We start from the raw sequence: 72,089 nt of genomic DNA, 5'->3' as shown, positions 1-72,089 counted from the left end.
CATCGACATCACAGCATAGACTTATTTTGTAAATTGAAAAAAAATGTGATGAACAAACATGTGTAACATTAGGAAGAACGACAAAGTTCGTTTGACTGCATGAGACTGACAGCAGAGTTGGTTCTCCATTGTTCTGTTCTTTGGTTCATTACACTCCCCAGAAGACTGTGAATGCCCTATGCAGCATTGGGGTTCCATGTGAATTAGTCATAAAACTGTCCTGATTCAGCGGTGTCTAATACTCAGTTTGAATGTGAGCTGATATGGAAGGGAACACCAAAACCTTGAGTAGGGAAGTTTTTTTCAAAGCTTGTTCCTTTAGAGCGTTTATCTCTCTATGTGAATGATTTTTTTTTGCTTTAAAATTCAAAAGGAAAAAAAAAGTCACAAAAGCATGATAAATTGACTTTTTTCATTATACCATTGTTGCATTGACTAAACATGCAGATTACCTCTGGCAAGGATAGCTAACCACTTTCTATTTTTCTAAGGTGGCAAACCAAATGGAAATCCATGACTTAAAGGAAGTTTTCAGAAGCTGTTAAGAGTTACTTAACAGCAAGTTCTACTATGCTGCTTCTGAAAAAATTAAAATAAATATTACCAAGTATATAACAAAATTCCTTGCAGCACTGAAGTACCTCTCCCTCTCTATCCTTTCAGTAACTGAACATCCTGTGTCAGATGACATAACCAAATTACAACCAAAACATCAATAATGGTGGCTCCAAACAAAGACATCAGCTCCATCGTCAGGGAGGGCTGTGTTTTTAGAATGACAGCTATTTCTGAAGAAATAAATTTAATTTTGAAATATACTGTGTATTAGACCAACATGTGCACACTATCTAGACAGAAACATGGGTGATTTGTTGCAGAGGAGTTTTCAGAAATAACCAGCACCATTTCATCCTCCCCCTCATTTTATATAAATAGCTACAGACACGTTTTACATGCATTCACACATAGGGAGTGAGATTCTTAGCACTGTACAATGCCAGAAAGTAACTCTAAATCAGCCCACAGTGTGTACCTATACAATAGGTCTATCATTAGATACAGATTTAGCTAGAGAAGACCCCCACATTTCTGACATTCCAGCATAACTTTCCACAAGGGAGTTGAATGGGTTCCTCAACTGCACAGTGATTTTTTGGTTTTTTTTATTCTGAGCTTTTCCAGTGAGTAGGCCAGGGACAGTCTATCTCAGGTTCACAGGACAGCCTGCTTCTCTGTGACTTACTTAAAAGTCCTGTGAGCAAATTCTTCATTCCAGACTCTTGAAACCTGAAGGTTAGTCCCTCCTATTCTCCCAGATGCAGCAGATATTCCTTGAAATCTTTCATAATCTTACTTTAAAAGTCAGGTATTTTTCCACGACTAAAAAGGGGCTAGATATTTTAATGGTGTCAAAAAACCCCAGCATGAGATCCCAGTGCTGAATTGGTACTTCTCCTTTGCCAAAGCTCTGGTTTATGCCATAGACCAACATCTCTTCAATCACCTGAGGAGCAATCTCATTTTCTCTTACAGAAGCTGAGTTTGCCTTCTGCTGGTGCTGGGATGATGCAAGTATGTCTGCAATCCGGTATTAGTTTTTTATCTGTCCCTAGAACTCTCCTGGCAACTCTCCTTTTCCTCAGGCAGAGCTTGCTAAGTGGCAAGCAACTCTGAGGGTGGATCTTCTTCAAACCTACACAAAACCCCACAGGAACAGGCTGTGTTTTGTGTGAACACAAGGTGAGCCTCATGTACGTGTAAGAGGATGTAGGAAGAGGGGACTTGATTGCTCTCACCTTAGTCTTCCTACCGCACCTTCTGTTTCTAACTAGTGCTGTTGTCCTATATATTTCTGCTGCTTTTCCTGTCCCCCCCCTTTTTTGTTATTCCCATTTCATATAAACTCCCATCTTATTTTTAGAGTTTTAGATCCATTTCTCTTCACAATGTGCTTTGCCCAAGGCAAAAGCAAACATATAAATAAACCTTCCAGCCAAACTCTAAGATCTTTTGTTAGTGTTTGCTGCTCAGCCCTCACCAGAGTCCCTGTGCTTCACAGGTCACTCTGGCTTTCTTTGTGAGACAGTGAGGTGTCAGAGAACAGTTAAACCAGAAGGAAGGAGGAGGAGAATAAATATAGTGGTAGCTCAAACCTTCTCACAAGCTCTGCTCAAAGCACTGGGCACAAAGGGATGCTTAGCTCCCCAAAACACCTCATAGCTGGATTGAGGCCCAATGCACTGTTTGTATCCAGCCCCCAATGTGCCCCTGTACAATGTGCCTTCCCCCTTGCCCCTAAGAGATTAGGAAAAGCTTGTTAAAATTCTCATCTAAGAAAAAGGCAGAGACACTTCTGTGCTGCAGGAATACTTGTCCCAAAAGGCAGGGTTCCCTCAGATAACTCCCTGCAAGTGAGTAGGGCCCCATAAAAGCTGGGAAGGGCACAGACACCCACACTGCCAGGACTGTAGGTGTGAGCCAAAGGCAAAGCCAGCCTTCTAAAGAGAATGGCTAAAAGCTGGTCACTGCTGATGCTGGGCACCTATCTCAGACCTCAGCCATGTGTAAATTGCTTTGTCTGTGTGAAAGCAGTGAATTCTGCAGCAATCCATGCGCTGCACCAAGGTTATTTGTTAATGAAGCTACATACACAAACACAATACACAAAGGAAAGAGGGTTTGGAAGAGTTTTTGGAAGAGCAATCATAGTGTGTGCCAGTTGCATGAAATGTGAACTAATCGATCTCAGCAGAGCCAGATACAAGACTGAGCAGATGAGCACATACCTGAAGCAGACACTGGATTCAGTTTCACCAAGAAAGTGTTATACTTGCTACTTTCCTTGAGAAATCCTAAAGAGGGAAAGAAGAACAGAAAAATCAGTAAAATAGTTAAAATATTAAAATAAATATTAAATACTAAACCCAGAAAAACACTCTGTATGTAAAATGCAGTCATTGCATTAATGAAACATCTTTACAGAAACCATTCTGAGGCGGTCAGAGAAGCTGAAAGGATCTAATCTAAAATTGTTAATGGGGGGGGGGAACTCAAAAGCAGCAGCTTGGTGAAGAACAAGCTTAGGGCTGAGGATACAACCAGCCAATTGTAAATTTAAATAATTTAAATATGTTTGCTCTTCTTCATGCTTGCCAAAACCACTCAGTGGTTCCTGGTAGCTTCAGGTTTATGCAAGCTGAGACTACAAAAAGCAGTGCTACCTCAGGACTCCCAGAAGAAATCTACTTCAGCACCTTTTTCTCCAGCTCTATATCTTTATTGAGGCTGATGAAAGTTTGGCATATACTTGAAGGATATCTGGGCCACATTTGAGACTCCAGAGATAGAGTCATACAACAGAGATTCCAGAAACAACTTTAAAGCTCTGGGCCTCAATCACCAGAGATACTCCTTTGATATCCATAGACATATGAACATGACTCTGAAGACTACAAAATCACAATCTTATCAGAAAAAAATGTAAATCTTATTTGGTGGGGAGGGACAGAATACTTTAATACTGCAACGTAAGTAACAAATCAAGCCTTGGCTTCCCAAAGTCAGAAAGAATTTGGACCAAGGGAAGAGTATAGAGTGAACTTAGTTTAGTCTTTAGCAATATTAGCTTACGTATCATAGAAAAATGGGATACATGGACTATGATACAACTTAAACTTGACATTTTTGAAACTGTCTTCTGCTTTATAACAGGACCAGCAATATGCACGAGTAAATCTTGGGGGGCAGGGAGTATTGTGCTTATTTGATTTTAAAGTAGTTTTTTTCATTTTCAAATGAGTGATTTTCTGATTCTGTCTTAAGTTATAGCCCCTACTCAGATTAAAAGTGAAGGTTTTGAAACACAAACACTTGAGCAGAAATTTTTCTGCTTTGACATAAAACTGCACAAATACTCAAGCCAACTCTGCCCAGCACCTGACAGTGTTTGCTCCTTCAGCCTGTTCAAGCCTACCAAGTCTGAGGCAGGAGCAACAGAGCTGGCCTGTTCCAATTTTGCTGTTATCCCACCAATTTTATACCAGTTAAGAATTCTAGTATAAGAATTCTTCTGTCTGCTTGACACTACAGTTCTCATCCCAGCAAAGCAGTGCAGGCCTGTTTCCATTACAACACAAATTAATAGACCAGACTCATACAGCAAGCTGGCTTAGCCAAGACACCAAGATCTGTACAGTATGCCCATGAAATGCAGCATTCTGACATTTCAAATTGCTGCAGTATGATTTCTCCCAGGTTTTCTGCTAGAGCACAGAGAGACAGAAATAAATCAGCAAGGCTGGCAATCTACTGCCCCAAACCCCTTTGTTACAGCCACGAGGGTTGGGGGAAAAATTTTAAGCAACAAACAAACAAAAAACCACACCACCCTATAAGCAACTGCAAATTGAATTTCTGGGCACACTTCTAAGACTTGACTTTTGGCTCAATATTCAATGTTTTTTAAAGGCTATTCTTATGAATACAACCAGAGGTAGAAGCAGCACCATGTGTATAATTTGTATGAAAAGCAAACAAGTATGATAAAAGCAGTCATTCCATAAGAACTGTCACAAATACCATTTTTTCCACCAAAAAAAAAAAATGAGTCAGAAATTTTCCTGCTAGATTTTCGTGGATCATCAAAAGTCCATTTCCTAGAGCTTTTGACCAGAAAGTATGATATATTACAAAAATACCACCCCAAGACAGCCTTTAAATTCATAGATCAGACTGAGGACTCTCTCACAACTACTTCTGAATATTGAGGAGATGCAATAAGGCTCAGATCCCCATGTGGCAACTTTATGCAACCAAGAACAACGACAAATATATGGAATTAAATATTACTCTGCTTCAGTTTAAGCCATCTTCTAGAAAGCATGGACAAACACAAAGTGACTGTGACATCCAAAGCTCTTGTTACATTCAATTCCAAAAGGGACTTCTTTAAGAGGACAAGCTTCAGCTTAATAAACAATTAACAAGAGTATCAGGAAGAGAAGCTTGAAGTAAAAGGGATTCAAGCTTAATTCACATCCAAAACATAGAGTGAAGACAGGAAACAAGAAATACTAGACAAATCAGACCTTACCACATCAAGAGACAAGAAATAAAATTACAGCAAATGCAAAGCTTTGAAGAAATGAGTGGATGGAAATGATCAAAAGTAAGGCTAAGTCTTCAATTTTATATGTCACTTAAAGTCTATGTGCCTTTATATGCCACTAGAAGTCTACAAACTCCCTGTTCCATCAATCTGTAGTTGGTTGAGAGAGAAAATAAATTGCTATCACTGCCAGGGAACTTTGGATGCCTGTGAAAAGGCTCCTATCCAAGTACACACCAGATAGTTTTTAACATAAAATATATGGTCTTTGTTCCTGACCACCAGAAGATCAAAATAATCCATCATGAGTTTCAAATGCTGCTCTACTTTTTCAATTCTAATTCTTTTTCCCCGATACTTGATTTCCAGCTTTCTGTATGTAAAAAATGGCAGCACAATAACACATTTTGCTTTGGCATATGTTAGATTATACAACTCTCATTTTAACAGTCATTTGGCAAGAGGCAATATTTACTTGCTAATGGATGCCCTTTTTTCCCTAACAAGATTAGAGTGCAGAGCTTAGTCTTCTGCTTCCAATTACACATGACTTTTGTCAATACAGGGTAGCAGTTCAAAACTCAAGTCCATAATTAGCTTCTTCTCTGAAATCTCAGACATTAATTCTCATGTTAGATGTGCACCAAAAATGGAACCATTGTTTCAACCAATGCATAACTAGGCTAACACTAGGCTCTTCCACAGCTGCCGATGTTTCAGAACTCAAAAAACAATTCTGTACTTCAGCTGACACAGCAAACATTGCTGAACTGTATTTTATACAAACGGTATACACACATAAGGAATTACTTTTGCTGTCAGCTTGCCTTTCTTCTGGCTTTTTATCTTACAAGGAAAGCTGAAGATCCTGTGGAAAGCTGAAGATCCTGTTCTAAATAGAGAAAGACATGCAGAGATTTGTGGCAGCCTGCTAAAAATCAAATTGACTCAGGCAACATGCACAGTTTAATCTGTAGAGAAGCATTTTCCCAGAAAAGTCTCCTTCTTTGATCAGCTGCTGCAGGTGATGAATGCATCAGCACCGCCTAATGCAGTGAGAAGCAGACTCAGAGTGCATTTGTTGTGCAGCCAAGCAGAACCAGCTCAAGGCAGGTTGTCTGCATGCACTGAGTCAGTGTGGATGCCAAGGGATGAGACACCAGGGACAAGATTTCACCATGTTCTCACCATGGTGAAAGACAAGAACCTGGGATGAAGAGCTGTGGGACACGAAGCCCCAGCTGAATTGCCTGTGGCAGGGTGGCCAAGGCTGTGGTGTGAGGAGGGGCCAGCCACAGCTCCCTAGAGCTCACACCTCTCTGGCAGGGCTTTGGCACAGGCCAGGCTGGAGGCTCTCCCACTGCCCACAGCAGCTTCCACCTCTTTTATACCAATGGCTGGCACTGCAGATATGGTTAGATGGCAAAGCAGAAGGATTTCTATACAGCTTTGAGGTCACTCATTTCCCTGTGTTCTATCAGTGCTGTTTACGTGGTGGACCTGCTGCACCTTGTCTATGCCTCCAAATCCAGCAGGAGAGAGATCATAGACACCACAATTACCCAAGAAGGCAGTCAGAAGTGTGTAACAATGCAGCTATTCCTTCCCAACAAAGGATTTTATCTTAACTGTCAAGAAACAAACACTAAACAGTGCAGTACAACTTAGTGATGGTTAACAATCCCCTGAAAATGTGAAAAACCCCTTTACTCACAACTATTAAGCCATTAAAAGAAAAACCCCCTTTCTCGCTTACTCTTCTGGTTTGACATAAAACAATTACTTTTGTTTCATGCCAATTTAAAACAGAATTGCATTTTACATATTTTTTTATTCATAAACAAGGAATAGACAAAAGCATCTTAAGAAAAACACAAATTAAAATCCTCGCTTCCCTTCAAAATACTGATTTAACCTTAACCTATTTTTTCAGGTTGTTTTTTCTCAAAGGAAATATCAGGTTCTTATTTAAGGACAGTATTTTCCTGTGGAAATTTTCAGGAAAATCACTGTTGCCTGTAGCAGAATGAGCCACAGGGTTTTGCAACTCTTAATACACACCTATGCTTTACCCAAATCCTTTTTGTCTACACAAGACTCCTGTCTGTCCTATTTGTGTTCCCACACTGCTCAGCATCTTCCCCATGGTACCAACATTTATGCTGCTCTATGCATCCCATCCTTTTACTCTCACCTCACCCATGGGCTTGCTCCTCTCTTTACCATAAAGTACCTCCCATCTTCACTGATTCACAAGTCAAAATTCACTCCCAGCAAGAATAAGCAGAAGGAGGGCAGGGATAGGTGTGGAGGAGCTTTATCGTGGCAAGGAGAGTTTGATCCTTTCACTTTTTCAGTGTGTAGCTCCCCATTAGAAGCAGCTGGTTATCTTTACACATTAAGTGGAAGAACACAAAGAAATTCTTAATGAGGTCTGTCTGAAACAGTCAAGACAAAAACCTTTTTCCCTGTTATTGTTTATGGCTTGTCTTGGAAGCCACAACTGCAATCTGTACCCCTGGTGTCCTTGGCACCAAGGGAAAGACAATTCGTGCAACATATGTTCTACAATCTACAAAGGCAAGACAAACAGCGAGGGAACGCATCACTCATCCCATTTTTATGGGTGGCTTGAAGCCAAGGAGTGACTTGCTGAGCCTGACAGTCCAATGGATTCAATGTAGCTCTTCTGGCGATCAGCTCAGCTTCTAAATTATGCTCTTTCCTCATTCAGAGCCTTCCTAGCAGAACAAAGGAATTTATGCCTCAAAGAGCAATTTTATCCTGGCTAGGAGATGGACAATAGAAAGATTTAGAATAGTGTTATATCATAGATATAAATATATTTTAGGTAGAAAAACAATCTTCCCATCATGAAACTGCAGCACATTTCTTTCACAGTTCCTGATGAACTTATATATTTCCCAGTGAAAGAGAGAAGGTTTTCTAAACATTAGCAGAACTGAAAAGTGATGGGAAAAAACTCCTTCATGGTTCCAGACAGAATTCCAGTTCAGAATTGCAGGTTCAAGAGTATGGGAAAGGTCCTAAAAGCTTCTCAGCTGGACCGGTAATTATAGGAAAAAAAACTGGACCTTGTATAAGAAGAAAATCAGTTATAATGACAATACAAGTTAAGGTTATCAACCTTAGCAACTAAACATTCCCTGCTTTAGCTGTATCTGAAGTGACTACCCTTTTTCCATGACACCTGTACATGACTTTTCTGATTAGACTCTTCATTGTATTGCAAGACCTGCTGGGGCTTTTTCCCTTCCTTTTTTTCCACTCTCTTAAGTACTTTTTCTCCCCAGAATGGCAGTCTTCAAGACAGGCAATATTTGCGAAATCATACTATGCACTTTGATTAAAATACACTACTTTCTTTAGTGCTCAGAAAACAGAACTATTCTGGTTTAAAATCTGCAAAATTAAAGATCTAAGTTTTTCATTTTGAAAGGACAATTTGAGAAAATCACCTTCTAAACAAAAGCAATTTATTTAATTTTTTAAAATATATATCCATCCAAATAAGCTATCCTTTTATTTCTGTTCATCCCAAAGAACACCACTTTGGTAAGAGCCAAGCAACACTTGGGAAGCATTTTTTGTGTGCATATGTACATACATAGCTATTAAACTGATCTTCACTAAAAGCCTACAGGACCAATCACTTCTAAGGACAAAAAAGGAGTACTGAAAACAAAACATTATCTAAACAAAAATGTGCATGACTCTTAAATTTTCTCATCATTAACTGCTTACAAGTAAGCCACATTTTCACATGTTAGAAAGGAAGCAGGAAGCCTCAGCAAAATTTAAAAGTTACTGGCAGGTATATTATGTCCGTTCTCATGTAAGTCTCTTTCTGAAGGTAGGAAGAAAGATGAAGCTAAACTATCAGCAAGCCAGGTCACAATAATTTATGTCCTTTTAATTTAGCATGAACAAAGAGACCAAGGACATAGATAAGTTGAACAGCCTTGCAAGGTACAGATTGGGAGATTTTAATGCTTTTTTAAATGTAACAGCTTTCAATGAAGCTGTAATTTCTGGCACTTTTGCTGGAAAAATTGAATATGGGAACCCATCTGGATGTGTTGACTGAATCCTGTGCCTTATCCATTGCCAGTGACACTCAGAACAATTTTGCTATTAATTTTCTTTGTGGACTGAATCAGACCTAAGTCTTTCAGAATTGCCTCTTTAAAGGTGAAAAACTACCTGAGGGGATATTTTCAGCTTGGCTTAAGTATCATGACAGGCATAAGTCTTACAAAACTGAGAACTGCCTCTAGAAATCCATCTTTAAGCCCCCCCTAATATTTGTACATTTTTATGAATTAAAGTGAAAGCTCTTTGGAGAAAGTAGTAAGTGTGGAAATTACTTTAAGTCTCCCTCAGCTCTAACCAGAGAGCTGGAGCCTGTGTGACACTGATGAGACAGAACAAGAAGCCTGCAGTGTGCAGGAGCCCTGGCCACAGTGGGATCCCCATGATATAAGCAAAACAACTACAAACCCCTGAGATTCCTCTGTTTTAGCGGAGACAGATGGTGAAACAGAAACAGACTTCTCCCAAACCTTTCAGATTACAAAGGCATATGAGGTCCTTTCCTAGTCTTTCAGTCCAATGGACAGAAGTGCTTTCCCAGAAAGGAAGACTGTGAAAGACAGCACCTGCAAATAGTGAAGAAAGTTGGGGGGCTTGCTTCATCCACTTTTTGACACCTACAATGAAGATGCCTCTATCTGAGATGAGAGACCATTTAGGATCCCTTTATAGCCCAGGACAGGGAAAACATGCACTTTTATCTGTTTCGAGATTTACTTTAGAAAAAGAGAAAATGAACTGCTGATGAATCTATTGTTCTCTCTTGTATATAGAGTCGAAGAGACCTGCTCAGACTGCAAGCACCCTACAGCTGGTCTGTGTCAGACCAACTGTGCTGAAAAGCAGCATACTGGGTATAGAAGCACGTAGAGTAAAGCCTTTTTTGTTTTGTTTCTAATAAGAGGGACTGTAAAGTACTGTCAAGATAACTACTGTCCCCCATCTAGTGGTAGGATTGCATTTTAAAATGTCCCACCCATCTTATCACACTACATTTTGAAGCCGGTGAAGGTTGAAAAACAGTACCACTGCTCTGCAGGATCCCAAAAAACCTACAGCTGTGATTATTGCAAGTCACCTAAACCATGTGTCAGAAGTCCTCACTTCTTAGTTCATTGTTTTAACCACATCATGCCACCTCTGCTTTCTAAAGTGCTTAAGATACATGAAAGAGATAAACCTAACATATTAGTCAATAGCTTGTTTATTTATAGATTAGGTGCTTGGGATTGACTCTTCCCAACTATAGTTTATGTCTATTTTTAGTACTCCTGAAGAGCTTTGTTATTCATCTGCAGAAACTGCCATTGACACGTGACATCTGCTTTGGAGTCAACTTAACTTTTAACTGTTTCAGCAAGCAAAAATGAAAGAAATTTCTAGACTTGGAAGATCATGTGAGGTGATAATCCAGGTCTGGGTCAGATTTTCAGCAATGTTCAGCTGAGCATCATGGCTAGATGTTTCTAAGCTAGTCCTTGTCCATACTGTACATGTTGGTTATAGAATGTTCCTTAAGGACAAATTTTAATTGTGTTTTATCACGGGCTGCTAAGCTGTTCAGTGTAAGAGGGTAATTCCCATTTAATTTTGGAGGTATTCTCAGGAATTTTTCAAATTGGGGCTTTCAAAGAAATAGCTTTTTACCAAAAACAGAAGGTTTCCAGCACATACTCCCTAAAAGAAAGTAACTACCATCTATACCTATTCTTATACTGGATCTATGATCCATACTTACTCTCCCCTTTTGGTTACTGAAGTCAATTGATTCAAATACAGCAAATCTTCCTGTGGCCCTCAGTAATATTCTGTGAAGTCATTAGTTTGAATTTAAATAGGCTTGAAACACCAAACAAACACAGCTGAGCATTCACAGAGCTAGCACAAAACAGGTACAAAAACACATCTTAGGCACACTATAAGCAATATGTCAAAATGCCTATGACGAGACTGAAAATGGAAATACCTGTTACAAGACTTACTCTTTTAAGATAGCACAAAATTGAGACAATTCATCGTGGATCTAAAAGGGGTTTAATGAGCCAAATCCATATTGTGAATTATCTGCCTTTCCTTTACCTTCCCACAGTGCAGAATATATTACCATAAACAGAAATATTTATAGAGAACCACTTCCCTTTCCAGTGGAAATGCACCAATAGGAAAGTCACAATACACCTTATAGTTAAGTACTTCCAAGATGCAGTCAGATGAACGGACAATTAGGTTAAGAATATTCTAGCTGGTCAAAATTCAACTCAGACCATTTCCAGCAAAGCTCTAAAAGCTTGCTGCTAGTCCTAAAACCATTGTGTATGCATTCCACTAATTCTTTCTTCCATTCCTGCTCCACACCAAAAAAGAAGTGCATGCAAGTGACAGCACAATTGGTCCTCAATTTATCCTCTTTCACTCAGATGTAGCCTGGGAATGGGTTTTCTAGCCCTTCTCTTTTGCTGGTCTCTGGCTTCCTGAGCAGAACCTGGGGACTAAGAGAAGAAGGGTTTTTCCTCATAAGAACTAAATCACACTTTTCTATCCAGCCTTAGCCTTAAGAAGATGACAATACTTTATGTGACAAAGAAAAACAATCCATTTCTATCTCAAGGCAGGAAATATCCTCAATTAATTATGATGTGATAGTGTATCTAGCATCTAGTTCATCTCATTCTCTTTGGCTTTCCATCCTGGTTTGATTTCTTTCCTTCAACTTCTGTGGTCACAGACTTTCATTAATTTGGTTTTATAACAAAGAGATGGAAAAGAAGTGACTGATGGTGGACACAAAGTTGCCTTTGCCAAAAGCTAAGGCTTGCACCAGGGAGCAGATGCAAACAAGGCTCACATCTGCTCCTGGCCTTCCATGCCAACAATAATAACCACTTACAATATAATTATAATTTTATATAACTAGCTATACCTGAAACTGAAGCAGAAGTTATCAGTTCCTCATCATAAAGAAATCAGTAAAACCGAAAGCACTCTATTGACTGGTAAGTTTTGTTTCAACTTCACTTTGAATCACTCCTTTGTCTCCCAAACCTGGCAAGGTGCTCTAGAAATAAGGGCTTGCAAGTGCCTATACCAATATCTCAATGTCACACTGAAGTCCTGCTTTCATAAAATTTATTTAGCAACTGAGCTGTCACACATTCCCTCTGTGTGCTTCTATGCCATACTCATGCAAAACTCTCACTCATTCCTCCATATAAACATACTTTGAAAAGTTTATTGCTGTTTTGAAAAAGGTCTGTGTGCAACACCAGGTAAAAATTGAGGTAAAAGCTGTCACAGATCTACCTGGAACTAGAGGCTGAAAAGTTAGGGAGAAAGAAGGCCACAGGTGCAGACAAGGGTTATCATGACAGTCACCACTCAGAAGCTGGTAGTATCATATAAGCCATCCTTGAACAGGACACCTGAGTTTCGATCACCACCATGAAGTGTCAATGCTTCTCTCAGTGCAAAGCCATTTCTTTTAGCTGAGCTATCAGCCTGAAATTAGAATTTCAGCTTACAAGCTAGCTTTCACAGGTTGTGTTATGGGGGCCTGCAACATGGTAAATATCACAGAGCACCAGGCAGCACAGATGTCTGTGAGTACATTGCCAGGTAAACATGTATGCCTACAGCCTTGTAAGAACAAGCCATTCCTTGGCAAGCTACTGGATTTATTCTGAACACAGATTACTTGTTTATTTTCAACTAAAAATAAAACCTTACAGGCATCTTAACTTATACTTAGACCTTCCTCCATAAAGAAATGGAAACAAACATTGCTATTAACTTCAATTAAATTTGCTGTTTGCCTTTTAGCCCACAGTTTCAGGGATAGAATGACCTCAGGTATCACTTAAAGACTGTTGGCACTAGACTTGGCTTTTGAACTGCACTCTGAATGTGACATAACTAACTTTAAAACAGATGTCTCTAAACAAGGAGGTAAATCGCAGTGACAGATAATTGTCCAAATTCAGTGAGGTGTAGCTGACCTAGAGGAAGAACATAGCCCTACCAACTACAGCACACAAAGAAGCTCTGCAAGATAGAAGAATCAGAAGTGTTTTAACCAAAAAGTTTGAGTTCTCTGCAGTCTGTTCCAGGATTCAGAAACTGGGATTGGTTAAACATTCAAACACTGTCTGAATGACTTGCTCTCTAATGCTCACAATCGCCAGAAAAGAGACATAGCACCCTCTTGGAAGTTGAGCTGTAAGTTCTGGAAACCCCACTCTAGAGACTATGCTCTACAGCTCAAATACTGAGGACGGAGGATGTATGGTTTGGGATCAGTGTATTTAATCTCTCCATGATCCTTCACCAGAAAGGCCTTGCCCCAAGGTGACCGCTTAAAATCTCCAGCCACTAATGAGAGGGAAGGAAAATGAACCCATAGGAACATTCTTCACTTTAACCATTCAGATGGCCACCCATAGAGATAGATAAATTTTTTGAACCCACAGGTTATTTATTACCTCAAAAGAGCGTTATGACACCACTCTTTTCCCCACATTTCTCCTCCTGTGCAAGCCAAAGAATCATTAAGCACACAGAGCTGTCACTGGCAAAGCCCACTCTTTCCTTCACTCACACCAGACTCATGAACCTCCTTGCACGCAAACCCTTTCCTACCACTGCACTTCACACAGAGTGCTTCCCCCGCACACTATCCCTCCTCTCTGCTAACATTGCCCCTCCAAGTAAGCAGCATCACACACATATTTTCCCCCACCTTGCCATGTGTTTCACACCATGAAAAGACATTATTTCCTGGCCACAAGACCACTGCGCTCTTTAGAAAACCATACTTTCACTTGTGAGACTCAAACCTTCCTGGGACTGCCACTTCTATTACAAGAACACATTTGTGTGAGCATTAGTGGCCAGTGCACACGGATCTGTCCTTGGGTTCTATCTCAATGATGCCAGGAGAGCTGGTCATAGGCTGAGTGAACTGTAGTGAGAGTGACACATTTCAGAAACTAAATCCTCTGCTGATGAGCAGAAAAGGAACCAGGCATAAGCAGCAAGATATTTAGACATGAAAGATTACTTGGTGGAATAATTTCATAAATGAAAAACACTGGTCTCTTTGGAAAGATGAGCCCCCAAAAAGGCAGTAGTAACCAAGGTTCTCACACCATCATATCAGTGGCGTCCTACATCACTGATAGGCCCATGCCTGTGACTGCCTCTAGGGATTTCACAGCCTGTGGCAGGATGACTCCTTGCACTTTACAAATGGGAATGATAAACACAAGATAATCAGGACTGGCCCTGTGCTGGGGGTCTGTAATGGAGGAAAACCTTTACACTGGTCACAGCAACTCACCCCAAAGGTCTGCAGTGGATGCCTAGGTGTCAAGCCAGCCTTTTCTTTCCCCTATGAGCCAAAGGGTATAAGGTAAGGGGGGAAAAATTCATTCATTTGGTCATAGGACACTAAGACAGCTTGTGAGGTACCAGGCCTGAACAACATGAGTTGTACAAAGAGAAAAAGGAAATGAAATGTAGAAATCAGTGTCTTCAAATTTACTAGATAAGCCAGAGCCCCATGGCAGGGCTAGGAAGACAGGTAATGCTGAAAGCAGTCAAGTTTCTACAGTGTCTGCTCAGTCTAGTACTGAAGTACAGCACAGTGCTGAACTGAATCAACACACAACAGCAAACTGGGGAGCCTACTGACTCAGGGGCAATGATGTGTACTTGCAATACACTGCCTGACTAGAGCCCATCCATCTTTAAACTTCCAAGACTCTCAGCAGAAAACACATGGTTAATGTATCTTTAACTCCTTTCTATACTCAGAGGCACAGGTGTGGCTCCTTACCTCCACTCCCATGGGTTAACCACATAGGCAGCTGTAAATAGCAGTTTGCTGCAAGTGCAGAGCACAGACTGCAAATCAATAAAGGTTGGTACTACTATGTTTTCAAAGAATCAAATGTTTTTTTCAAAACCAGCAGCCACCCAGAATTCAATTACTTTGAGGGAGTCACTAAGGACTAGGCACTGCTTGCAGGAGGGGCGGCTTTGAATGCAGTGCTGAGTATCCTGTACTCACTGACTGTCATAGGAATGCTTGAGAAAATAGAGCCTCCCTCACTCTCTGGTGACAAGACTACAGCTATTCCTGCCTAGAGAAACAAAACCCCTTTATGGCAGTAGCAGATTCCAAAGCCCATGCTTTATTACAGCAAAATAGCCAATAGCTGCATGACAAAGATTTATTGCTTCTCTAAACAAACACTATTCAGGCTTCCTTCTTATCCTTCAGCCATATTTTGGAAGAGTCACTCATGAGAACAGTTTTGGATACCTTTTCACCTTTTACTCCACAATTGCTTGCCATGACAAAAATTGTTAAAACAGGGAAGAAGGCAGCTCTTAAGGAGTAGGATTCAAGCCCTTAGCTAGCAAAAACTGATTAGCTTCGAATTCCATTTTTCATCAGCTGAGGATCTAGGACTAACTAGAATAACTGGATTGAAAGGAATTAACAGGAATTGATACCCACAAAGACATTAATGCATTTTGGGGCTGCAGGTACCCAAATGGTGTGGCTCTGAAGTAGGTGGTTATTTCTCTGCAATTCTCCATCCATTTCCAGAGAGATGAAACAAAATACCACCTTAGGCAAAGCTGTCATAATGTGATTCTGGATGAGGCTTTTCTTGCCAGCTATCTCATGTCTGAATAGAGGCATCTCAAGAGACAAACAAAAGAAAAATGCCTCAGGAAGCCATGATTTTCCCAGACATCCTACTTTTTTTGCCATGATAGGAGCAAGTTCAACAACATAGTGATCTGAGCTAGCAGTGCTTGTATTTAGACCAAGAAAAGACAATCTGTGGTAAACTTGCTTGATTAAATGAGCCACCTAGCAGAAGAAGCAGAAGCAGCATGGAGTCGCTTTTCTCCCCTTCTACCCAGCCCTTTGTTACCCTCTTCTGGATTCTTTCTCAATTCAGTGTCTCAGAGCAGCAGTCTGAGATCACTTCTGTGTCTTCTGCCCAACTCTGATTTTACAATCCACTGCACCTTACAATACCTTACAATTCACAGAGCCTTTTCCATTAAGGATTACTTTCATCTCTCCTGGGTAACTACATGTGCTTGTATAAAAATGATCTCCTCTATATGGACCCTATACACACAGCTAAGAGTGTGAGTCAACTGTCTGTTGCCCAGCACACCTCAGCTTTCCCATTTATTTCCCAGGTGAGTGGTGCTGTGGTCACACATTTGAAACAGAACTTCCTCAGAGAGACTGTGAAAACAACCACATCACTCTTCTCATGTGAAACTTACCTCTGACCAAGCTCCCAAGCTCAGGAAGCCCTAACCAGCAGTCAGTACTAGTCACCAGGAAGTAAAGCCTTTTTCTAGATCTGATTAACAAGGTATTTCTGTTACAGTCCTATCATCATGTAGGATAGGGCAGCTTCATTTCATATCATCCAAGATCTGTTGTTTTCTGGCATTGAAGGATGCCTCATTATTTCTTCAGCTCATCCATTTATCATGACAATGAAGCAAGAAAGAGCTCAAGCAAGCTTGCTTAAGCAAGAAAGAGCTCCAGAGTTCCATAGAGTTCTTTTCCTGAACAAATAGAATCAAGCCATAGATTGGGTTAGTTTTGTGGTTCTTGTGGCTTACCCCCAAGAGTAACCAAGAGTACCCCACCTTACATTACCCCATGATATTTTACAATAATTCCAGAAGCCTGTCCACAGAGAAAAACTGTCTAGCACTGTAGTCCTACTACATCATGCTTGTCAGAGATGCCATTCTCTCAGCATTGGGGCTGGCATTCATCTCACACAATGCCCAAAGCCATAAAGAAGCTTTTCAAAATATGTACAGAGCCTTCAGTTATCCTGTCAGACAGGTTAAGGCCTAGCACAATACCTGACCACCAAAAGTAGTCAAAACTGCCCTTTTTTTCACCTTACACTCAAAGAAGAGTTCCACTCCATTATTCTGCCAGAAATTATCATCCCTACCCTCACATCAACTATTTTTCTCCACTCTATTTTAAATAAACAGAGATAATCAGTAGGGATATTACCTGCTTTGGTGGTATTCAAAATCAATCCATTGCTATCTCTCAAGTCTTTTGCTCTCCAAAATAATTGAAAATAATGTAGGGATTGCTGTTATAGACAGCAAGAATCAAAAGTATGACAAATTTAACAGATACCTGTTACTGTGCTTGAGGGTGCCTGTTAAGCAGCACAGATGCAGTAACTCAGGCTGCTCCCACACCATTTGCTTTCATGGAACACTCTACAGACATCAAGTCTCTGTGAGAATAACAGGTACAAAGTGTTATGAACAAAAAAAAAAGTTACCTTTTTTTTAAGAGAAGGGGCTGCAGAGGAGTTTTGAGTTGAGCTGGGAATTGATCGATGGCCAAGAGTTCTTTGTTAGTGAAATGTTGTAATTACCTGTTGAGTATCCTTAAGTATCGCCGTTTAACTCTCTACTGTGGAGAATTTTTGTTTTTCAGTACCACCCTAGCCTGTTGCCAGGAGGATGACAACCTCCCCTCCGACGGTGGGGAGAGGGAGATATTTGCATCTCAGGAGACATGCAAATTTATCTCAAAACCCAAACTGCACTGGGACAAGACCTTCACCAAATCCTAGAAAATGCCCCAAAAGAGACGAGCCAAAGCAGAATTGAGAAGTCAGGGTGGTGTCTGGACAGCACAGCCGAGGTCCAAAGCCGGCAGAGATGCTTGAAAACCTCGGTCACTCCTCGCCCCAAGTAGAAACGATGGCAGTCGGATCCAGGACCCCCTGGACTGATAACCCAAACGGAAACTCTGGGCATACTCCCACTGCCCTTGCGAGGACAGGACTCCCGGCTCTAGCCCTTAGGGGACGGAACTGTAAATCATTGTCTTTTGAGTCACTGCTAGGAGCGGCAGCAGAACTCCGCGGATCAGTCAAAACCCATTTTGAGCTGATCACTTTACTAAAGGCATTAAAAGGAGGAAATTCTCCTGCCCATGTTTATTTCACAAAGCACAGAATGAGCCCAGAAAAGCAAGTCTGGATAGCCAGTGTAAAAGAGGGGAGGTGGCAGAGATGTTTTCTTTTGTTCTAAGTAGGAAGGGATAGGAGACAGATATTGTGATGCTTTTCATCACAAAGCAACACAAAGGTCCAGGCACTGCCTGGGCAGTGGGAGACAGATAAAGTCAAGCACAGTGGAAACCTCAAGACTGTGATGCAACCACAGGAGCAGGTGTCAAGAAAGAGACAATCCAGTCCTGTGGCTGTGCATTTTTATCGGCATAAGGCAAAGGCAGAAGCTGTTGCTCAAGGGTTTTCTAACTATTCCATACTCCTGGCACTGAGGCTGGCAGCCCTGCTGTTGGGTTGCACCTGATTTCAGCTTGGTGGGTTCCACGGACCGACACCCCGGCACAAGGCACGGCCCCGGCCCTGCGGAGGAGAGAGAGCTCCCACTCAGTATGTGTGCTAAACCCACCTCAAAAAAACCTTTCTCCTGGTTTCCAAGGAGGAATCACTCAGCGAGGAAGGGTACTTAATCCTGCACAAGGTACTTTCTGTGAGTGGGGAGGAGTCTGAATGCCTTCTGAAAAGAGACTGGTCTTTAGAGGCCAAAATCAGCTCCTCGGCGCTGCCCCATCAGATGGGGGCCAAGGAAGCAGCTCATTGCTGAACATATCTGTGCCACTGCTGGGGCCTGTAACATGCTTTGGATGTCCTACACCACGCTCCTGAGAATTTTAAAGCGGAAAAGGGTGTAAACATCAGCACAGGCAAAAAAAAAAAAAAAAAAAAAAAAAAAAAAAAAAAAAAAAAATTCAATAATCACTCTGTAGTCACTGGAAAGTCAATAGTAGATATGGGAGCAAAGCTCTGCTTTTCCTCTGTGCTATCCTCTAATTAAGCAAAAGGAGACACATAACAAGAAAGAGAAAGAAACAACTTCCATTCAGCTTTGGTCATCAGTTGAATTAAAAATCAACTACACTCCTTTCAGCAGCCAAATCTTTCTTATAGGCTCTGACATAAGAAGGGGGGGAGGGGAGGAACTGCACATAGAACAAATTAAGTGTGTAGTACAATAGTTCAGAAAAAATACCAGCTATTCTTGACTTCTGAACCTTTGATCAGATTTTAAATTTGCTTTGACTTTTATTTTTTACTAGTTGCTAAAGAGACTGTAAAGAAATACAGAGACATGCAAAGCTAGAAGTTATGAGGTCAGCTTTAAGGGTCTGGAAAAGCAGCCAGACTTGAATGCCAAGTAAATGTCTTTGACATCCCATGACAAATATCTGTCTCAATGGGCTGCTAGAAAATTCTATCAGCAGTGCTCAAAATATTCCAGTAAATATTTAGCTGCTATTTTGCTTTGCCTTGGGACTGAGAGGGAACAGAATTTCTTGGAAACAAACAAGAGATGAAACAAAACAAAAACAAACAAACCCCACATCATTTTCTCCACAACTGTATACAGGACTCCAGGTATCAGATGCATGCATAGGAACAGCACAAGAAAAAGTTTATTCATAATTTAATTTATGGCTAAACCACAAATGCTACTGCTGAAATTGACTGTGATAAGTCGGTAACCAAATGCAATCATGCTATAAACAAGTGAGATGACCTTGCAATCCATGTTTGAAGGCATGTAGCGCACAGAGTACAGCCTTGTATCTCAGCTGGAGAATGGTTGAACAACCCTACTTTTTTCATAAAAAGTAGCTACAAACCTACCTTCAAGTTTATAAAGACTCAATAACACACAGCTTCTCAAGCAAATGTATATCAAAAAATTGCACAGAATATGTGATTTACATCTGAAACAAGGTCCCCAAAATTTCTACTTCCAGGAAATTTTTATGTCATGAATTTAATACTTCAGCACAGAAGACTCTGTCCTTGCAAACATTACTTTATATTTCTGATTACAAATACTAATAAAGGTTCTATTATGTAACTTTGGGATTAAAATGAGTGATTACTTTTCAAATGGATGATAATCTTCCAAATGAGTGACAGATGAAACAAGTATCTGAAACAAAAGGATGTAGAGAAACCATCTTTTGTCTCCCTCCAATGCAAGATCAAGAGAGGGCTCAAAAGAGACAACAGCAAACCAAAATAGTTAGAGCTTCTGTATAATTAATTAGTAACACTGAATGGAAACTCCATTATAAAACGTGAAAATAGGAAAGTGTCTGGAGAGGAATCCATTACTGGAGAGGTGCTTCAGGCAAGTGACAGAAAATTCCTCCAGAGTTTCCTTGCACTTTGAAAGAAAACAGAACAAGAAAGAGAAGCCACTGGGGAAGAAGCCTCATAGCAAAGCTGCCAAAGACAGGTGACCTGCCCAAGTGTAGTATTGCGGTAAGGCACACAGTCCTCCATCATTAAAAAAAAAAAAAAAAAAAAAAGGGGGATCACCAAATCTGAAAGGGGCAAATTTCAGAATAGGAAGCTCATGTGCCAAAAACACCAGTGTTTTCTGACTTCTAACAAAGTGTAAAGCAGCAGGCACCTCACAGAAAAAAAAATGCTAAGTTCCTGCAAGAGCTTTAGAACTGTATAACAAAGATCTCAGAAGGACTACAGTGTATTATGGATTAGTAGCAAAAATAATCAAGCCCCACCAAAATGTACACTATCAAATGCATAGCTGGGGATGAGAGCAACATCAACCAGTGGTCTTCAGTGACAGCTGGAATTTAGCAAATTCACACAACTGTACTCTGTATGCACTGGGTCACAGTCCACAGAAGATAAGACTGTTACAGGCAAGTAAGAAATATAACAGGTCATTTCAAAAATCTATCTTACGATTGCCAAGATCCATTCAACACATTGTTGAAAATAAGGAATGATTCCTGCTAATAACCTAATAATAGAGCTCATATTATTAACAGTAGGACAAAATATATAGCCAGCATTGTCCCAAAGGTACCAATTAAACGTATGTAAAGATGTAGATCATGTTACCTTTTAGGTAACAAGAGGAAAGACCACATTAGGTGCTAGGTAGCAAGATAATTACAAAAACCACATACACACCCTCTGGTCAGTGCTGGTACAAAAATAAGAACTTTCAGTACTGTCATTAAGTCACAAAATTTTGCCACACTGATTGACAGAAAAACTAAATCATACTCAGAGTCCACCAAAAAATTTTTCAAAAGAATTCTAAACTGTTACACTGTTACAAAAATCCCCTTCCCTAACTATAATAACAAACAGTTGTATTACTATAACAGTTAATATTTATTAGTTTACATTATATACTGCAATGTAAGGAAGAAGTGGAATTTTAATGTAGGCTTTGGTATTTCTCATGCTTCTATAAAACCAGTAAAGTACAGTCTGGCCCTGGAAATAAAGGCTTTGATTCTCAGAAGCTTAGAGCTGTCCATGAAGGACAGAGACTAAGTTGGATAGCAATGTTACACCAGCATAAAGTCAGCCTGAAGTTTAATTTACCTAACAATCTAGACACAAACTCCACTGAAGGAAAAGATCCAGCTGTGTGTGAATTCTGGTTCCAATTCTGAGCACTGAAAAACGTTATGTAAGTAACCTAGAAAACTCAATTGGAAAAGAAAACTCTGTACTTAGCAGGACAGTAGTAATAAATCATTAGCACCAGTGACAAGCCCAGCACCAGCATAGCTTTGAGCTTGTGCCAAAGAAAAACTTAATGCCATTTAACATTAAAGTTTGCTGTGCTCACTCATAGACAACTACCAACATAAGAGCACATCAGTCCTTCATGGCAATTTTTAGACACTTCTATAAGTCAGATAATTCACTAAACTGTAGGCATCGCTCCTTCAGGTTAAAACAGACAAGTCATGCCTCCTGCTTCTGGAGGCAACAGCACAAGAGTGCACTGTATCCTGTCATGGTATCCCATCTGCTTTGATTTTCCTGTTCAAAAAGGGTGACAAGTAGCTGTGATACAAGATCAGCCTGATCCTGCAACTCATGCTCTGGGTTTACAGCAGGAGATTAAGCCCTCCATGACTGTATGTGCATTTCTGATGGGCAGAGAAGGATATGTTGGATGGGATCGCAGACCTGCTGGGTAGAGAAGGTGTCTCAGATAGATTTCCAAGTGTTACTCCAAATCAAACAGCAGAAAAGTCACACAACAACAGTTGACATTATCATGGAGAAGCAGAATTTGGAAATAAAAATGTGCAGTATTGGCCTGACCAAGACTCCGCTTGGCTTGTCATGACATAGGTACAGGATCCACCAGGAAACCCCACCTTCACTATCAGGAAGATGCAGGTGAGTTTCCTGAGAAAGCTGAGGTTTTGACATATCCAGTCTTCCATTCAACTCATGAAGGCAGCAGGATTCAGCAGCAGCTGCAGTGAAGCTAAAGGGACTGACTCAATGAATATATCAGTATATTAGTAACTATAACAGAACAAGCAGAGGCAGATTGGCAGCATCAGATTGACAATCCTAGGGTGTTGTGGACAATATGAGTTCATGTGGGTTTGAGGTGAAATTAAGACAAATTCAAAGAAACAAGGATTACTAGGATACATATAATCCATTGGCAGGTCTGAGACAGTACCCTGGGAAAGTTCCACCCATGATAAAGCTGTGGTCCTTTACTTCCCCTTCAGTTCACTGTAGCTCATTGTCAGAAATAGGTACAAACGGGCATTTAAATTTGTGCAAATATTCCTATATTCTGTCAGATTTGGTCTAAAGATATTCAGTATATGCTCAGCTGATATGTAGAAGAGCAGCCTGTACACTAGAGACAGAAAAGCTCCAAAGCTTCATGCCCTACTTAGCAGTGTGAACTCACAGTACCATCCATTCTGCATTACCATTACAACACACAGGAGAGGAATCAGACCCCTCTGTGTACAGTATGGTGGGATTTTATAGCCACCCCTTTTTCCCTACCACCTGCCTTAACACTGCTGAACCATGCAGTGTTAAGGCAGGTGGTGGGGGAAAAGGGGTGGCTATAAAATCCCACCCTTCTGTTGCTCTAGACAGTCTCTCAAAATAACTCCCTTGTCTCACCTGTAACAAGGTCAGGACTTCTCTGCAGCTTTTTCTGGCATTCAAAAGACTTCCACATCCATAATAAAACAGCCAGTATCTGATATCAATTCTGAACTTGGCTGGTTCAGTATAACTGAACAATCATTCAGATTTCAGGCTCATTCTGTTAGCATAATTCTGCACTATTCTACAGCTTATTACATGAGAGTTTTTCCAAAATGGCCTCTGCATTCAGTAATTTCCACTAAGAATATCAATTGCTTCATGGCACTGAGACAAATTAAAGAGTTTGGATATGGTCATTTCATTTTCTTGTGAATAAGACCTAAAACTTCTTACTAAGCTGATCCTTCACCCAAGGCCTGCAATTCTGCTGCCTGGACAGTCTGTTTTATTGCATATAATACATATAACAAAGCTGAAACAAAGAGCCTCTGAAAAAGAACTGTGGTTTTACACTTGGTTTCCAAAATCACAGAGCCAAATAGACCAGACTCTAAAAAAAACCTCCAAAAATAAAACACAAAACCAAACCAAAACTAAAAGCCAACCTATTAAAACATTCACCCATAGTGTAGATAGCAAAATGACCAGAAAGACATTAGCTGTATAATTGCTATTCCGGGTACTTTGCAGGTAAGAAATTATTCATTATGAAAGTGGAAGAAGAGGAGAAAGAGCTGTCTTTACCATGACATGACTTAATTCAACAGTCCAGGTGCTACAAAATTAAAAATTGATAAAATGAGCAGTCACTTCCTCAGATACATCTAGAGTTAGTCATTATAACTGGCACAACAACACCCAGAAGCTCACTTCCCCATCATGACTTTACAAAGTAGGGTACGAGACAAGCACACCCACTGCTTTGTTCAGGAAGGAAAGGTACCCAGTTAAATGAATCAATGGCTCTTGCAGAATACAGAAAATTCCTAAATTGCTGGGGGTTTTTATGCAATTAGTGTGCTGTAAGTTAAGGCAGCACAGTATAACAGGAGAGCAGAGAAGTCCATCCAGCTGCTTCAGCAAGACCTGCTAAGCATCTCTTTGCAGTTTTGATGCCGTAACTCTGAAAGCAAATTCCAACCAGAGCAAGTTCACAGTGGTTGTGCAAACTCACCACACTTGGATGCATCTGCAGGGGACCCTTAGAGTTTAAATAATTTATCTGCATTTTCATCAGTAATGCTATTTGTAAAGTATCATCCTTCAAGGCTTATTCATCCCCCAGACCCATTTATAACAGGACCTTCTGCTACAAATGTATGCTCGATTTTTCATATCACATTTGCCAATTAATCCTTTCCTTTGGGCCTCTGAAGGTAAACACTAAGCTAAGAAGGAAATAAAAATAGGCTTTATGTGTAAAATAATAGATCTTGAAACACTTCAAAAACATTTATACATCTTATACAGCCTCCAACCATAAGATCAGGTACAAGTTAGAAAGCATTTCCCTCTGGGAAGTCAGAGGAAATCAAAACAGAGAGAAGTCAAGCCCAAGATAAGACAGAGTCCTGCTTTCTGTGTTACACATTAGGCTGCAAGTGCCCAAGCTGCAAGCAGGGTGCAGACAGGCTGCTGTCTGCCACAGCACAGCCTTTACCCAAGGCACACGGAAGCTGCAGGAAGGTAACAGAAGCAGGAATAAATGCCTGCAGTAAGCCCCTGCAGCTGTGCCTTCAGTGTGCACACTCCTCACATATGCCATTAGCCCTACCTCACAAACAGAAGGGCCATAGCAAAATTCAGATAAGAATAAAGGGTTTGCAAGCAAGGTACAAAGCCCAGTTAGGCAACTATTCCTAGTCAATTAGAAATACAGAAGCATTTTCAGCATCACTGACTCCATTGTTCCTTCAGGTTAATAACACCAGTGGAGTATGATGCCTCCTTTGCCTGACACAAATGAGTTCTTTTGAGATTGACCCAAACTGAAGTCAGAACAACGTGGAACTGCATCAGCAAAATGACAGCTTGGTAGCTGCTTCCTGTCCTGCTCCCAGGCACACTGCTTGAAAACAGGGTCCAGATCACTTTAACCTTCATCAAAGGCTATCTGAACAAGCTGCCATATAATATTCATCTAACACAGAGCCCAGGTCCTTCTCAGCAAATGTGAGGCTGCAGTAGTTCCTTGCGTCTGGACACAATCAGTCTCAAGCACTACTCAAAGAGATTTTATTTAATTATTATACAGGTGAGCTTGGAAGACACAAAGGTAGCTTCCAGAGTCCTCCTCCATCATTAGCATCAGATGCATTTAATCTGTTAAAGGACTGACTTACTCGGGACTAGAGCACCCTCACAAAGAGCAGTGCAACCTGTGTGCTCACAAAATATCTGTTACAGCACCCATAGCTGATGCTATACATCAACTGTAGTGGTGAAAGCCTTTTAGGGGGAAAAAAAAAAAAAAAAGAAGAAGAAAGAAAAGAGAGACAGAACTAGAAGGGGAAGGGGAAATGCTCTCCTGTGGCTATCCAGGACAAGAAGTGATGGCATCCCCAAATGAGCATCCTTTCCAGGCACACCTCCAGTACAGCAGGGCACTTCTCCCCATCCTTTTCCCATAGAAAAGATCAGAGCACATGCTGAGCAGGGGCAGGTACCATGTGCCAGTTCTGTGCACACACCATTGGGTGCCCTCAAGTAAAAGCAAGAGCTGCAGCCCAGCAGGTAATGCTCACAGCTGTGGATTGTCACTTCAGGCTGAGTGCAAGGCCATGAGAATAACACAAACAACAAGAGAAAGGAAATAATGCCCCAGAGGCTCTGCAAAAGTAGAGTCATGGCAGCGTGAAGGCCAGGGCATGGAGTTGCCTGTGCAAGGCAGCTTATGAAGCCACTAAGAGAAGGCCATGAGCAATACAAGGGGCTGAGGCACCTAATACACTGTGCAACAACTGTGCTGAACAATCAGCTGTAAAACAAGAAGCAATATTACCGTCTAGCTTGGATCACAACCTAGGATATGAGCAGGGCTGTCGGGTAAATACTTTTTAAATACAACCTTCAGTGTACTCAGTGGAGGAGGAGATGTATTTACAGCAAATACTGCTACTTCTGCCTTGATAGCATATCCTCTGTCTTCACCAAGATCCCAGTTTATACTTCACTGCATTTCCAGATGACACTGTTGCCCATTGTCAGCCATAAAATTATCACTAAAATAAGCCAAGGAAGTGATGACACAGTTTTAACTGGAAAACTGTCAGGTAATTCACCTCTCTGCTGTAACCAAGCAATAGTTTTGTCAGAGGGAACCCCCCCACACACACATCCTCAGCTATGTGCTGAGGTATGAGGAAAGGTATAAGATGTGTGACCCTGTGGGCTTACTGGTGCTCAAGAGGCTCCTCATTGCAGATTCCCTGGGAAGCTGCATCAGCAGCTGCACTGCTGCAATAACTGTATGGCATAACAGAGTCCAGCAAACCCTGGGCTGATCTGTTTAGAAGAGGTAAAGCTGCATTGTCTGCAGCTCAGCTCTGTGCTCCTGGCTCCTTTTAGTGGAGTACACCTCACTGAAGGGTGTGCATTTTCCTCAGAAAACTGGCACTGCGTCAGGTAGTGGGCAGGATGGGCTGGCACCACAGAAACACCATTGGAACTGTTTTCTTAGCACTTCCTTTCCCTTCTGCACTTAGCACAACACCTGGGTAGGAAAATGAAAATGCAGGAAGACAAACAGGCAGCAAAATTCAACTCTGTATTCCCTCATAATCAGGTTTAATTCACAAACTCCCTGCATGACCTTTGAAAGCCTGCTCCTGGGAGATTTTTCTGCAATGCATTCAGATACCTAAAGTTACAGAAAGGTTTTCAGCAGTATTTCCACAAGATCAAGGAGTTCAATTATTTTAATGTAGAAAAGTATGCAAAGAACAGAACAAAACACACATGGAAAACCATAAGCAACCTCTCTGAATTCCTTTGGAAATGTGACAGTATGTGCTTCAGGTTCCCATCCATAAAATAAGGGACACAGCACATACACAGAGCCGTCATGAGTGTAAATAAAATGCACTGTCATACTACCCAGGGTTCCTTGCAGTATCTTGAATAGATATCTTCCCTCCTCCCTCTCACCAGCCTGCAAAGCAAGCAGGAATGGGATTTCATTACAGTGCTTGAATTCCCTAGAGAGCCTGATTACTTATTTGAACTAAGCACAAGAAGTACCCAGTTCATTCACTGCACATCCCAGTTAAAGACATGACCAACACAGCAAAAGGAAACAAAAGAAGTAGCTGTAGCCTGCAAAAGAAGAGTGTTCCCTCATTCAGCATCCAAGGAAAAATAAAATAAACCAGCACTCCAATATTCTTTGATCAGCTTTTCTCCCACAAAGCAGGGTCTAATGAAGTCCACATTTATAAACAAAGATTACCTTCAGTCCTTCAGTTAGGGAAGGCAAAAGCATGTACTAACTGCCAATCAGAAAGATGAAGGTACCCACTGCTTTCACAAACCTCTCAAAAAAAAAAAAAAAAAAAAAAAAAAAGAAATAGAACAGCAAACATAATTCAGAAACTGCTGACAAGAGGGGACCATCAGGCTAGCATACTCTGTAGCATCATAAAACACTAGTACAGAAAGAAGATTATTAGACGGAAAAGTACTTTAATATCTTATGATCTTTCTTTTACATGTTGTAAATTTCTTGATGTTTGGGGAAAGTGAGTGCACACAAGTCCATGTGACTTTCCAGGAACAGATCCAAGCATGAGACTTCTCAGAAACAGATTTGTTTCCTTGTACAAAGAGTACAAGAAGCTCCATTCATGTTTTGTGCCCACTTCAGACTAGGCAGCAATACCACAAGAACTCCTAGCAAGCTTGCAATGGCTCTAAAACCTGCCCATTGCAGAGACTAAGCATTAAGGGGACACCAAGGGATCCCACCCAAACAACAGTCCCAGCCCACAGAAAGGAAACTAAAAGAAAGTAAGCCACATTTCAAGCAGCAGGTTGCCAGGTCAGCAATCCCTGTGACAAAGCCCTCACTGCCACAGGGGAACAGAGCTATTCCTCATGTCAATTGAAGCACTACTACTATCTAGTCACTCTAATTAAGCTTACAAATGCCCACTCAAAGGCTGGATGAAAAATTCCCCTTGAGACCATTCTGGTGGGCTTTCAACAACCTGTCTATCTGCTCCATATGAAAACACACTTTAATAAGTAAGGCATCACTCCTCAGAACCATTTTTCTAGGTGTGACAAACTTCATCAAAGCAGGAAATTACATCCATTAAGATATACATGCCAGCAGTATTTTCACTGCTTAATACAATTAGAGTGCTGTGTAACATCCAGCTCCTGCTGCCCACAGAAAAGCAAGGCTGTCCCTTTCAGGAGATCAAATAAGCCAAAATATAAGGGACACTTGCCATTTCAAGCCCAATCCTTCTGCAAGGCCTTGCTATCTCAACCCCTAGGCACACCCATTAGTGGTATTTTTGGCACAGTTGCTCAGCTGCAGTTTAAAGCAGTACGGAACACATAATGCTGTCAAACAGCTTTATTCTTTTATCCCAGCTGCCAAAGAAGAGATGAAATGACATGGCATAAAATCTATGAGATAAAACTGCCCCTTTGACATTTTCCAAACAAACTTTAACTGGCAGAGTTTGTACTAGTTCAGCCCTTTTTTTTGTGTATGTGAACAGTCTTGTCCCTTTCTGTCATGGGGCTCATCATCACACAGAGCCAGAGCCTGAGTTTGCAGAGGAAGTAATACAAGAATAAAGCTCCCTGGTTTCTACTCACAGAATGAGCACACTTGGTACAGAAGCATCAGGTTACTATAGTGGTTTTTTTAAGTAGAAAGAGTGTATTTTTAAAGGCATCTCTATCAAACATAACACGTTTTGGGAAGCTTTTTCCACTGAAGGGGTTGGTAGTTTCTATCCCAGCTACCAAGAGAAGATTCATTCCCTGTGTCTTCCACAGTTTCTGAACTCTCCTACAGGGTCACAGAGGGAAAAAGATAACACCCAATTACCCAATAACAGTGGCAGTAACACATCTGTTCTACAGCCAAGAGCATCCTGATAGCTATCATGTCCAAGGAACCATTCCATTATTTCAGATAGTTACTTGGGAGTTGGAGGCCAGATGGCAGTAGCAGGATGATAGCTGGCAAACATATATGTCTTCACTTCTTCCAAGGTATAGAAAGATAGTTCCAAAAATATTCAGTTAAAAATTGCTCTTCCTAGTCATTCCTGCTATTTCCTAATGGCTGCCTGCCTCTGCTATATTTGCACCACAAAATCAACACAGGAGTCTTTGTTAAAAGAGCACAGTCAGAGTGGGACCAGCCAGCTTGGGTATCAGAATCATGCTGAGCACTGCATTTTATTTTTAAGCCTATCTGTTTAATGAACAACTTGAAATAACTTTGGTCTTTCTTATTGTAGATTTTTCTTCTACAGACATCATGTTGTGGTGTGCCTCATACCCAATGATCTATTAATTACCATCCTTGCTACTACTAAAAGCAGAAATGTTATCAGAAGGGTACTGTTGCTTAATGATCGTTATTATTACATATAATAACGATCTGTCAAATTGCACAGATCTACTGGCATTTGTAGATGAGGTTTATATGTGTGCTTCCTTGACTTTAAAAGGAACTTTCTTGTCCCATCACCCTTCTCTGTCATGTTCTGACATCCCTATATAGCTACACCATTATTAAGAAGCTACAGTTAAAAGTAGTCTTGCAAGAAAATGCAATATTAAACTAAACCACAACCATCTACACTCAATGTTTTTATCATCCAAGCCAGGTGGGGGGCATATCATTATTCCAAGAGATTTAAGTAACCTTCAAAAAAGAATCATTCATGGATCTCTGAATACTTCACTGATGTACCTCAGTTCTCAGAGACTCTTTAGCATAATGTATTTTAGAAGAAAATATTCTCTAAAAAGGAATTGCTACATTAATAGTAAGAATAAAGATCTCATTTAACTTTAGAGCAAATAAAAGCCAGTAAGATTCCAGTCCAGAAACTTACTCCCTTTTTACGGCAGTACTTGAGTAAAAATGTATTCACATATGCTTGAATTTGTTTATCTATGCTTATTTAGAGCGTTTGGCTTTATACACAAATAGATATAAGTAAAAAGACAGAGGTTTCCAAGCAGAGCAAAAAAACAGTATCTGCTCCTTCCCCTGGGAAAGAGCTTTCTGCCAGCTGCTGGTATCCCAACAGGGGTGGAAGCAGAGAGCTGGGAGGCAAAACCATACCAAACACCTACAGGGAGAACAGGCAAGCACCTCAGCATTATGAGTTCCCTCACAGCCAGGCCTCTGGCTTGCACCCTGCTGCCAGAAACAAAGCTTCCCACCGCTGGACTGTATTTAGCCACCCCATGCCATTTTCTTGGGAACCAGTGCTAATTAATCACAGTTTTCCCCCTGTAGAGATATTTTGCTCCAGCCTCTGAATTGGCAGGCAGAACCAAGGAAACCTTTTTGATTCTACCCACTCCTTTGTACAGCACTTGTGTTTCAGGACTGAAGCAAGGTACAGACCTTGTTACTCCAGCAGGACACATGTGAGGAATAGAAAGAAACTAACAAGGGTTGAATGTCACTGTTGACAAAAATCAAAACAATCATTGAACGGCTTCCTGCTAGTGTGCATTATAAAGTGGAAACTGCTGTTGTAAGAAACCCAAACTACTCAAATGCTAATTTTGTGATATGATTGTACACCATGTTCATAACACCTGGAAAACACTTCACACATATGCACTCAGTGGAGCAAAGACACAAAGAATATGAACAGTGGAACTGTTTTAGGGAAAAGTATTACTCTGTTTCCATTTCCCTTCCCCCTACTCAACTGGCTCATCATGAGGGCAAAACGTAGAGCACCAGGCAAAAGTATAGGGAGGGTAGGAAGCTCTACACAATTACTTTCCTCACTAAACAAGTGTCAGAAGCAAAGTTCAAAGTGACTATTTCCCCTCTTAATCAAAACAAAAATTCCACATCTAGTCAGTAGACCAGAGGAAAGGTACAAAGCACAAATCCAGAATAACTCAGGACACAAAACTTCAGGCTGAGTCCATTATAGTAACTCTAGATCTTGATTACTCACTAACCATTTGCCAGCATTACAGCATCTCTCAGCCCGCACGTGGGATGAAACATAGCCAAATATATCCAGTTGTCCTGGTTCTGAACAGGACACGGTTGATTTTTCGCAGTAGCCAGAAGGGGGCATAGCTGGGTCAAGGAAGTTATTTTATACCGCCTCACATCACAGCCAGGGGCAGGGAAAAGGGGCTCTTCTGGGGACAAAGGGTTCCTTCCTGTAGAGAAAAAGTGGTGGAGGGAGCCATCTATATGGTCTATTATTAGGTGTTTTTCCTTGCGAATCATTCCTTTCCTTATACCTTTGGTATATTGTTGCTGTTACTGTTCATTTTCTTCATTGCTGTTTACTACAATGTTTTCTTATTTCGACCCATAAACTTAGCCCTTTGTGCCTCTGAGTGGAGGAGCAGAGGGGAAGAAGCAACATATGATTTTTTTTCAGTGGGAGTACTAAATTGAGAATACCATTCCTAAACCAGGACACCACTTTACAAGGCCAGGATTTGCCCATCTTGTTAGCTCTGCCTTTTGGTGCACAACCTGCTCTCAGAAGCAACTCGCAATGTTTTGAATCACACCCTGTTAGTAAAAATAGTGACCTAGCTTATTAAAACAACATTTCAAGTGTTCCAAGTTCTGCCTTTTACTCTTCCCTCACCCGTAAATGAAACTCAGAATTAACATTATCGTTGTTTTGCAGCCCCAAGAGGACTGGAGCTGTGTTCTGCAAACACATGCTGAGAATCAGCCCCACACCAATAAATCTGTAGTGAGAGAGATGGGGATAAGGTCCAGAAAATTAACTTAGAAAGCAAAAGGTTTTGTCCACAGTCAACTTTCAGAGCAGGAATAGAACCTAGGCCTCCCAGCTCTCTTTTCCTGGCTATCTAAAGCAATTTCTGTGCCTGTCAAGTACTAATGGTAGCACATCATGACAGCCAGATTTATCTTAAAAAGGGAAACTGCCCGTTCCAAAGATACAGCTAAAGGGAAGCTCTTCAAGTTCATATGTTTTCTCTGATACAAGATCAAGTCTACCAGGATAATACCCAACATGTTAGTATGATAGTTCTAAAACACCTCCAATATCAAACACTTTATAACTTCCCAACATTACTAGATCTCATAATGGATTTTTTTTTTCCTGAAGATCTATACTAAATGTTATGAGTAAAAAAAAGTTACCCGTTTTTTTTTTAAGAAAAGGGTTGCAGAGTTTAAAGTTAAGCTGGGAACTGATCTTTGGCAAAGAGTTCTTTTGTTAGTTAAATGTTGTAATCACCTGTTGAGTATCGTCATTAACCCTCTATTGTGGAGAATTCTTTTTTTCAGTACCACCCTTGCCGGCTGCCAAGAGGATGACAACCCTCCCCGGATGGTGGGGAGGGAGGGGGAATTTGCATCTCAGGAGACATGCAAATTTATCTCAAAACCCAGACTGCATTGGGACAAGAGCCCCATCAAATCCCGGAAAATACCCCAAAGCAGAATTGGGAGGTCAGGGTGGTGTTTGGACAGCAGGGGTGAGGTCCGAGGCCGGCAGAGACGCTGAAAACCTCGGTCACTCCTTGCCCAAGATATAAAAGAAGTCAGTCGGGTCCAGGACTCCTGAACCGACATACCAAACCAAACCCGGGGAATACCCCCATTGCCCTGGGAAAGAACTTTCTGCCAGCCGCTGGTATCCCAACAGGGGTGGAAGCAGAGAGCTGGGAGGCAAAGCCATACCAAACACCTACAGGGAGAACAGGCAAGCACCTCAGCATTATGAGTTCCCTCACAGCCAGGCCTCGCGAGGACGGGACTCCCGGCTCTGCCCCCTATAGGGGACAGAGCTGCACATTCCTCCCCTCCGAGTCACTCTGAGAGTGGCGGCAGGGAACCGCGGACCTGTCCATCCATCCTGAGCTATTCACTTTTAATAAAGGCATTAAAAAGGAGAAAGATTTCCTGCCCTGTTTATTTCACTAAATATCCCATGTTAGAGAAAAACCGAAACCCTGCATCTGTGATCAAATAATCAAAATTAAGTAAAAATTATGTAATAATAAAACAAGTAAGGAATAAAATTTTCACTGACATTATTAAGTCCCAACTGTATCTGGCACTTTTTTTCCCCTAGACTTTAGGAAAATTCTACTTTCCTAGTCGAATTTGCATTTTCAGCAGCTACTATTTGCATTTTCAGTTGAAGCCTGGGAATTGTTTGTCAAGGACTGTCCTTGAATGCTTTACTCCCAGAGTGAATTCAGCTGGATTTTATTTGAAAGACTAATTTTTACCAATCAAAAAAATAGGAGTTGATGGTTCCCTCTGCTTTGTCAGCAGTGAGAATGTTATTAGATGGTCTGGGTCCAGAAAGTGTCTGCCATTGATGACATCTGCCAAATTGACAAGCTCTGGCAGCTCATAATTAAAAGCACCTTTCAGAGGGGGACTGAAAATGGTATCCAGACCTTGCTCACTCTTAGGATACAGCAGGAAAGCCTGTCGGGCGAAACTTGCGGGCAAAACCAACACTACTGAACGGTTAAGATGCTTTTGCGTCCGTTAGGAAGCCTCCAAGCCTTTTACTTTGTGTAGATCATTACATTTTTACGAGTAAGAGGCAGCTGTAAGGGGAGGAGGGAGGTGCCCATCCATTTGGAGGCAGCAGCACCCTAACCATCTCCTAGTCACATCATCCAGGACCCCTCCCAGGAACCACACACTGCTACAGCAGCAGGGAAAGCCCAGAACAAAGTCCAGGCTTGGAACCCTCCCTGAACATCACATGAAAAGCTGTAGCACAAAGTAAGATAAAGAGTTTTTCACCAGTGTTTCTCACCCCATCTATGGAGCCTTCCCATTCTGTGGAGGCTGTAATCTGATCCTAATACTCCTCCCATGGGTCACCTAAAACCCCACAGCCCTGGGTCTGCCCGCTCTCTGGGATTTGCTCGGGACTCCCGGGCCTCCACCTCCTCCTACCCCCACCACCCTGGCACAGGGAGCTGGGGGGGGCGGGGAGTGAATAAAATGGACTCTCCTGCTGAACAACAAAGACTTGTCTCGTCTGTTTTCCCTGCCGTCGGTTGTAGCTTTCCTGGTCACTGCTGCCACACCCATCAAAACCCTTGCAGCAGTCTTGAGTGCAATCCTCTCAAGGAGGAAGCTGTATGGGCTTTCCTCCACGGCCGAGTACACAAATGGACCATTCTGCATGCAAGTGCTATTCCTTATGGCACTTTTCCTCGCCTACCCTGCAGAGAGCTCATTGAGCTCATGCATGCCCATATTATAGGTATGGTCCCACCATTTCATTTAGCAAGTGAAGAAATATTGCACGGTACACTCTGTGCATGATCTGCCATAATTGCAATGTGTAGGAATAAAAAGATTATCCTCTGAAAAATAAGCAACATTTTACCATCCCTCTGCATGCAGAATAAGATTTAGATCCCCATGAGTTATTCCCTATACTCAAGGAAGAAACCATAGTGTTTCCACCTTTATAGTAATAGCATTGGTCAAATCTTGGCCAGGTCTATTAAATGCATATAAAGCTTCCATGTAAGAGCACTTCTATGTAAAGCTCGGGAAGCTATGCAATGCTGGTTCTTCAAATAAGAGTGATTTCACCTTATTGTTTATTGACTTTTTAAATTATTCTTAGTAGGCAACATGTCAGATAAAGGGATAAATTCTTATTGAAAAAAAATTGCCACTTTAAAGTCATAGCAAAAAAAAAAACTAAACCCAGACCAAGAGTTACAAGTATCATAAATAGCAATCTCAAGAACATTTACTATTGGAATAAAATCCCAATATTGCTGGGTGGAACGTGCCTGGGCTCGTTCGGACCTGGTGCTGGACCAAAGGCGGCAGCTGTGGTATTTCACCTCTGAGACACCTTTGGCTGGCTGGAAGTTGCAGTTATGCACAGGGAACAAGTCCAGGCATGGTAGAAACTCAGTTTACCTCTGGTGAAAAGGGTTCAGGGGACGGTCAAGAGGAAAAGGAGAGGATTCCGACAGAGAGTTAAATCCAGAGTTTTATTCCAGGGTCACAGAGCTCTGAATCTTGGTAACAGCTCCCAACAGAATACCGACCACATGGTCTCCGCGTCTTTTAAGCCCACAGAGAGGGGGGAGGGAAAGGATAGGTGAGCCACCAACCAGGTGGGAGGGGAAGGGTCTCAGGGGACAATGACACCTGGACAGGCCAATGACCCCAGGTCTGAGAAGCATCTTTTGAACTTCTGCCAATCACACAACGCCCTTGCTGGAATGTGGAGCTTGACAGACAGCATTTAGTAAGGGGGCAAGGGGGAGGTGAAGGGACAGGCTGGCACACCTGAAGGGGGACAGGATATTGCTTCACACAGGAACAATTTACTTAAGCTGATGAACTGGATTAATAAAGGTAAAGGATAAAGCAAGCTCATGCTTCATTATAGCAGTGCCTGTGTAATGTTCGCACACTCCCAACGAGCTGAAGGACCGCAGCCTTCAAGTATTAGCAAAATTATTATGCATTTCATCCCCAGTAACTCAGCAAGAGAGAAGCTCCCATGTGATGTGGCACTGCCTTCCCCACTTTGCCAAGGGCTGCAGAACTTGGAAAAAACCCAAGGTAAATAGGAATGCAGCCTCTGGCTGTGCTCCTCTAAACTGAAAACACTTCCAAGGGCTGCTTTAATACCCTCCCTTCAGGACAACAAAAGGCTCTCTAGCCCTCAGCTGACTTCCAAGTAAAAATAGAAGTACTGAAGGATCCTGTGGGTTGTAAATTATCAGATCAGTGGCCAATTTTATAAAAAAAAAATTATAAAAATTTATCAGATCGACAACAAAAATAGAATTGCAAAAAAACCACCACAGCTAAGATAGTGTCAACCCTGGGTGTCCACGATGGGTGAACCCTGGATTCATCTGACAGAGTGCCAGCGTCTCCAAGGCAATTCACCCCATCACTTCTCGCAGCTGGCATATATACCATTTATTCTGCCTGAGGCAGAAATGACAGCAGACTACTGTATGTCCCTTCCTATGTATAGCTGGGACTATACAGATTCAAACATATACAAAAGTTAGTCCAGAAGTCCAAATGGTTCCTCTGAGCTTTTGGGGTAGCCTTCTTTCACATGTAACAGGGATGTCTCCATTTTTGATGCAATCTCTCCAGGTGCAGGCTCTCCTGAGTGTCTGGCATTCCTGGGAAATTGGTGCTTATTGCCCAGGAAGATCCCATCCATAGTTAATGGACTCGATGCTATCTGATGTCCAGGAAATACTTGCATAGACTTTGCTCCTGGCCAGAGCAGCAGACAACCTGATTTTATCTGGATGATGTCCGAGAACTGTTTGAATAGAAAAGAACTCTGCCTTTAGCTTATGGTAGTCAGAAGCATATGTTGGATCTTTATAATATTTTATGCACCTATATAGCATGAATTTTCTATATCATATACTACATGTAAGAGAAGAGTGTGATGTATTTCTACATCATAATTACTTTCCCCAGTAGTATACTTGAAAAATATCCTTTTCATTAGGTGAGAGCTGCAAAATGGAAGCAAACTTTGAAAGCTTATTTCTACTTTTTTTTGCCCTCTCCTAAAATAAAGGGGTTTAGATCTACTGTCTTCAAATGGCATATCATAGGAAAAAAAAAAAAAAAGGAAAAAAAACCCAGAAAATTGAAATCTGTGGGGGAAGAAAAGTCTCTCTCAACTGATGCTCCCAGGAATCCCAAGTCAGTGGTTGTCAGTCTGGGAAATATAAGTGCTGCTTAAAATAAAGAAGGTATTATGGAGAACCTAATGCTAGGAAAAGGTGCCAAAAACTCTTGGCAGCAAAAGCTTCACACAAATGAGTGACGGGGTGTTGCTACAAAATGTACACAGGTGACCAGTTAAAAAGGTTAGAAGAAAGAGCTGCTGTTAAAATACAGTGGTCTTCACCCAAACTCTTTGCACTGACAGGTCATTCAAATCACTTTGTGCTGTAGTAGAGAGACACAGTGAACTTACCTGCAAAGCCAAAGGAGGCACAGACACAAGTGCCATAATAATGAAGACATGGGGGAAAAAAAAGAAAATAAAAGGGAGGGTGGGGAGGAATCAAGAGACCCCCCGCCAGTCTCTTCCCTGACTTGAAGCCCGTGCCCAGCAAACCACCCAGTCACACTGGTGCTAGTTAAGCTTCAGAGGTGACACACAGCTGCTGAGCAGAGGAAATTCTGCAGTGCTCATGGATGAAAATGTATGAGGAGCCAGCACAGGAAAAAAGCTAAAGATAACTTTGCTCACTATTAAAGACAACTGCATTCACCACTTATAGTTCTTATCTAGGCAAAGCAGACTTGGCCCAAACTTCAGAGACAGATCTGCAGCAAAATCTCACCACACCTTAGGGAACAATGCAAAAGATAGGAGATGGCATTCAATTCTGAATCAGTGCCCAGGAGCGGCATAGATATTTGGGGCACACAGAGAGATAAACAGGCTTGACGATGAACACAGTATAAAAACAGAGGGATAATAAGCCAGAGCTCTGCTAGACTGAGTTGCAACTGTTTTGTGAAGCAAAGACAGGAGATTTCTATCCTGTGGAAAGTACAGGCAGCTCAGGTTCACTTCCCCCCACAAAATAGAGACTAAATTTGAGTGCAATAACAGATGACCAAAAGCATTGGATTATCCTCTCTTAATTACTTCAGAAACTTTAGTATCATAGGACCTTAACTACAAACAGCTTCTTCTGTGTCTCTTATACAGGAGATTTACTGACAGCTCCATGCACCCCTAACACAAGGAAATTCAAGCAGGCATATTTAAAGAAGCGCAAAGAATAAAAATCAATCCCATGAACAACAAGGAGCCCAGGAATGCTACAGCACTTTGATTCTCTCTGCTTTCAGCCAGTAAGGCTGAACACATCTTCTCATTCATCATCCTGGTATTAGAAGACATTGTGCAAATAGGGCATAACTTCATAGAACTGTGAGGAGTCCTGGTGATATTCAGAGGTGATGCAGCAGCCATATCCACTAGGATTTGCCATGCCAGACACTGCACAGCACCTCCTTGAGGAGATCTAGCACCTCTTCCAAAAATTCAGTAATTGTACCTTTTAAGGTTTAAGAAAGTAGCATTTCTACAGCTTCCACATCAAACCTATTAAAGTGATACATCTTACTACCAGGAAATATTATGCAGCGAAATGAAGGCAAAGAAATTTATAAATCTCATTAGTGGGATGACTGTGCTCTCTTCAACAGCCCTACAATATTGTTTTCAAAAGACAGTCATCCAAATGCCAAAACTGAATTAGCAGTAAAGGGCTTCTGATGGGGAGCTTCCATATGAGGTGCCAAGCACCAACCAAGATAAGAAACATTCTTTTTTCTCCCTGTTGGTATAGGGCATCATGAGGTATGATAAAACTGGCTTTTAAGTTTCCCCAGAGCTTCATATCCCAAAGACATAAGATTCCTATTTTCTGTAAATACTAACTTGGATCAGAAGGTTTTAAAGAGCACATTATCAGAACAGGCAGTTTCAAAATCCAAATGAAAATATAAACTCAGTTGTTCAGAAACTGGGATTTGGTTCATGCTGTTCCCAACACTTAAATATTTATTTCCTGTAAACTAACAAAGCCACATGTCTTTTAAGATAAGCAAAAATAAAACCCACTGGTACAGCACTTCCAGGGAGATAAATGAACCTAGAGCTTTGTGAAGTCAAGGGCAACTACTAATTTCCCACAGAGGTGCAATGTCACCCCTTTTTTTTTTGCAGAGCTGACTGGCTCAGTGGGATACCAGTTCAGCTCATGGCAATGTCAGATGGTGCTCCTATTCCAGCACCTCCAGGCTGCCAGCTGGCTCAGAAATCACATATACATGTGTGCAACTCTACCATTCTTCTGCCTCCACTGAACACACCTTCTTCACACCTCACTTACTCCACAAAGATACTTCAACAACCAGCAGATCTTGTTTTGATTTCCAAATCTGTTCATATTTGTTTCTGCAGTCCAGGAAACCCAGACACTGCTGGGAGTCCATGGCAGGGGCAGATTTTAACACACAGGTTGGATCCTTTGCTTGCATGCAAGGTTAGATGCCTGACCTCATCCATAGCATGGGACAGAGAAGAGAGATGAGATGTCTTTGTCAGCTTCAGCAGTACTTTTTCTGTTTGATTCTGGTACTGCCCTGGATGACTTTGAAAGGGAGATGCATGCTACCTTCCCATAAGGCACCCGTAGTACAGGATATCCAATAAGTAGATTTGGAAGAGTGTTCTCCCAGTACAAAAGGCCTTCAGAAAGAAAATATCAAGGAGGGGAAAAACTTCAAATATGCAATTTTACATATTTTGAGAAGCAGCAAAGGTAATAGTATATGATTTGTGCATCAACTCCAAATATCCCATGGCTGCCCTGATTATTAAAGTTTTAACCAGTCACAATTATTAGTAATTATGTTTTCCAAGAGCAAAAAGGTATCTGGAAATATATTGCTACCCTGTAAAGAAGTAAGGCTTCTATCCCTTATTAATTCATTTCACTGGCCTAAGAGTCCTTGGAGACCTTCAGGGAGTACAGTGGCCTTAGCCAGCTTCTGTCCAGAATGTGCCTCTGCAAACAGACTACCCAAGAAAACAGCATACAACTAATTACAAATGCTGTTATCTATACTCAGCATAGCAGATGTCATTGCATGAGATTTCAGGCAACTTACTGAAGTCTAACTAATTAGAAAATGCATTAGCAAGTCAATATATCATTATCAGTAGTGAATATAACAGCACTAAAAATGCTTTTCCAAAAAGACAGAGAACCTACAAAATATATATGAGCTTAATGCAATTGATGATTTGATAATTTCACATAAGGATTTTGCTAGAACTGCAGAGTTTTGGGTGCTAACTTAAAATACATGAATAATACACCTTATAATAAAACTAGCACAGATCGGCAGGCCTGCAGTAATTGGTGCTGAAATTGCAGATCTAACTAACAGTATTTTATTACATGTCATGCTGCCCAGGTAGCAAATGCTCTCCATCTTGAGGGGTGAGATGAATCAATCAAAAAACTCATATTTGGCTTTCCATTTTTTATTTCCAAAACAGTCTGCTCCTGGAAAGGACATCTTTCAACAAATTCACCAGTGCATAATATACTTAGTTCTCAAGAAAGGATGTGAAGTGGAGTTAGTGTCCTAAACCAGATATTCTAATCTGAACAAAGTTGCAGTATTAGGCATTGATCATAGAACAGACCTCCCCTTGGATATCTACGATCTGGCCATAGTTAGGAACAGCTGCACACCAAGAAAGAAGTGTGGATCTCACAAGAACAAGAGGAGCCTGCACTGGTGATCTTTCAAACTGGTTTCCATTGAAAAACAGCCACAGCACACTCATTAATTGTTTACACATCCCACCTACTAACAAGAGACAGACTCAAGACAATACATATTCATGTCATATGGGTACTTATTAGCACATGACAACCACAAGAAGCAAAAAAAAGGTCACAGACAGCTTTCTCATGCCCCACACACTTGGTGGCTTTACATGGCTTTAACATCAGCCAGCAACACATTGCAGAGCCTGTCAGGAGTGCAGCAGCTTAGTTCAGCTGCACACCCTCTCAAATCTTCAATGAGGACTTGAAAGCAAGAGGCTGCATTGTGGAAGGAAGAGTTGATGGCCTCACTTGATTCACCCACAGAAAGCCATCTGCCTTCCAGGAATTGCATGAGACAGCAGCCGGCAGCATCAATACTTTTTGTTCCCTCCATGAGGCAAACACTTAGTTCTATTGCCGTTTTTCCCTGTTTTTCCCACAGGCTCTTCCTTCTCCACATGCTGCAGAGCAGCTTTGTTTTCCCCACAGCTAGATGAACTCACTTGAACAGGGAAATCAAATTCCACCACCACTCTGTGCGAATTGCTCCCCCAGCTCTACAGAAGAATGCGTACCTTCTACATAAACAAGCTGAAGTTACTTTTAATCTAGCTACACTTTGATTCCTCAGCATCCTATGGCAATCACAAAGAATTTCACATCACCACCAGAGCAGGTAAATAACTACTCAGATATTCAAAAGACTGCCCCCACCTGAAGCAAGGCCTGCATTACAGTGCAGTCATTGCAGGAAAACCTCAAGGCAGGTATCCCCTGAGTAACATGGAAGGGATTGCTCCTTTAACTGCCCTTGTACTGGCTCTTAACCTGCTCTATTTCATTACATACAGACTGAAATTTGTGCCCAAAAATTAGTAGGTCATAGAAATAAGAAGCTAATTCATAGAAATGCATGCGCTGAACGCAGCTCACTTTTCTCTTTTTAGCACATTCTGTATGTGGCACAGGGACAGCCTCATTACTGAGAGAAACAAGATGAACTGATTAAATATTTCATAGCTGTGGTTACAGTAAATGTGTTGTTAGTTGGGAAATAGAAATTGAGGACAACCAGTGAAACACTGGGGTATTTTTTGCAGACAGGCAGTTTTCAGTTCTATTTTTACCACCTTTGGGGGCTACAGTTCAGTCGGTGGAGTAGCTCATCTACATTGCCCAGACACATCTCTGTGACGCCATCCTGGGCGAGCACCGCAAAGGAGTACTCTGATCACGTACGGCTGCAGGCTACATGGGTCTCTGAGCAAAGAAAGGCAGAGGAGGATTTCTGCCTGTCAGAAAGAGAAAAAAAGCCCCGAGAGCTGGATTAAGCATCTGGAAAATTACTGCAGCCTCAGAGCTTTTGCTGCCTTCTACCCGGGTGAGTCATCACTGGTTGCGTGGCAACCGCTGCTTTCCTCCTCCAGCCGCTGATCCATTTTGTCTGTGTGCAGGTCCCCTGAAAGCAGGAGCTGCACAGATAATGCAACAAAGACATAGAAATTACGATCCAAGGGTATTTACATTTTGAATGTACTAGTCCTGGGATTTCCATAAGGAGAAATAAGAGTTGGGGCAGAAAGGCAGTGACAGCAAACACTTGGTTTGAGTCAACTCATACCACTGCCAGACAGGCAGACAGGCATGGTTAACAAATTACCCTGCTATCATTTTCCACTAACCAATACTTATAAATAAAACAATATCCTCTCCCAGACGTTAACATACAATGTTCATCCCTGTCAGATGCTCCGTAATTTAAACTCACGCTCTGAACCGAGGGGGGGGGGGGGGGGGGCTGGCACAGCCCAATGCACATACGAAAGAGCCAGCCAAAATGTTAATGGCTCTCCACCCAACCCCTCCCCTCCAGCCTTGACAAAATGACTCCAGGCAAGGCAGGTCATCTGGGAAATACCCTATTCACCACTTCTTATGTGCAAAGACAGGGATGCGGAGGGCTTGGAACTTTGTAGCTAAGCAATACTCAAGTCCTTCAGGACCTCAGTACCTATCAGTTAACCCTTCTCTACCAAAATTCTGGGTTAAATGGGATGGATGTTAGGTTACCTCTGCTGAAACAAGGAAATCTGAGTATTTGTCAACTCTGTGGGTATCATAGAGCTCACTTAATACTTTCCATGAAGTATTGGTTTTTGAACATTCTTTTTAAACTAACTTATTCCCTGAGGCAGTTTAAAATGGCTACTGCTAAGAATCTGATGCAGTCACGTCAGTGTAATGAATGGCCCTGCCATGCACTTGTCCAAGATTATCTACAGGAATGTGAAAACCACTGATAAGGCAAACCTCCCTGTGAGACAAAAAAGGCAAAGTCAGCCAGGGCAGCATTTCTGCTGCAAGCAGAGACAAGACTCATGTTTGTCATGCTGATTTTAATATCGGTCCTTGACTGGTGTGCTCATATAGTGGACACACTTGAACCTTAGAATATCCAAACCTTATAACCACCCATCCAGCTCTCATTTCTATTATCTATATATATATCAGCTGAAGGTGCTACTCTTCAGAGCCATTTAAGAACTGAAAGGAGAACACAGATTTTTCCCTCTGTAGAAATTCTTTTGATCCAGTTCCCAAGATGGGAAGAAGAGAAGTCACATAGGCACATCAAGGCCTGAATGAGTTACAAATCACTTATCTGCCAGGTTTGCTTCCAAGCACATCATCAGAAGAGAAGATTTGCATCCAGGTGCAAGTAAGTTATCTAAGACAGGAGCTTCTGCACTGGCAGGAAAGGCTACCTTAAAGCACAGTAACAACCTAATGGTAACTTGAAGCTAAGACATTACAGCCTCCCTCCCCCTCCTGCTACCACCCCCCCCCATTTTTTTTTCCTTTTATTAAGTTTTTGAAGCAATCCAGTAGGCAGACATGCCTTTTCAGCAGGAGGCACTTTGCCCTAGTTTACCTCCCAGACTGGCTTTAAAATTCAAGCATCAGCTTAGGTAAAATATTTAGGTATTTGTTTGTGAAAGGGTAGATGGGGTAAGCTGTTCTTTTCTCCTGAGTTTTTTCTGGGGGCAGGGGGAACAATCAGATATTTTTAAAATTTCTGTTCTTTATGTGTAGATATCATATCACTATGTGATATGATATAGGAACATGACCATGACCCATTCATTTAAAATTGCTTTTGAAGCTATGGCTTCTCTACACAAAACCAATCTTTGCTACCATCCTTCAAAAAAGTTTGTTTTGACCATGCAGACTGTGACTTTTTTGCTAGTGACCTCTAAACTGTTGCAACTCTCACAAATTTCTGGCTTTTTCCTTCCCCAGCATCATGCAGTTATCAAATTATGAAAATAAGTCGCACAGAGCAGCAAGACAACAGCAACAAGGATTAAAATTTCTGTAATTCCATCAGGGAAATACTTTCAGCAAAGCATTCCAGCCCATCTTATATTTAGGCTCAGTGACAGTTTCAAAACAAAAACCAAACAATCTGCTCTGCAGTCTCCCACTAGCAGAGCATAAGGAATATACAATTGGAAGTCAAGGAAAACAGCTACTTTTATAAGGAGTCACGGTCCAAGCCTGCCCTACAGACTGAGCAGAGAAGCCACAAGGGTGAAAAATGTGGCCAAAGATTCCTGTCAGATGGCACTTGCAGGTTTGGGAGGATGAGCTGGTGAAAAGATGTCTGCGGTATGGAAGAGGCTGAGTATCTTTGAGCTGGAACAGTTGCTGTACAGTGGGAATGGCAGCAGACCCTTCAGCCACTCAGTAAGGGGGTCACAGCAAAAAGAAAGCAGAAGTGACTGTGAAAGCTTTGCAAAAAATGAAATATAATTTGGTCTTTCATGTCCAATACTTTGGCGTAAACAGCTGAAGAGACAAGAGCTTCTAAGCACTTTGGATCTCATATGAAAGCACTGGACTATTTTGCTGACAATGCAAAGCATAAGCCTAGTATGACCTTTCAGATCAATCTCCAAAGTATGACATCCATCAAGCTCCCTTACAAAGGAGAAGTTTCCAGCAGGACTACACTGGTATGGTTTTAATAGTACTGTGCACAAAATCTTCATCCTCAGTACAGACACCTTTTTCTGGTGCCGTTTACATTGCTTTGGACACCCACACAGGGAATCACAGGAAGACCAGCACAAATTCTAACCCACAAACTGGAGTGCTGCTCTCCTGTTCTTTCCCAGGGCTGGGGGCAGGGAGAAGAGAGAGGTGGGAGGAATATGGGACTTTCCACTCATACTAGAACTAATTCCAGCTGTCAACAGTAGTTTCTTGCCGGGGTCTCTCTTTCTAGCTGGTCAGAGTGACCCCGAGAAAAGTTTCTTTTCCCAGCCCGGTGCTTGAAGAAGAAGTCAGGGCTCTTCATTTTTTCGGTCTCAAGATTGTTTATTGCATCTTATCTATAAAGTTCTTTCTCCCTGTCCAGCCGAGATCCGTTTGGCAGGACAGCCAGAGGCACTCCCCCCTCCTCCAGGGCGGTGTTATCTTTATATACTACAAACTACATGTACAATATTTACAGTTATTTTCCAATACCTATCATCTATATTAGACAGTGAGTTTCTACTTTAGACCAATCTAAAAGTGCTGACATCACCAGACAAGATGGAGGTAGAGAAGAAGAAGAAAGGCTAGACACGCCCAAATCCCTCCATCTTGTCAGCAGAAACCTCTATACCAAAAATCCTAAAACCTACATTTAGACTCTGTAATTATTTTATTCTTACACTATTTACACTATTGTGGCTTTTATCTCTTTCTATAAAGGTGACAAGTTATTCCGTGGTTCGTAATCGAACACGCTGGTGTTCTGGGCTGTGTGCCAGGGTCTCCGAGCCCCCTGGCAAGGGTCCCAGGAAACTCCGGACTCCCAAAGGAATGTCCTGAGTTCTGACAGTTTCTTATTTGTGATATCAGAGAAGGACAAAGTGGGTGCTGGCTACCTTCCTGAATTCATCAGGCATTTTGCAATTCACCCAAATTTCATTTCATGTTTTAAATTCCCTTAACATGTTAACAGATAATTCCAGGCCTGAGGGCAGAACTGAAGGAAGACTGCAAAGCTGAAGTCTCAAAGACTGAGCCTTACAGAGGGACACGGTTTCAGCAGTAAGAAACTTTCCTTACCTTCATTACCTTACTGATTTCTAGAATGAAGCTGCATCCTTTTGTCTCAGATGAGAAAAGTGGGGAGAAATACTTTAGCTCCCTGTAGCACAGGTGAAAAGATATTATTAGTTCTTTCCACTCAGTCCTTAACAGCATGAGGAGATCCCTCAGCTGATGCTTTACCTTTGAAGCAGCCAAAAGCAAATTAGCACAGCAGGTTTTCTGACCTGGTCAAAGTTCAGAAGGTTTTGCAGAACAAGCAGGCTGCATCACACACTTGCAGGAAAGGTAATTCCCATCTGTTCCAATCATACCAGAAGGACATTTGGCTTAAATATGTATTTAATAAGTTCAAGAACCATGTTGTAAGGCTGCATGCTGACCCAGATGCACCTCCAAAATATATGTATTCTTCAATAATGGTCACAGAGAGCTTACAGGCTTTCACTGCCCATGTTGGCAATGAAGGACAACTATCAGTTCTCAGACACCAAATCACTATGAGGCTGTTGAGTTATTGCAGTTATTTCACACCAAAGGCAGACAAGCACTTCCTGAATCACCTAAACCAGACAGGAACACTGCTTTACTAGGAAGAATAAGATTAGCTTAAGTTTGAGATATGTATCATAAGGAGATACAGGTGGGAATGTAAAATTCTTCAAGCAAAAGCTGCTGGTGCCAAAAATTCACAGAAGATCAACAGTTTATAAAAATAGAATAAGATCCAATGTCATATAGCAATTGCCATATCTGAAACTTCTGAAAGCCCTGTACCAAATCATCAGGCAAAACATGGTAATTCAAGGTGCATTAATGTGATCCTGCATGCACAGTAGAGGAATAAATATCTTAGACACCATCAAGAAGTCCAGAAGAAATCATCATGTTTCATATTAACTAAGCAAATTTTGTGTGAGAAAAGATGAAGTAGCAGTGAGAAGATAGGCTATTAAAAGACTTCATTTTAAATCCAGGCTTATAACCCATGAAATCCAAAGCTACTGCCAGAAAAAAAGGTACTTCATATAAACTGAAGCATATAGGATTTAATTAATCCTAAAAATAGGAGATATTTCAGAAAAAATAGACCTCTCAAGCTCCAGAACTGCTATATGATTAGAAATAACAAACATCTTTTCATATAAAAAGGGGGGTAGAAAGACCAAAGAAACAAGAAAACATCCAGAAAAAAAAAGACAAAATAAACCTTTCTTCATCCCAGGAAGATTATTTAGGGACAGAGCGCATACACACTAGAAAATAAAACTGAATATAAAAACAATTAAATTAATCTCACTCAATTTGATAATGAAGATCAAAACACAAGCAAACATACAAGCCACTGAATAAAGCATGCTGTTCTTCCACTGCAGAGAGAATATTAATACATGTAAGATTAAAAATGTTATTTGTAGCCAGCCTCTAAAAATAGACCAAGTTGTTTTTAAGAAGCATAACTGGGAGAAGAAATTAAGATGTTTAGATTCCTAAGTATGCTTCAATTTATTCTTTCATTATCATTGGACTTGTGCTAAAACCATCCCAAAGATTTTGACAACTTGGCCTCAGCATGAACAGTGCCTCCGTCAATACTCAACAATATTTGGCTAGTGGTCATTGGCAAGGAAAGGAGGATTTTGAACACATCCATGTGTGCCAGTTTCTCATCTCAGCCCTTGGACTTTTTGCTTAGACTGTCAATTTGAAGACAAAAGAAAGCCTGGGAACTTATCCACTTGTATACCCACATTTTCTGTCTGGATCACAAAAGAGTCCAAACCCACTAAAAGCTGTGTTATCCCACCACCAATACACAGAGCCATCTAGGCAAGGACTGAATGTTTTCACTTAACACACCTCAAGTGGTTAATCCCATTTTGCAGCTCACTTCCACCACCACCATTCCCAGTCCAGGTTAATAATTTTAAGTGTTAGCACCTACCAGTGAAAACTCAGCACAAGGACAAGTGCTGATGTGTTACCACAGCAACAGTTATTTATGAACTTGCCCTCTCTGGGCTGCCAAGGGCCATTTGGAGAACCTCTGCTGCCCTTCACTGTGGGGACACTTAGAGCTGCCTCAGAAACTGATAAGTGAAATTGACATCAGCAGAATGAAAAAACCCAATCAGACCCTATTGTATTGCACAAAATAGTTTATTTAGTTGTTGTTTTTGTACTGGGTGTTTGATGGTTTGCGCTGATTACGTGGTCTGTCCCATTTCCCCCCAAAAGCCCCAGTAGTAATGGTTTGTCCCAGGTTTACTCCTCCCCTCGCCCCTTCCTCACTTGTATCCCATTGGCTCTAGCCCCCTTCCTCCACCCCCCATTCCCCTGAGCTTAAATCTCCAGGGAGGAGACCTCTGAGTCTTTCTTTTCCTTGGGATGTTGCTTGGATCCCGAGGTGACTTCTAATGAAGGAATGAAATAGGACTTTGGTCCCAAGCAGAAGAGTGCCTCATGTCTTTTACTTTTGTCCTTATAAAGGCTGCAAGGGGCCAGGGGTCCAGAGCTAGCCGGATCAGACCCAAATGGCCCCAGGAGGGATCAGCCTTTACAAGATCCCACTAACTTAAAAGAATGATTGTCTGCAGATGTGAGGATGAATCTGTTTCTGCCAAGGACACCATCTATGGTCATCCAGAAGGGATGAAAGCAGTTAAGAGAATTTTTAAAAGTAACCAATGGCTAAGCAAACCTAAGGAAATTTAATGCCCAAGCACAGTATATTACACACTCAGCCAGCTCATCTACATCAGATCTGCAATGCAGAATTGCACATGTATTAAATATCAAGGAAGTACTAGCATCCACAACATCCTCCTTCGAACAAGCAAGGCCTTTGAGATGCACTAACCAGAAGAATTTAACCTTTCTTACACAGGTTTTTCTTTTATTGTCTCTGAGCAATCCAGCACAAGGAAAGACATGGAGGAAAGCAAATACCCAATGAAAACTCAGAGCATGAGGCAAAATCACAGCCCTTCCTCCTCTAAAGTATTCTGAAAGCTGGCTTGGAATAACAGAATATAGGTCGGAGGATGTTTTTCTCTTTGGGGCAGATGGAGGGTTCCCTCTGCAGGCAGAATGGATGCATGATTTCCAGCTAGGAAAGGGTTGGTCACACTTAGGGATGACTTATCTTCCCAGATCAGATACTGATAAGGCTCTTTGTGGACAGTAGGCTGTAAATTGCTTTAGGATGCTCTAAGATTAAATACCATAGTATAAATTATTCTAATCACTGGGTGTGGATTTATGAACTGCAGGACAGAAAACAGCCCCATCCTGTCAAAGGAATAGCTTCTTAAACCAAAACATCTTAGCTAAACCCAGCAGTCCTGCAGTCTATTAACAGACAAGTCATGCCAGTCTACCTTTCTTTCATTTCCTGTGCCTCCCCCCAGGACATCTGTATACCCCAGTGTGTGCTATTTCTAGTGACTGCTCAGGAACAAGTCTAACAAGTAGACTACATTCTGCCACCATTAAAAGCTGTTACTTTATAAAAACAAATTTCCTAGGATTGTAGAAATTATTTCCTTGACTGGCATGTTAAGACTTTAGTGCTGATGATTATCTGTGTCAGCCTGTTAGCTGTTTATGTTAAGGTGAGTCTTACCACCATCCTTGGCCCAGCCCTAGGGCCGAAGGCTGCTTAAAAGGCAGAGGCAGATGCAGGCTGAGGTCTATAACCAGCTGAGTCACAGGCTGCAGGAGGTACCTCTAGGCCTACAGTAACAGACCTGTAGAGCCCCACCACTAAAATATGTTGTTTAAGTAATGCATCTCACAGGAAAGAAAGTTTGTAATCCCATTTCCAGTAGCCCCTCAGAGTACCCACTGAACACTTATAGTGACTGTCATGGTCTGAGCCTGGCAAAATGCCAGTGCTTCCATGAGAAAATCTCTTTTCCTGGTATCTGCTGTGAGATGTGATCAGAGACAGAGAAGAGCAGGCTCTAACTTATGATTGAAAGGAAAAAAAAACTTTATTAACATAGAACTACAGGGAAAAAAAAAAACACAGAACACGGGATGAAAACCTTCCAAATTTCCTCCTCCTCCCCCCACCAAATTTCTTAATTCCGCTGCCACCCTTTGGATAATCAATTCTCAGTTCTTCGAGAAGAGAGGAGTCCCTCTTGCACTACAGACTTCACCCAGGAAACAGTCGAAACTTCTCCTGTTTCCGTGTCACGTGTGGCACCGCCCGGAGAACATTTTGCCATCGTGACCTCCTCCTTCCATGTCCAGTGCTCTCACCACTGCACATGGACCAGAGCTGCTTCTAGGGTTTTTCCCTTTAAGGATGCTTTGTCCAGTTCCAAAAAAGAGCACAGTCCCTCTCCTTTTGGGACACCTGTCCCCACCATGTTTCACCCCCTGGGGCTGAGGGGTCTCTCGAACAGAGATCATCTTCCTCTTCTTCTTCATCAAAGACGGAGGGCACCACCACAACCCCCCTCCACCCTTCGTCTCTGTTCACACACCTTCATATCACCGCACTCTCCTGGCTCTGAGCCATTGCCTCCCCCTAGGATGCAGTCTCTGTGTCACAGGAACTCAAGGGTTCTGTCCATAGCTATCCAAGAAAAGTCCAGCCAAAAGCCACTCCATCATCTCCTCCCACCTAGAATTCTTCTCAACTTTTTCTCAATCTCACCAACTCCAGGAGGAATCAGCATTTGCAAGGTTTCCATCGTCCCAAGAAGGGTTAAAAGTCCCAGGGTCTGCCGGTTTGGTTCATGAACTCCCACGGCTGGCTGCCCTGCTGGGCACCCCCTCCCTTCTCCTTCACTCCAGCCGTGCTATCACAGGCTCTCTCTCTCTCCCTCCGGGGGAGGAATGGGGGATGGCTGCCCGAAGCCCTCGCAGTGCAATGCTCCTCCACCCTTCGGCCCAGGCCTGGCCTACCTCCCTCCGGCCGCATGGCTCCCCTCCCCCCTGCCCAGCTCAGAGCTGGACAGGGGAGAGGTCTCCTTTGGTCCAGGGCCGGAACTCAAAAGGAGCTTCCAGTGGGAGTTCACAGCTTTTAACCCCTGTGTTCTCAGAGGCGTATCCATGCCCTCAGTGGACAAACCAGGTGCCAATATTAAAATCTGGACACCGATTGGCGTGACCACACCATCCCAAAAAAACTATTTCCTCTCAAACCACGACAGTGACATATCTGAAATTGCCAGCAAACACTATGCTTGGCAAAAGACTAGAAAGGGAACTTGCAGGCTTACTCCTCTCATCTTATATTGCCAGAACCATTCATGCAGACATAGCTCACAGCCAACAATGGATCTTCTGAATTTGCCCATTTATTTCTCCTAATGCCACAAAGAAGAAAGAAAAATCAAGTGAAAACAAGCTCCACAATTTCCTCATGCACTATGGGAATCAGCAGGCTTTAAAAAAGCTCCAAACAAACAAACGATACAGTTCAGTGTGTTTTCTCCAATTACATTAATAAATAGCAATAATCTTTCCCTGTTCATCATTAGCATATCCCCATATCCCTTATTTATAGCATTCCTTCATATCCTACCCCAGTCCCTTCACTTCCAGGGCAAAGGGTCAAACTAGTTATACGCTCTTCTATATCTTTTCTTGCTCTTCTAAAAACTTTTTAAGACAGTTGTTAGGACTGGCTACAGTGTTCAAGAGGTGGGTTACACCACTGACATATACAGCCACAGAACAGGTGTTTAACTACCTTCCTCTACAATTCTTAACTGCTGCGTGCTTGCCAGACAGTCTATGAAATACCCACAGTACCCTCAAGAGCTTTCCTGAACAGCAGCAAATTGCAGCCTGTCTGTATTGATATCTAGCCAGGCTGAATTTTTTTTTTTTCTACCCAGAGGTACTCATAAATTTCAGACATCAGTTTCCTCATGTAATATCATCTGTAACAGATTCAGGTCAATATGGACAGACAGCTCCTCTCTAGGAGCTTGATCAAGGCCCAGTGCATTCATCACCCCAGCTAACAGCAGTCAGAAACTGATGCCATGTTTTAGCCTGGCTGGACAGTGGACCGCCTGCTGAGCTCACATTTTATTCATTCCACCTCACTTATCTCCTTTGTATGTACTGTGGGATTTAGGAAGTACTTCTGTCACAGGAGTACACTGCAGAGAGTTTGTACCACTTCACTTTTCCATTTAAGGTGCACACAAGGAAAAATCCAATTGAAAAATCAATACCGAAATAACTTATACACCTCCCAACCCCAAAGTGCTCAGTGAGGGCCATCGGTTATATTAATTTTGCTCCTTTCCACTCAAGCACACTGAAACCTTTAGAGGGAAAATATGATAGATGTCACAGAAACCTCAATTTAAATCAAGTACTGCAGCTCTGAAACTCCCAACTCCCTAGTAGTAGTAAGCTGAAAGCATATACACAGATGCTTAAAACAGGAGTCTATCACAGCTTTCAGATTCACTGAACATCCCTATTAAACTGTTCTTTCTTGCATCCTCCCAGCTCTATCACCAGGATCTTTCCATCCCATGCAAGTCATTAAATAGCCATCTAACACCATCTGCTGGATTTGGAAGAAAAAAATTTATACCAGCAACTCACTGCCAGGCAGAAAGGGAAAAAGATTTCACCCCAAACACTGAGGTGTCTGTGGCTTTGCTTTGAATTGGCCCTTCTCCCTCACCCATGCCTTAATTTTGCTTTCTTTCTTCTTTCTGAAAGGCAAATCTGGGCTGCTGACACTAACAGGAAATCACAGACAAAAGGCGCCTTGCTCTAGAGGGGCAAATTTTACAGGGGGCTGTGCCATGCACTGACACTTCCTGATCACTGACCTGTGCTCCAGCTTTACCCATTCCTGATTAAATAACACAGAAAAAACCCCAAAACCATACAGATATCCCGTAAACAAGGCTTCTGCAAAGTCAGGATTGAATCCTGCAGGAGTGAAAAAATGAGCTGGCTTTCTGCTGAAATCTGGGACTTCAGTATGAGTCAGAAGCTGGGGATGCGGATCTATGCAGCAAGCAGAAGCAGCCATTACACATTCAGACAGTATCTCAGACATCAGCCCCTGGTTTTTAACATCCTGTACAAAGGCCAGAGGATCAGTTCTCACTGCCATGCAAACACGTACTTTTCGAAGACTGGCAGGCATATTTTTAACATCCAATTAGGCAGCTGCCACTGCTTTCCGATGCAAGATGATAGCTTTTAATTAGTTATTTAGGGCAGGAGACTGCACCCCCTTTCTTGTTTGTTCAGGTCAAATTGATTTCACACATCACCTGGCTCCTTACAAGATGTGATGCAATGGTTAAGCTTTTTGTTTTACTGAGGTGACCACTGGCTGAAATTACATCGGGCATAAAGCATACTGTGGAGGTTGAGTTTCCTGCTTCCCCCTGCTTTTCTTCCCCCTCTGTTTTCCTACTTCTATACTGAAATTAGGGATGAATCATATGCTCAACAGTCAGACATCAGATTTTATGGAAGGTCCTGGTTAAGTCAGTCAGATATTGGTGGAAAGGACAAGTTCTCTACTGACTCCTATTGCACATCCGTTATGTCAGCACAAGTTCTGCCAGGATTTCACCCTTTGCAGGTGAAATGCATCTTCTCCCTTATTCTCCCTCTGCTACAGCTTTTTTAGTAGCACCAATAATTTAGCAAAACCTCACAGCAGTTAGCAGGCTGGTTCAGATAATACTGTAAAAGCTGCAAGAGTCCCGAATCATAGGTTCAGCTCAGCAGCAAGGGGAAATAAAGGTAATTCCTCATGTATCAGTGCTGCCCAAAATGGAAACTTACCTTCCGTGAGAGAGGAAAACATGACCATAAGGTGATCTGAGGTATTTCCTGAAGAAAAAGGGTTGGTTTTGTGGCACTGTACAAAACACTAGCAAGAAAGACTCTGAAATGCTGCAGACAGCTCTGCTCACCAAGTTCAGGATAGATGGATTTCAACTGAGTCGCCACAGAAAAGAGCACTTGGATGAACATAGCAACAGAAAAGTAAAATACTCAGAAGGAAGTGAAATAAAATGAAACATTTTCTTGGTTGGGCAGAAAAATTAATAGTGGGATTGCAGTTACAAAACACCTTTGATCTGCTCTGACAGCAGCTGCCTATCAGAAAGAAGTCCCACTTGCCCCAGACCCACAGTGCCCCAGCACCAAGTGAGGGAGATCATAAGTCCACACAGCTCACTCTGAGGCTGCAGCATGGATAAGCTAGACAAAGGAAGCAGCAGGAATGAACAGCTCAGGAAAAGGCAAGCATCTCCGCCTTCAGCAGGAGAAAGACCAAATGAGACGCAGTGTAAAACTGTATTCAGAAGGCAATTTGTGAAGTGCTGCCAAGCACAGCAGTAAAAAAAAAAAAAAAAAAAAAAAAGAAGCCAAAAAACCCAATACCACTTTAAAAAATGAAAGAAGAAATTAATAATTTCAGCAAAAGGACAGCATCAGTCCAAGAACTAATATTTATGAATTAGCCATAAACATTTATGAATTAGCCATAAACATATTTAAGCCAGAAATAAGCTTTCTAAATGTCAGCCTTTTCTCCATGGCCTACTGGGACCTAAGCATGACATAATATTCCAACAAATCTTGATTAGTTTATAAAATGAATCATGCTTTCCTTCCAATGGCAGGGGAATAGAGCATACTCCTGGAGCTCCCTGACATTTCTACATTCCCATGTTGATCATCTATTTATATCAACCTTTCCAACAGAGAAATTATTGAACACATTTAAAGGCTCCAGAAACTGGATTTCTTGCTATAAGCAATATAAAAAGCAAACAAAAAAGATGGACGAACAAAAAAACTGCTCAAGGCAAATCAAACCAAAGATCTAAACAAATCTTGACAAAGCATTCTGTTGCCAGCTGACCAAATAAATAAAAAAGCAATGTGTCAATTTTGGGCACTAAACTTCTCAGGGCAAAATTAGTGCAATTGACTGGCATATGTTACACAAATGTATTCTTTTGTCTGGCTATTTTCTTGGGTAGGGAGGAACTTCTATAGGAGGAGACAGCAAGGACCTGAGGATATTGAAACACATCAGATAGAGAACATGTCCAGTTTCCTGTCTGCCAGCTCCTGTTAAGGGAAGGGTTACACATACAGATTATCCATAGGCACACATGCACACAGCTATCCTAGGGCTAAAATTGACTGGTCTGGAGACTTTAGAGTTTCAAAGGAAAATGCTCAGCTGGTGAAACCCTTTCCACTGCAAAGTGGAATTTCACAGTAACTGAAAGTGCCTCAGAACAACTCAGTTACCAATTTGAGATCTGTGATTCTGATCTATAATTTTGCAACTCTGAATAATGATTTGGAAACTTCTATCTGGTTTGCACAGATTACCTCTAAGCAGCAGAAGCACTGGAGAAAGTTTTCACTAACTGTTCCCAAGAAAAACTGCTGTTCTATCTTCACAGCTCTCCTTTCTCAGCGCAATGGACTTCCCCACAGCGAAGTAACAGGCTGGGATGCTGGCTGTAGTGTTCTCCTGTGGGAGGCAGATTCCCTTAAACTGTGTATAAAACTGTTCCTCTCCTAAACAATTACTATGGATTTGGTTTCGCTTAGTACATCATTACTATGGGTTTGGTTTTGCTTTAGTACACTTGTTTCTCTGCAGATTTCTGCTTGGCATTAAAACCCATACAAGGATAATATCTGAATGAGTATTTCCCTGGTTGTTGTAAGCAGTAACTGAAATGGCAGCATGAAAAGAGAGCAAAGAGCCGTCTCTCTAGTTTTTATATATGTTAAAGGAGGTGTCACAAAAACCACCCTGCATCCTCACATTTACTAAGCGAGTACAGTGCTAAAGTGCAAAAACTGAAAATAAAGAATTCCTTCCTCTAATGATGTGGAGATTTGCATGGAGCTGTGTTCCCAAGCCCTGGCCCGTTGGCTGTCTGGGGAGAGGCCTGAGGGGTACCAGCCATGTACCAAGCATTGCTTCTGGCAGGACAAAAATCTACCATGTAGTCTTCGTAATCAAATCAGGTTAAAAATTACAAACTATCATTAATACCAGGTAGCATATCTACCCTGAAGACCTCAAAGAGCTATTCCAGTCTTGTAGTATATTTCTTTTCCACAAAGTCAGGAAGTGATTTTATCAAAACATATATAAAAACTAGAGAGAGGGCTCTTTACTCTTTGAGAATTTGATAGGGCTTGCCTCAGGACATACATGAAAGGACAAGGAACACTGGGGTATGACCCTTGTTATTTGCATCATTGTAGTGGTTAGAAATCCCAGACAGGATCAGGACTCCACTGTGCTAGATATTGTACACTCATGCAAGATGGGAAAAGCAGTAGCCTGAAAAAGGAAGCTGAAGCAGACAAAGTGAAAAGGGAAACAGGTGTGAAGACATGAAATACCATGCCCAGGAGTTTACACCCAGTAACTGGACATGGAATAGAAAATTCCTGTTCTGTCAACTTACTTATGGCAGAGCTGCTTTAAATAGTTCAGAGGTTGTTAGGTGAGAAAGGCTCTGTGTGTGTTTACACCTTGGAAAGGCGTTGAGGAGATATTACACCATGTATTCATAGTTTATTTGTACTGTATAGCTGAAGCAAAGTGGAAATGCAAGCTAAACATTTTTTCTATAATTCTTTTCCCTCCACCCTTTCAAAAATACATATTGGAAACACTGGAGCTTTCCATTTCCAAGACTGTAACTTCAGACTCTAAATGCTAAACTAGCTGCCCTTCACCCTGATGCTACAATGCAGCCACTTCAGCAGTTTGAGTGTGCCCACTGTCCCCACAGCACACATACAGCAAACAGCAGCTGGAGAAGGGAAGGGGATGAGAATGTTGTATGCAGGTGGCATTGGGATGTCGGATTAATTTCATGGCCCGAGGGGTTTAGTTTCAGGTATTGTGAAAACCTCTACATAAGAGATTCAGAAAGCCTTTAAAACAGTGCTGTCCCTTCAGATGACCAGTTGCAGACTTGCTCACAATTTTCCTTGGACTTGGCTGTTAGTTACAGAAGGAACTTCTAAAATGACATGTGGGTATCCAGCTGCCATGTCTACTTCACTCAGTCCCATGTCTCTGACCATTTTTAATGTGATACAGAAGCAAAGCTAACTAAAAAGATTCTATCTGGACATTATCCTGAATGATGCATAAAAGTTGCAGTAACAACCTGGTTCCTATAATATTTCCTGCCTTTGCATTTTGGCTTAGCTAGCACACAAAAGGTACATTATGGGAAGTGATGAAGTCCTTTGCCTGCATACATCTCTGCACTGCAATCCTCAGGGATCATTTGCCATTTGCGTCAGTCTTGGTTAGCTGAGGTACCCTCAGGAGCTGCCTGTCCATTAAAAGGAGTGTGAGGATGTCCATGCAGAGTCAGTCAGTCTGGTGAGAGTGCCTTCCCCTTGTGCTTCCATGGTGCCAGACACCATACTCTGCAGAGGGATTTGCACTGATGATGTAGCAGGTAAGGAGACATTACCCCTTAAAAACATACTTGGAGGGTTGCTGTTCATCTCGCTTCCTGGGTTGGCAGCATTTACAGCACTGTTGCTCACTGTCCACAGGCAAGGGTAGTGGCTGGAAAAAAAAGCAGCACAGATTGAATGACTTATTTCAAAGCATTTAGCCTGCATAAGACTTGCCACAGTAAAATCAATTTCACTATCTGTTCAAAGGCAGCTATTCAAATCAGGTTACCAAACTAGATCAGCCTTGAAGATCTTAGTGAAAATCACTAGTAGCCATCACCTGGTGACCCTGGAGGGAGGCATGGAGAGAAATGTACAAGTATATGTGAGATTTCAAAATGTAAGGATTTTTTATGTGCCTCTATGACTTCTCTTCTTGCCATCTTAGGAGCTGAATCAGAAGAGTTTCTAGAGAGGGAGATCACAAAGTCTCAGGACACTACCTAGCTACTGGGGTATAAACACTGAGAAGAAAACCTACTCAATCAGATAACAGTGCATTTGAAATTGCAGCTGATTTTCCTGACACCTAAGTTAGAGAAGAAATTAGAGAAGAAATTATTGCATTTTTGGGGGAAAATAAAGAAAAATATTTGATAATTAATTGATTCTCTAGGTCTAAATTCCATTTACTCCTAGAATAGGATCCTCATTTCATGCAGGATAATAGCGAGAAATATAGGAAGAAAAATAATTTGGTTTAAAATGCTCACAGATTGTAGAGTCCAGAATTCTTTGTAGGTGTTCCAAGATCCTGTTTTTCAGCAATGCTGGGGAAAAATGAAGCTCCCATAGAATAGAAGATTATTAGCTTGTCTGAAAGACTTGCCCAGAAATCTTGAATTGGGCACTCAGGACACATTTCAAATCCTGGACACTGATTAAAGTTTGGAACAAAGAGCAAATCACCAGGACAGTCCTTCCAGCCTCAGTGCTCCTCCTACCAGCAGTTTTCCTGTAACCTTACCTGGGTCCAGGGCTGGCACCTCCCTTTGTGTGCGGCACTGAGAGCAAATTAGTGTGTGGAGAGGATGGCAAAGTCCAGCTGTCGTGTCCTGAGAATATCTGAAGATTATTGCTGGAGCTGTCCAATAAGTTAACTTTGGGGAGGGAAAAAAAGCAACAAACAAATCCTCAGTGACATTGCAGACAATGTCTTAAGACAGCAAAATATGGACAGGCTTAAGGCAGCAATCTGATCATGAAGTGCCCAACCACAGGTAATAGGCAAAATTCCCAACCACAAAAGTCCCAACCACAAAAGTCCTAACCACAGGTAAAAAGGCAAAATTTCCGTGTTTGCTTAGAGAGTAGCAAGGTGCCATTGCAATCCCAGGTGTGATACATGAGAAGGAACAGCATGAGACATAGGATTTGCATTTCTGCAAGTCTGACTAATAGTTTTTCATAATTTACACATATCAGGCAATGTTTTGATACAGATTTCCTTATAATTTGAGCTAGAATACTTAATACAATTTTATAAATACTGCCCCATTCCTGAAAATTTTCAAGGCCAGGTTGAATGGAGCTTTGGGCAACCTGGTGTCGTGGTTTGAGAGGAAATGAGTTTTTTTGGGATGGTGTGATCAAACCAATAGGTGTTCAGATTTTAATATTGGCACCTAGTTTGTCCACTGAGGGCATGGATATGCCTCTGAGAACACAGGGGTTTAAAAGCTGTGAATTCCCGGGGGAAGCTCTCTTGGGTTCCAGTTCGTGAAAGAGAACAGACCTTTCCCCTGCCCGGCTCCGAGCTGGGCGGGGGGAGGGGAGGCCATGTGGCCGGAGGAGGTAGGCCAGGCCTGGGACAGAAGGGAAGAGGCCCCTGCGAGATGGAAGGGTGGAGGAGCACAGCGAAGCTTCGGGCAGCGCTCCACCCCGGAGGGAGACAACCTGTGCCTGTGATAGCCGGCGTGAAGGAGAAGGGGGGGGGGGGGTTGCCCAGCAGGGCAGCCAGCCGTAGGAGTTCATGGACAGGCAGAGCCTGGGACTTTTAACCCTTCTTGTGGATGATGGAAACCTTGCAAATGCTGATTCCTCCTGGAGTTGATGAGATAGAGTTTGGGATAGCAGGAAACGGGCAAGTGAAAGATGTTGAAAGAAGCTGAGAAGAATTTTAGGTGGGAGGAGATGATGGAGTGGCCTTTGACTGGACTTTTTTTGTATAGCCATGGAAGAACCACTTGTGTTCCTGTGACACAGAAACTGCATCTAGGGGGAGGCAATGGCTCAGAGCCAGGAGAGTGCGGTGATATGAAAGAGCGCCTGAACAGAGACGATGGGTGAGGAGGGTGGTGGTGGTGGTGCCCTCTGTCTTCAGAGAAGAAGAGGAAGATGATCTCTGTTCAGGAGACCCCTCAGCCCCAGGGGGTGAAATTTGGTGGGGACAGGTGTCCCAAAAGGAGAGGGACTGTGCTCTTTTTGGAACTGGACATTTTCTTAATGGAACTTTTTCCTTAAAGGGAAAAACCCTAGAAGCAACTCTGGTCCATGTGCAGTGGTGAGAGCACTGGACATGGAAGGAAGAGGTCACGATGGCAAAATGTTCTCCGGGCGGTGCCACACGTGACACGGAAACAGGAGAAGTTTCGACTGTTTCCTGGGTGAAGTCTGTGGTGCAAGAGGGACTCCTCCCTTCCCGAGGAATTGAGAATTGATTACCTAAAGGGTGGTGATGGACTGAGAGTGGGTGATCTGAGGGGTGGTAACTGAATGGGAAATTTGGTGGGGGGAGGAGGAGGAAATTTGGAAGGTTTTCATCCTGTGTTCTGTGTTTCTCTTATAGTTTTAGGTTAATAAAGTTTTTTTTCCTTTCATTCTTAAGTTGGAGCCTGCTCTGCTCTGTCTCTGATCACATCTCACAGTAGATACCAGGGAAGAGGTATTTTCATGGGGGCACTGGCATTGCGCCAGGCTCAAGCCATGACACCTGGTCTAGTGGAAGGGAGGGAGGTTGGAACAGGATGATCTTTAGGATCCTTTTCAAGCCAAACCCTTCATGATAAATACTTCCATTAAACAGGAATTCTTGCTAAATTATAATTAGCAAGCAGATTACTTTATCCCTACTCTGCTTTCCAACCCACTTCTTCTGATTGAAGTACAATCAATTTCTGGATTTGCACCCAGATCTAGAAAGGGAGAGGGACTCAAAGAATGTTCTGACAATACCAAAACGCCTTCTCCTCAATTCAGCTCCTAGCTGCTTTGGCTTGAGAACTCAACTGTGTCATGGCAGGACATCGAAAGAAGACCTGCAATGCTCTTTTTGTATAACTGGAAGCTGTAGTGAAAGCAACGCCATACACTCTAGTTTATCACTAAGAGTGCACCCAGTTCCTGGTACCTCTTGTTTTGCTGCCTCAGTCACCCCGGGTGCCTGAAGGGTTCTGTGCAGGTTGTCCCAGAGATTCACCCTTTCCTAGCCTGAGCTCGGCCTTCCTCCAAAGTTTGTGCTAACCTAAAGCAAGGGGCAGGCAGGCAGAGGCAGCAAAGCGGTGCTCCAGGAATACCTGAAGTGGAGTGATTCCTCTGCGTGTAGGAGGGTGGGTATGGAGCAGCCCGATGGCCTCGCAGAGCTGAGTATCTCTCGCAGCTGTGGGGAGCCTGTGGAGCGGGCAGAGGCAAAGCTCCACTGTACTGGTAGTTAGAGCTTCCTGAGGCACACATTGGATCTGGGTTGGAAATCAACCAGCCGCCCACTTCGAGGGAAAAGAGAGAACAAGACTATTACTATTGCTGCGTTAAAGTGCTACAGTACAACTAAGAAATAACCAGCCTTCTTGCAGAATCAACTGTGCCTCAGAAATACCAAGCAGATGCTAAGATACTGGTTTGTGAAACAACTGACAAAAAAATAGCAACTCTCTACTCCCCTCCCAACCCACCAACACTGAAAACAAGTCCTGAAAGCAACCAGAAAATGTTACAAACATTAAAGAACAAATGGAAGAAAAACTATCAGTAATGCAAATTTAACTTCTGCTTCCCCTCATTTTTTACCTGTTAACCCGTGAAAGATAAATTTATCAGTGATAAAAACATTCACAAATACAAAAACAAAGGGGTAAAAAAATCCTAAAAATGTCATATATCATCTCAATTCTAGATTCCTCTTAATATTGAAAAACTGGGTTTTATGGAAAATGATCCCTCTGCAGGACCTCTCACATTATTTCCTACTGTGAGGTCTCTTAAATCTTCTTATTTTTTTAAAGGGTCCCTCTCTATGAACAAAATTCAGGACTCAGTAAGTGACCAGCATGAATCAGTTAAGCAAGGCCCAGGTTCCCAGCACCCATCATATCTCACAAAACTTGCAGTTGACATAAATAAAAACCTTACAGTGAGAATATCTTATATGTTGACCTTCAGAGACTGTCTCTGGAGCATCCTTAGAATGGTTTCTGAAAAGCAAAATACTTAGTGGTAAGTGTTCTCATTGAAAAATTACAAAAGTTATAACCAGAACTATTCACTAAAAATTGGAGAAGTGAGTAAAAAAGGAGGGAAATCCTTCTTCTTTGACCTTGCTAGGCAGCAGTAGACCTTCCTACATTCTGCCATAAAGGAAGCTGGAGCTTTTGTTTGATGACATAAACAAAAATGTTCCTAATTTTTTGCCATATTTGGGAGCTGAACATGGAATTCTAAATCTGCCCATGAACACCATTCCTGCTCGCAGGCAAGCTGAAGGCAGCATTCCCCCTTCCCCAGCTGGAAACCCTGACACTGAGACACAGCAACTTCTTGAGTGGTGAGAGGAATGAAAGGAAATACAGATTCTCCTGCAGGCACATGAGGCACTTCACATGTCAGAAGATAAAGCAGGTCCAAACAAAATTAATTATAAATTACGGGCTGGAATGCATCATTTGGATGCCTCTGTGCATTAACATGGTGATGCAAGGAAAATTTTGCAGGATCAACTACAATTAATTTCTGATGGAAGTATCTCTGACATCTTGCCTTTAATAAACCCATCATAAATTATCACACAGACTTTATAACAGCAGTGTAGTTACATTACAGTTACACTGTAATTTCACTTCAACTGTGCTTTTTGACACTTGGAGTTAGCATTTTTTCTCCCTGACCTATGAAATTACAGGATTCACTGGAGTGCAAGTACACTGTAGTGGACATATGTGGGTATAACACTACTGGGGAAGCTCACACCATCTCATTTCAGGCTTTCTGTGTAGACGGACATAAGTGCCAGGATTCCCAAAGCATGTTCACCCATTTCGGCACCTATTGTAATAATTATATAGTCTCCCCAATAATACCATTGGAGTGACTCTGGATTTAGCAGAAACGAGATTCAGTTATGTAATTTATCTTTTATATGGTGATATCACAGTGTTCACCATATCAGCAGCAAAAAGCTACTGGATCAAAAAAACTAAAGATGAACTCACCTTTCCTTTGCATCCAGGAAGGCTTTGGCAAAGGGATTATACTTGATTTTGAGAGCTGTTATCTTGAGTTTATAGAAAACAAGGCATGTTAGTGAAGGCAATTTGAAATAGAACTTGACAAAACATCCTCCAGAGTAATCTGAGGGGAACTGCCTGGGTTAGCCTAATACACATCCCCACACTTGATGTTTCCCAGGGCTGGGTAGGAGACAACTTTGCTGTGAACTGATCAGTGCCACAGGCAAAACACCAGCTGGGGCAGCCTGGCATGAGCTTGTCTGGTAAATGTGGTGGAATGGTGGACCCTTTCAAGAGGGTTTAAACACTGAATTCCTATCAAGTACGAATAAAATCTGCAGCAACATTGGCTAAGGGATATGGCACAGGAGTTAGCAATTCTTACAGTCCAAAGCATCCCTCAAGGGCAGAAATTTTCCCATGCAGTATTGTGTTGTTCTGCAATTGTATGTATTATAGGGAACATGGAGAGATAGGGTTATCATTATGACTATCAGTTATTGCTGGAGAAAGATATTGGGCTTGACTGTGGGGCTGTTTGGCTTTTATTTCCAGTAAAGGATTGAGATGCCGGGGCAGATGGACCAGTCTGGAATAGCTGTGGCAGGATAATAAGCTGGCTTATTACTGAAGCTAGACACTAGATTAGTCAACGTTCTACTGCAGAGAAAAGACTGAATATTGGAGTGGATGGAGTATTACACTGCATGGGACTGGTGGGGAAATAAGAAAAAGGCATGCTGGTCTTGTAGTTAATTAGCTGCTAACAGATCTCATCAGTGGTGACCAGAGCACAGTGGCACCGCCTACCTCTTCATTCTGATAGGCAGTCACCGCTATGAACTGCGTCTCAGGAAAGGAGCAGTTCATCACCATCCGGTGGGGGCCTCCTACACGAACTATGTGCACCTGGGGCTCATATTTGTGCAGGGAGTTCAACATTATCTGCAGGAAACAAAACAGAGAGACAGCCCCCAGTGCCACTCTAGTACCTCACAGCCAGCCTCTGGCTCTGTGACAGAGCAGCTGTCGCTGCTGAACCTCCCCAGCCAGTAACTCCTGAAGCAGGAGGGCAGGTGCCTTCCTCCCCTGCAATAACTACAGGCTGAACAGAATGAGACTTCACTGGGCTGGATTTAAGGCTTTGGATGCAGCAGCAGCAGTGAGTATTTTTGTTAGCAGCTATGGCCCTCTAACCACTGGGCTCCCACTGCACTAGAGGCTGCTGAAACAGCTCAGGGGCACTCCCTATCCTGCTTCTGCTGTCTGGAAGACCAGAATCACCATCACAGAAAAGGTGCCAGGAGGAAGCTAAGGCAGTCACCCAGTCCCCTCTCTGGGCCAGAGGCAGATTGTCTAACTTGGAACTAAAAGGTATGAATAGCATTGATTCCAGGAAGTCTGTTAGGACCTTTAATTGGCTCTAGTGCAAAAAAAAAAATATTATTTTTTAAAATTTCTACTTTGCAAAGTGATGTATACATACATACATGCATACACATACATACACACACACACACACACACATATATATATAAAAGAAAGAACACAGCTATTAGCATAAAGCACTGATAGTCATCAATTACTTTCTAATACCATCAGAGGAGGGGCAGCTGAAGCACCGAGTGGGGACATGCTTTACTTTAACACTGTGGTTATGATTTTAAAAGAAAGCAAAGGAAGCTTCAGTCATTTATTGTTTAGTAACTTTTGTTTGGGTTCTGTTTCTCATATGGCTTTTCCTCTCCTGCTTTCTACTATTTTGCTCTCTCCTTCATAAATATACAGTGTTCACCTGTTTTTTTGCCCCAGGGACACTTTGACCCTCCAAGTTTTCTGTAGCATTTTCCCCCCCATGCATATTTTGCTGAGGCTTTTGACTTTTATGAGATTCTGGACACACAACACACATTTGCAAATTCAGATCCTGTTCTATGCTCTACAATAATTCTTGTGTGCTGGTTCCATATATGACTAAGGAAAAGTCAGATCAGCTTCCTGTTCTCCAACCAGTAAAACCTGAGATCATTTCCTGCTTCATTAGAGCACTAAGCTTACAGAGGTACCTCATAAACCTAATGGAAATAACAGATTGAGAACATATAACATTTACATGAAAGAAGTTGATTCTGGGCTAACAAATATCATCCACTGTAGAGTTTTGTACCAAACAAACAAGCGAATAAAAGGTCTTGTGCAACATTTTGCCTTTAGATGCATCATCAAAAATAAAATATGAAACAAAACTAATTTTCCTGTTTGCATTTAAAGCGGTTCAAAGAGAAAGTCACTTATTTCTGGTACATGTGGTTTCTTTCCAAAGGCCGAAGCTGATTCAATAGAATATTGATAATTATCATGATGCAGAAGCAGACACAGTAATTATTTCATTTAGGAGCAGCCTTTTATTCTGCCATCTGACTCCTGCCAACATTCCACTTACACCAAACAACATTGGGGAGCACAACAAAAACCTAATACCCGTGGCCATTTTTCCCCCCTTTCTCTGTAGTCCTATGTAAAAATCCCCAGCACATAAGACCAACTTTGAAAAGACCCCTGACGATTAAGTAAAGCACAGCACTCTGTCTCTCTTAACATCAAGAAGTCCATTAGAATCTGAAAGTGCAAATTAAGGCCTGTTTATCCCTGTTTACATTTGGCCTCCAGAGAATAATTGGCATCTGTGGGTGAAGAGGCCTGTAAGGGCTTCTATAATTACATAAATGCACCCTTGATATTTCTTGATTGGTAGGTGCTTGCAATTGAAGCCAAGAGGTGGTGTGGAAACATCAGGCCATACCTGCCCACTCCCATTGAGCTTGTTGGTAAGTTTGACTTTGCTGAAGGAAATGGCAGCTTTCATCCAATGGGCCCCAAAGTTGGGAGAGTCTGGGTGGATGTAGACACAGCTGTGGTTTGGTGGCTCTGGTTTCCCAGCTGGCACCCATTCTCCATTGACGTACTTCCAGCGGTGGCCATCAGTAGGAGCAAAGTCCAGCAGGAAGGAATACATGGCATTTGGATCCAAGCCTGACACGCTGATCTTCAAAACAGGGAACATCCGCCTGGCCAGGGAAAAAAAAAAAGGGTGACACCACTGGAAACTGCTCTTGAAAGACTCTCCTCAGTATGTTTGTTTCCAGATGCTCACTGACTAGCTCAGTATAAAAAACCATTCTCCCTTCCTTCAATCCACCTTTGCCATCAGACCTTGCACTTGGCAGTTTCTCCAGTAATTTGTTCCCATACTTCCATATTCCTGACCTCAGCAGCTTGACCATGTCCTATTGGTTTTAGTTTCATGTTACACGCAAGCTCTAAACTTCTACCCAGCCTTCCATTATCTTGTGTGTTTAAAACTGAAATCCTGCCTTTGTTTAGTTTTGGGAAAATGCTCCTTTTGTGCCCAAAGGTCCAATGCCACCTTGTCTCAATCCCCTTTTATTATTATTTTTTTCTTTTTTAAAGGAGATTTGCAGGAGCTCACAGCTTGACTTTCAGTGGTTTTCTGTCTGTCCTAGTGCTTGTGATCGATGCCACACAGCTCTGAATTGGCACCTGAAAGTCTGCAGCAATAGAGCTAGTAGGGCTCCAACACTTGGAGGAACTGGGAATAATGTGTGGACATCAGAACATGTGTCTCCTAGCAAAGGTATCCTATTCATTAAGCTTCTTAGCTTGTCAAGAAATACATGTAATTGCTATTAGATATCACCTCCTACATTCCTCTTCCATGAGTAACAGGCCTCCCTGCCCCAGACATCTCCAGACTGACCTCTCCTGGCAACTGCCATTTCTGCATGCCACATTTTTATGGACCATAAATTCCAATGAAAGCAAATGAATCTCTGAAGTCCTTTTCTCTTTGGGTACAGAGAGAGGAATTGCCTGAGGTCCTTAGCTATGGGGCTAAGGTAAGGTAGCTCTCAAGGCTTAGGTAGCCATACAAGACATCCAAAATACAGAAGAAGGGATCTGAAACTCCAGGCTGTCTCAAAGGACACTGGAAGTCTCTGCCCCTGCAGTCATACTGTCTAGTGACACACAAATGCAAATTGCTAACAATCATGACATCCCACTCACCTTTCTGGATACCTTGATATCGTTTTTGCTGCATATATTCAGCCCCTTCATATTAGATGAAAAATGAAAAAAATCATCTAATATTAATACTTACTGATACCATGTCAGTGCAGTATTGAAGAAGATATCATAGAATGGTTTGGGTTGGAAGGGACCTTAAAGATCATCTTGTCCCAGTCCCTGGATTGGTGTCCCCAACAGTTTCCACTAGACCAGGTTGCTCTGAGCTTCACTCAATCTGGCCTTGAACCACCTCCAGGGATGAGGCATCCACAGCTTCTTGGGGCAGCCTTTTCCAGTGCCTCACCACTCTTGTATCACTCCATGTCCTTATAAAAAGTCCCTGTCCAGCTCTCTTGTAGCCCCCTTTAGGTACTGGGAGGCTGCTATAAGGTCTCTCTCCTCTCCAGCCTGAACAACCCTAGCTACTTAAGTTTTTCCTTATAGGAGAGGTTCTCTCCTCCAGACTTGCTCCAACAGGTTCATGTCCTTTCTGTACAGGAGACCCCAGAGCTGGATGCAGCACTCTAGGTGGGGTCTCATGAGTATGGAGCAGAGGGTGAGAATCCCCTCCCTTGCCCTGCTGGCCATGCTGCTTTAGATGCAGCCCAGGATGCATTTGGCTTTCTGGGCTGTCAGTGCACATTGCTGGGTCATGTTGTGCTTCTCGTCCACCAACACTCCTGAGTCCTTGGCCACAGGGCTACTCTGAACCTATTCTCCACCCAGCCTGCATTTTAATGCAGAACCACAAAGTTCACTTTATGAAGTTTACACAGGCTCCACTCTTAAGCCTGTCCAGATCCCTCTGGATGACATCCCTTCCCTCCACATGTCAACCAGAGCACACCGCTGGGCATTGCTGGCAAGTTTGCTAAGGGTGTGCCCCTGTCACCAACAAAGGTAATGAAAAACTTTAGTCCCAGTACTGACCCCTGAGAAACAGCACTCCTCACTGGTCTTCAAGGTACTGTGAACCACAACCTTTCTAATTAAATAGAAGCTTAGTCAAAGATTTACACACCACACTTGTCTTTCTGACCAGGATGTACCAGCTACCAAACTGGGATGTCATAAAAAGTATGGATGCATTGCTCCTTCCAATGCTTAGATCTCCCCCAGTCAATGTTCAAAGGAACACATTTAGATACATAGCTGAAATTGAATTAGAGGAGAAAATTAATCCACATGAAAATTTAATTTCACTAGATTGTGCAGAGCTGTTTGTGTTACACTCAGATTGGTAATTCCTCTGCCCACAATGCAGGCAGGCTGCTCTGCCTTTTTATTTGAGAGGCTCAAGTTTTTCCCCAAAGGACCTATAGACCAATCCAGAAGAGAATACTGTCACCATCCATTTTAACCTCCTGTAGCACTAAGATTAGAGCACTTCCCTGTGTTAACCGGTTTCACTCCCAGTAATTCCCTGCTTCGCTTGGACCAGCATGTTTTGACTGTATATGCTCTAATAATGGAAAACTTACCACCTAACATGTTCTGCTGATTCAATGGCTTTACTGTAAAATCTGTCTTTTAGCATGGCGAATTGTGATTTCTCAAAATTTGTTTCAGTCAGAATGTTTGTTTCAATGATCAGGTAGGTGCATACGTGACCTCCATTTCTACAATAGCCGAGCATTTCAGCCTCTTCAATTTATTTAGAGCAAATCTGCTGCAATTACTCCACAGTACAGATCTTGAGTGGGAAGTTGTTTGAGATCAAACTTGGATGTGCAGTAACCAGTAAAGTTGCTTTAGCATTCAAATCTGGAAAGGGCTTCTTTTCCCCCACTCATGACTACATGATCCCCTATGGATTCTCCTCATACGCAGAGGGGAATAGTGGCACCTGCCTGTCTCCAGGCAATAACAGGGATTGCAAAGTCTCAGGATACTGCCTAGCTAGTATGGTATAAACACTGAGAGAGGAAACTTAGTCAGATAACACTGCATTTGATATTGAAGTGTCAATTTATTACAATAGGTCTGAGTAAAATAGGAGATGGTTTCACACTGTATCAGCTGCACCCATTGAGATTTATTTTGTGATATAGCACGTTTCAATTTTAATGGTGTCTATCCTGTTCAGAATATATTTATTTCCTCTAGGCATGTTGCTAGGGCAGGTGATTATTATAATGAAGTTTGATACAGCCACAGAGGCATATCTGTATATTAACACTGAAGTTGGTTCATCTAACTGTGACATTTTGGGACCCTCAGTACCAATTAGAGATGACTCAGAGCAGATAGAATTGTGCATGCTAGAATTTGACACTTGAGGATCACTAATCAATTTGATTTTCATTCTCTGGGAAATTTCCGTATCAGCTTTTTGTTTAATTTCTGAGCTTTGCTGACAATGTGTCTGTCCACACCAACTGTTTTAGTTTTCACACACAAAAGTTCAGGCTGATTCTTCTCTTTCATTGTAGAACAGAGTTTTCAAAAGCATTCATCTACCCTTCAGCAAGAAAGGTTTAGTTGTACTCATTTAGCAGCAGCAGAATAAGATCAATATTTTTTTCTACTGAGAATCTCTCTGGAGACAATCTCGGAAGAATCTTGAACCTGAGAAAAACTCAGCAATCACAGGAAATTGTCTCAAGTTTGTCTCCTTTTGAATAGCGTGGTTCAGAGTTCTCTGCTGCAGGCCACAGTCTGTATTTTCTTTGTTTTAGTGTGATGCTGTGTTTTTTGATGAAAAATACTTTCAGGAATTCAGAGATCCTTTTTCATAGTCTCTGCTACAGTAACTATGTTAAAAGGATTAATGGATTAATGCAAATGGCAGTGTGACATACTTTTGTAATTTTTAATTTTGCTGTAGTTTGATCGTAAAGAATTCTATTGCTGCTCTTACTGACATTTCTAGAGATGTCACTGGTAACAGGAGAAGTAGAATCAGGCTGATAAGGAGTGTGAGTTAAAATTTAAAAATCAGGCAGCCTACACAATGAAATAAAAAGTACCCAGCTATATTCAGATAAAAAATATTCCCTTATCAACATTTTAAAAATATTTTATCTACACACTCACCCTGACATTTCAGAAAGAGCTAGTATAATCGTGAAGTCATGATTTTCATTAGCTGAGAGGAAAGAAACTAAAAAAATACTGTTGGTAACGTGTGACTCTTTGTAGCAATTTAATTAATCAGAAACAAACCCATTTTACCTCATTTTTAGTCACTTACACTGTTAAGGAGACAGTTTAAGCTACTGTACACCAAATAAAAGTCCACTTAGAAGTTATCTTAACAGCAGTTTTCAAAGCAATTTAAATGTAGTAAAAGCAGCTTCACAATGTAAAAAGAATCTCAGCAACAGATTTCTATTAGTATAGGTTATTAGGAGGAATCAGAATGGTAACAGTGTTCTTACACCAAGAGCTGGTCCTTTGGGAAGGTGACTTCTCTCTGCAGAATCACCTTGCTGAGTCAACAGACAAGATTTTTCATTTTTACTGCTTTCACCTATGTCCCTCATCAAGCTACAGTCAACAGTAATTTCATCCACGAATTCTGCTAAATCAAAGTCTGCAAAATTACACCACAAGAGTACATCTTTCTCTCTATCTCCTAATTCCTCTCTCCTATGTGGATCTCCTGAAAGGTCTCGTAAAACCTGTGCATGTTGAGGGAACAGCTGGGGTGGGGGGCAGCAAAAGGCTGGTGAGAATAAATTGAATAAAAACATTAGTACCACTGTGCAAATCTTATTCTGGTAGCTGCTTGTCTGTTATGGGCTGGACTCTGCTGTCAGCCGAGTTCAGAGCAGAACCTCTGTGGAGAGCCTTCTTCAAGCTAGTGCCTGATTCAGAATTAGCATCCTTCTCACCAGATTTTTTACCCTTTTTCTGTGCCTTTCTGTGTTCCTCAAACAATAAGACATGTGATCCATTTATACCACAATGTTTTGTCCTTCTAAAACAGTGTATATTAAGCAATATTCCACACTTGTTTCTAAGGGCACCAGCAACAACTGTGGGACCATGAAATTCAGACTGCACATACATACAGAGCACGTAGGGCAGTTTTATTGCATCCACTCTGGTTCAGACTGCTTATACAAGCTGTTAATACCCAAGGCCAGAGGGATGGGAACTGCAGCTGGGTCTAACAACACCAATCTGCTTCTGTGCAGTAATTTGAAGCCTACAGGTGAGGACTTGCTAATATAGACTGATGATTATTAGCATAAGAAGACATTACAAAGGTTTTGAGAGATATTCCCTTGCGAAAGTTTCCTTTTTGTGCAATCACAAGTTAGCCTGTATATTTTTCCAGCATGCTTCATAGGAGGAATGGTTTGGCAATGACCAAAAAGAAGCATGGTCAGCCCATCTTTTTTATACAGTGATTTTAGCAGACTGCAAGGCTGCAGTCCCCTATAAACTCTGATGTGCTCATTGCAGTTCTCTCGAATCTGCACACACAGTTTATTATTGTAGAGCTTAACCCCCCTGGCTGTCACCTCCACTGAGCCCACAGTGCTGAGCAGATCACTCACCTGCCATTCTTGGTCACGATCATCTCATTAGTGACTTCCCTGAATCTCTGCCATAGCATTGCATCCTCCAAGACAACCTGGAGCTGTTTCTCCGTGGGGTCGCCTTTGTCTCTTCCAGCCTGGAGTTCACTCTCCACTACGCTGAGGAGCCTGGAGACGGTGCAGTCACTGGGTTTTTTGCATCCCAAGTCTGCCATGACAGCTTTACTGCCAGAAACTTCAGGTAGCTGCTGAAAAGACAAAAATAATAAGCTAAATTAAAAAAGAAGTCAGTTCATTGGGTACCGTCTGACAAACGTGCTCTCCTCACTCTTTTGCCACTGCCTAGCTCTTTCCCCTGGAAGTCCCAATGGGCAGTGACACCACTGTGTGGAGGTTTACGCACACGCTCCACACAAAAAGAGGACTATCTCCTAATTACCTGTTAGACAGTCAGGTGGGTGGCTGGCTGATGACTCAATTGGCTGCCTTGAAAGAAGAGTCCTCCATCCAAATTAGCATGCTTTTATCTTTTTTCAACCTGAAGTGGGTCTAATTGTTCTGCTTGAGAACTAGGTTTCCATTAATGAAAATTGTTTCATTTCCAGACTGAAACAATGCATGGAAATTGCATTCACGCTGGTGCGGACTCTAACTGAAGGAGCTGGGAAGAGTCAAGATA

General features: G+C 42.0%; 1 protein-coding gene across 1 annotated transcript; it reads right to left on the bottom strand.

Moving 5' to 3' along the window:
* Positions 1 to 56,467: 56,467 nt before the first annotated feature.
* On the bottom strand, positions 56,468 to 71,663 carry TBX19 (T-box transcription factor 19). The gene is made up of 8 exons (XM_059840344.1): positions 71,429 to 71,663; positions 65,635 to 65,899; positions 63,642 to 63,776; positions 62,814 to 62,875; positions 61,738 to 61,799; positions 60,906 to 61,094; positions 58,358 to 58,490; positions 56,468 to 57,499 (listed from the first exon to the last, which is right to left on the bottom strand). The coding sequence occupies exons 1-8, from the start codon at positions 71,623 to 71,625 to the stop codon at positions 57,265 to 57,267; spliced, it is 1,278 nt and encodes a 425-aa protein (XP_059696327.1). The 5' UTR covers positions 71,626 to 71,663; the 3' UTR covers positions 56,468 to 57,264.
* Between the last annotated feature and the right edge of the window lie 426 nt (positions 71,664 to 72,089).

The sequence above is a fragment of the Haemorhous mexicanus genome, chromosome 2, assembly GCF_027477595.1.
Source record: "Haemorhous mexicanus isolate bHaeMex1 chromosome 2, bHaeMex1.pri, whole genome shotgun sequence".
In the NCBI taxonomy this organism is placed as follows: Eukaryota; Metazoa; Chordata; class Aves; order Passeriformes; family Fringillidae; genus Haemorhous; species Haemorhous mexicanus.
This window is presented reverse-complemented; position numbering and strand designations above follow the sequence as displayed.

Excerpts from the sequence above, each read along its gene's own strand:
- TBX19 (XM_059840344.1), bottom strand. The coding sequence starts at position 71,625 with ATGGCAGACTTGGGATGCAAAAAACCCAGTGACTGCACCGTCTCCAGG. Across the intron at positions 62,876-63,641 it reads CTGCCTATCAGAATGAAGAG|ATAACAGCTCTCAAAATCAA; the intron begins GTAGGCGGTGCC and ends TATAAACTCAAG. Across the intron at positions 61,095-61,737 it reads ACATATAAGATATTCTCACT|TGGGCGGCTGGTTGATTTCC; the intron begins GTAAGGTTTTTA and ends TTTCCCTCGAAG.